The sequence below is a fragment of the Orcinus orca genome, chromosome X, assembly GCF_937001465.1.
Source record: "Orcinus orca chromosome X, mOrcOrc1.1, whole genome shotgun sequence".
Taxonomy (NCBI): Eukaryota; Metazoa; Chordata; class Mammalia; order Artiodactyla; family Delphinidae; genus Orcinus; species Orcinus orca.
In genome coordinates, this window is record NC_064580.1 from 67,740,367 (window position 1) to 67,812,455 (window position 72,089).

At 37.0% G+C, this 72,089-nt stretch overlaps 1 protein-coding gene across 8 annotated transcripts; it reads left to right on the forward strand.

Moving 5' to 3' along the window:
* The first annotated feature begins 26,968 nt into the window (after nucleotides 1-26,968).
* Nucleotides 26,969-55,015, forward strand: LOC101277047 (putative P2Y purinoceptor 10). 8 transcript variants are annotated; one of them, XM_012536973.3, is made up of 4 exons: nucleotides 27,014-27,046; nucleotides 28,371-28,540; nucleotides 37,375-37,409; nucleotides 53,441-55,015. In XM_012536973.3, exons 2-4 carry the CDS (start codon nucleotides 28,502-28,504, stop codon nucleotides 54,474-54,476), a joined length of 1,110 nt encoding a protein of 369 aa, XP_012392427.1. In that variant the 5' UTR covers nucleotides 27,014-27,046; nucleotides 28,371-28,501; the 3' UTR covers nucleotides 54,477-55,015. The 8 variants fall into 8 exon arrangements, with proteins under 8 accessions (XP_012392425.1, XP_004280494.1, XP_012392427.1 ...); XM_049705116.1 differs by lacking the exons at nucleotides 27,014-27,046; nucleotides 28,371-28,540 and adding exons at nucleotides 41,389-41,655; nucleotides 43,238-43,380 and having other exon boundaries at nucleotides 37,390-37,409; XM_012536971.2 differs by lacking the exon at nucleotides 28,371-28,540 and having other exon boundaries at nucleotides 26,969-27,046.
* The last annotated feature ends 17,074 nt before the right edge of the window (nucleotides 55,016-72,089 follow it).

A 72,089-nucleotide genomic window follows, 5' to 3' on the forward strand; every position in this document is an offset into this window, starting at 1 on the left:
TAGTTCAATTTACAATAGCATCAAAAAGAATAAAATACCTAGGAATAAGCTTAATTATTGATTTTAAAAACTAGTACAATGAAAGCCACCAAATGTTGCTGAAAGAAATTAAAGAAGATACCAATAAATAAGTGGAAAGACATTCTATGTTCAAGGATTGGAAGATTTAATATTGTTGAGATGTTAGTACTACCCTATGTAGTCTACAGATTTAATTCAATCACTATCAAAATCCTAATAATATTTTTGCAGAAATAGGAAAATCCATTGTAAAATTCATATGGCACCTCAAGGGACCCAACATTGCCAGAACATACTCAAAATATTTTTTTAAAGTAGGAGGTCTCACACTTGCTGATAACAAATCTTACTACAAAGCCATAGTAATCAAAACAGTGTTTACTGGCATAAAGACAAACATTCAGACCAATGGAATAGAATAGAGAGCTCACAAATCAACCCTTATATATATTGTCAAATGATTTTTTGACAAAGGAGTGAAGACCACTTAATGAGGATAGATAATTCTTTCAGTGATTTGTTCTGGGAAAATTGAATATCCATATACAAGAGAATGAATTTGGACCCTTACTTTGTACCATATAAAAATTTACTCAAAGTGGATCAAAGAGCTAAATAAAAGTAAAACCTAAAATTATAAAGCTCTTAGAAGAAAATTTTAGGAACAAGTTCCTGACATTGGATTTTACGATCACTTTTTGGGTAAGACACCAAAGCAAAGGCAAAAAAAATTTAAATAGATAAGTTGAATTTCATCAAAATTAAAAACTAGAATAGACACAACAATCAAGTGGGGAGAAAGTAAGAAAATTGGAATTGGAAATTGAAAGACTCACCCTTCTCAATTTCTAACTTACCACAAAGCTACAGTAATTAAGCCTGTGTGGTGCTGATATAAGTATGAGCATATGGATCAATGGGATAGAACTTAGAACCCAGAAATAAATCTATACATTCATGGTTAATTGATTCTCAACCAGAGGGCCCAAACATTCAACAGGGAAAGAATGATCTTTACAACAAATAATACCAGGACAACTGGATATCCACATGCATATGATGAAATTTGACCTCTTCCTTAAAACATACACAGAAATTAACTCTATGTGGATCATAAATATAAATGCAAGAGCTAAAATATAAAACTCCTAGAAGAAAATATAATATAAAATATTCTTGATATTGGACATTCCAATGATTACTTGGATATGACATGACAATCACAGGCAACAAGAGTAAAAATAGACTAAATGAAAATATGAAACTTTTGTGTATCAAAGGACACAATCAATTACCTTTAGAGTAAAAAGGTAATTCACAGAATGGAAAAATATTTGCAAATCACATATCTGATAAGGGATTAAAATCCAGAGTATATAATTAACTCCTCCAACTCAACTGCAAATAAACAACACAATTTTAAATATTGCAAAGCACTTGAATAAAAATTTCTCCAAATACAAGTGACCAAATAAGTACATAAAAAGATGTTCATTGTCACTAATCATTAGGGAGATGCAAATCAAAACCACAAGGAGATAGGATCTCACAACCATTATGAAGGCTACTATCGAAACAAACAGAAAAATGTAAGTGTTGGCAAAGATGTGGAGAAATTGTAATTCTTGTGCATCAGTGATAGGACTGTAAATGGTGCAGCCAGGTTGTCAAACAGTATAATGGTTCCTCAAAATATTAAAAACAATTGCCATGGGTTCCAGAGATTTCACTGCTTGGTATATACCCAAATGAATTATGAGCAGGAACTTGAAGAAATATTTGTACATACATAGTCATAGCAGCATCATTTACAATAGCCAAAAATGGAAGCAATCCAAGTGTTCATTGACACATAAATAGCTAAACAAAGTGTGGTAATATAAATACAATAAAATGCCACTTAGTTTTAAAAAAGGAGGACATTCTGACACATGCTACAAAGTGAATGAACTTTAAGGACATTATGCTAAGTGAAATAATCCTGTTACAAAAGGAGAAATACTCTGATTCCACTTGTATGATTATCTAGGGTAGTGAAATTCATGGAGACAGAACGAATGGTGGTTTTCAGGGGCTGAGGGAGGGAATTATCATTTAATGTTTATAGCATTTCAGTTTTACAAGATGAAAAGCGTTCTGAAGATGGATGGTATTGATAGTTGCTCAACAATATGAAGGCACTTATGTCACTGACTGAACTCTATACTTAAAAATGGTTAAGATGTTAAATTTTATGCTATATGTACTTTACCGCAATATGAGAAAAACTTTCAAGGTCATGAAAAACAAAGAAATACTAGAAAATTGCCAAGTAGTATGGGAGACTAAGGAAACATGATGACTAAATTCAATATGTTTCCCTGGGATGGATCCTAGAACAGAAAAGGGACATTTGTATGAATACTGGTAAAATCTGATTAATGTATGGTCTTTGGTTAATTATATGGTATGAATGTTAACCTCTTATTTTGAAAAGTGTATCATGGTTATGATAACGTTAATGGAAAATGGATGTAAGTTATCTAGGAACTCTGTACTATATCTGCAACTTTGTAAATTTATTTCAAAATTAGAAGTTTGTCTACAAATTATTTTAAAAAAAACATAGGAGGAAACCTTCAGGACCTAAGGCTAGGTAAAGAATTAGACTTAACACCAAAGGCACAATCCACAGAAAGGGAAAAGTGATAAGCTGAACTTCATTAAAATTAAAACCTTTGTTCTGTGAAGGACCCTTTTTATAGAAAGATTAAAAAAAAAAACAAGCTACAGACTGGTAGTCTATATCTATAGAATATATATCCAGGAGAAGACTATTACCTAGGACATATAGAGTTCTCAACACTCAATATTAAAAAAATTAAAAAATGGGAAAGTGCTGAGCCAACACAACACTGAAGGGTGTATACAGGTAACAAGTAAGGACCTAAAAAGATGTTCAACATCATTAGCCATTTGAAAAATGTAAATTAAAAACACAATGCGATATCAGAATGGCAAAATTAAAAATTAATAATAGCACAAAATTCTGGTGAGGAGGTAGAGAAATTGAATTGCACATATATTGCTGGTGGGAGTGTTAAACAGTATGGTATAGCTTCTTTAGAAATAGTTTGGTGTTTTCTTATAAACTAAACTGCATTTATCATACAACTCAGCAATTGCACTTTGTAAAATTTGTTTAAAATTCTATTCTTTCCTCATTGATTTTTCTTGACAACCTGGTTGAAAATCAATTATGACATAAATATAAATGATCATTTCTAGTCTCTCAACTCTATTCCATTGATCTATATATATGTCTATTGTTATGTCAGTTATCTTCATTACTGTAACTTTGTAGTAAGGTTTGAAAAAGGAAGAATTTCTTCATCCAAGGTTTGTCTAATTTTATTGATCTATTTCAGGATTGTTTTGGCTATTCTGGGACGCTTGTCTTTCCATATGTATTTTAGGATCAGCTTGTCAATTTGTGCAAAAAACAAACAACATTCCTGGGGTTATTAGTGATTGAATTAAACTTGTAGCTCAGTTTGGGCAGTATTGCCATCCTAACAATGTTAGGTGTTCTGACCCATGAACGTAAAGTGTCTTTCCATTTATTTAGACATTCTTTAACTTATGTCAACAATATTTTGTAGTTTTCAGTGTATATGTCTTCCATTTCATTTGTTAAATTTACTCTTAAGTATTTTTCTCTTTAATATACTTGTAAAAGAATTGTTTTCTAAATTTTTTTGGATTGCTCTTGTATAGAAATACAATTGAGATTTTTTTTTTCTTTTTTTTTTTTTTGCGGTACGTGGGCCTCTTACCGCTGTGGCCCCTCCCGTTGCAGAGCACAGGCTCCAGACGCGCAGGCTTAGCGGCCATGGCTCACAGGCCCAGCCGCTCCGTGGCATGTGGGATCCTCCTGGACCGGGGCACGAACCCGCGTCCCCTGCATCGGCAGGCGGACTCCCAACCTCTGCGACACCAGGGAAGCCCTACAATTGAGATTTTTTTAAATATTGAGCTTTTATCCTGCAACTTTGATGAACTTGTTTACTGATTCACAAAGTTTATTAGTGAATTTCTTAGGATTATTTGTATGCAATATCAGGTTATGTGCAAATATAGTTTCACTTCTTTCTTTACAATCTGTATGCCTTTAATGTATTTTCCTTGTATAATAAATCATCTAGAAATTATATTAGAAAGTTGAATAATTGGGGTAAAAGTGGACAACCTTATGTTTTTGGTGATCTTACATGGGAAGCATTCAAACTTTTACCACTAAGTGTAATGTTAACTGTAGGAATTTTTTGTAGGTGCATTTTATCAGATTGAGGAAGTACCCATCTATTCTTAGGTTACTGAGAATTTTAATAATGAAAGGGTATGGAATTTTGTCAAATGCTTTTTATGCATCTATTAAGATCATGTGTTTTTTTGTGTTTTATTCTATTATGTATTGATTTATTTTCATATTTTGAACCAATTTTACATTCCCGGAATAAATCCCACTTGGCGATGTTGTATAGTCCTATTTGTATGTTCCTGAATTAGGTGTCCTAGTATTTTGTTGAGGATCTCTATATCTGTATTCATAATGGATACTGATCTATAGTTCTATTTTCTTGCAATGTTATTGTCTGGTTTCTTTCAGGATAATACTGGTCTCCTTGTAAAATTAGTTGAGAAATGTTCTCTCATCTTCTATTTTTTTTGAAATGTTTGTGAAGAATTTGTGTTAATTTTTAAAAAAATGATTGGTAGAAGTCACCAGTGAAGTCATCTGGGTCTGGGCTTTTCTTTATGGAAACATTTATTTATTTATTCATTCATTTATTATTTATATTAAGTCTATATATGTTAAAAATTCAACACCACTTTGTTATTATTTTGTCTATTTTTTGTCTTTTAAAAGAGCTGAAAGAGGAGAGCAAGTATATATCTATAGAAGTTTTATATTATCCTTATTTGCAATGTCTGGTTATTTTTGTTTCTTCTTGTGGATTAGAGTTACCATCTGATGTCATTTTTCTCACTCTATGTATCTGAGCTCCCATCTGTCTCCTTTGTGCTGTTATTATGACATAGATCTTTTCTGTATGTTATAGCCCAATGATACAATTATCTTAATATTGTCCTTTGCATTAATTTAAAAAAATCAATTAAGAGATTAAAAGGAGAAGAAATATGCAATTATGTTATGTCTTTCATGTTTACCTACATTTACTGTTAATTTTTTTAAAAAATATATGGATTTAAATAATTGTCTGGTATCACTGGTGTTCTGTCTGAAGAACTTTAGTATTTCTTATATGGTGGGTTTACTAGTAAAGTATTCTTCCACTTTATCTTCATTTCTTAAAGATAGCCTTTCTTTACATGTAATTTTTGGCTGACATATTTCTCTTAACCAGTTTGAATATGTCAGTTCACTGACTTTTGGCCTCTGTAGTTTCTGATGAGTTGTCAGCTTCTAATCTTATCAAGGGTCTTTTATACATGAGGTTCTGCTTCTCTCTTGCTTTCAAGACATTCTTTGATTTTGGCTTTTGCAGTTTGATTATGATGTGGCTAGTATGGATCTCTTTGAATTTGTCATATTTGGAATTCATTGAGCTTTTTGGATATGTGGACTAACATTTTTAACCATCCTAATGTTTTCACCAGATTAATATTTTCAGCAATTATTTCTTTGAATATCTTTTCTGCCTTGTAGTCTCCTCTCCTATCTCTCATTATAGACATTTCTCCAAAGAAGATATACAGATTGCCAACAAACACATGAAATAATGTTTTCATTAGCATTCTTGATGGTGTCCCACAAGTCTCAAAATCTTGTTAATTTTTGTTCATTCTTTTCTTCTGTTTCTCAGAGTGGAAAAATATCAATTATTCAATCTTCAAGTTTAATGCTTTTTTTCTTCTGCCTGTACTATCCTGTTGCTTTGTATTTTTACTGAATTTTACTTCAGTTTTTGTACTTTTCAACTCCAGAGTTTCTATTTGGCCTTTAGAAAAATTCTCTTGATATTTTATCTTTGTTGAGACATCATTTTCACACACTTCTTTAGTTCTTTCTAAAGATATGGTTTCTTTTAGTTTTTTGAACATATTTATAATAGCTGAGTTAAGCTTTTGTCTAATATGTCTACTCTCTAGAATTCCTCAGGGACAATTTCCTTTGATTGCTTTATTTTTTTCCTTGCATGTGGCATACTTTCTTGGTTATGTATATTTCTAATATTTTGTGTTGCAAACTGGATATTTAAAATAATATAAGGCTATCCTAGAAATTAGATTTTCTCCTCCTTTCAGTTTATTGTTATTGCTGATTGTTGTTGTTTGTTTGTTGACTGAGTTTTCTAAACTAATTCTGTACAGTTAAAAAAATATTATTAATTAATTAATTAATTTATTTGCTGCATTGTGTCTTCATTTCTGCACGCAGGCTTTCTCTAGTTGCAATGAGCTGGCACTGCTCTTTGTTGCAGTGCATGGGTTTCTCACTGTAGTGGCTTCTCTTCTTGCAGAGCATGGTCTCTAGGTGGGCAGGCTTCAGTTTTTGTACCATACAGGTAAAGTAGATGTGGCACGTGGGTCCTAGAGTGCACAGGCTTCAGTTGTTGTGGTGCATGGGCTCAGTAGTTTTGGTGCAAGGGCTTAGTTGCTCAGCAGCATGTGGGATCTTTCCAGAAAAGGGATTGAACCCATGACCCCTGCATTTGCAGGCGGATTCATTTTTTTTTTTAACATCTTTATTGGGGTATAATTGCTTTACAATGGTGTGTTAGTTTCTGCTTTATAACAAAGTGAATCAGTTATACATATACATATGTTCCCATATCTCTTCCCTCTTGCGTCTCCCTCCCTCCCACCCTCCCTATCCCACCCCTCCAGGCGGTCACAAAGCACCGAGCCGATATCCCTGTGCCATGCGGCTGCTTCCCACTAGCTACCTACCTTATGTTTGTTAGTGTGTATATGTCCATGACTCTCTCTCGCCCTGTCACAGCTCACCCTTCCCCCTCCCCTTATCCTCAAGTCCGTCCTCAACTAGGTCTGTGTCTTTATTCCCGTCTTACCCCTAGGTTCTTCATGACATTTTTTTTTCTTAAATTCCATATATATGTGTTAGCATACAGTATTGGTCTTTTTCTTTCTGACTTACTTCACTCTGTATGACAGACTCTAGGTCTATCCACCTCATTACAAATAGCTCAATTTTGTTTCTTTTTATGGCTGAGTAATATTCCATTGTATATATGTGCCACATCTTTTTTATCCATTCATCCGATGATGGGTACTTAGGTTGTTTCTATCTCCTGGCTATTGTAAATAGAGCTGCAATGAACATTTTGGTACATGACTCTTTTTGGATTTTGGTTTTCTCAGGGTATATGCCCAGTAGTGGGATTGCTGGGTCATATGGTAGTTCTATTTGTAGTTTTTTAAGGAAACTCCATACTGCTCTCCATAGTGGCTGAGCCAATTCACATTCCCACCAACAGTGCAGGAGTGTTCCCTTTTCTTCACACCCTCTCCAGCATTTATTGTTTCTAGATTTTTTGATGATGACCATTCTGACTGGTGTGAGATGATATCTCATTGTAGTTTTGATTTGCATTTCTCTAATGATTAATGATGTTGAGCATTCTTTCATGTGTTTGTTGGCAATCTGTATATCTTCTTTGGAGAAATGTCTATTTAGGTCTTCTGCCCATTTTTGGATTGGGTTGCTTGTTCTTCTGTTATTGAGCTGCATGAGCTGCTTGTAAATTTTGGAGATTAATCCTTTGTCAGTTGCTTCATTTGCAAATATTTTCTCCCATTCTGAGGGCTGTCTTTTGGTCTTGTTTATGGTTTCCTTTGCTGTGCAAAAGTTTTTAAGTTTCATTAGGTCCCATTTGTTTATTTTTGTTTTTATAGCCATTACTCTAGGAGGTGGGTCAGAAAGGATTTTGCTGTGATTTATGTCATAGAGTGTTCTGCCTATGTTTTCCTCTAAGAGTTTGATAGTTTCTGGCCTTACATTTAGTTCTTTAATCCATTTTTAACTTATTTTTGTGTATGGTGTTAGGGAGTGATCTAATCTCATACTTTTACATGTATCTGTCCAGTTTTCCCAGCACCACTTATTGAAGAGGTTTTCCTTTCTCCACTATAGTTCCTGCCACCTTTATCAAAGATAAGGTGTCCATATGTGTGTGGGTTTATCTCTGGGCTTTCTATCCTGTTCCATTGATCTATCTTTCTCTTTTTGTGCCAGTACCATACTGTCTTGATTACTGTAGCTTTGTTGTATAGTCTGAAGTCAGGGAGCCTGAATACTCCAGCTTCTTTTTTCGTTCTCGTGATTGCTTTGGCTATTCAGGGCCTTTTGTGTTTCCATACAAATTGTGAAATTTTTTGTTCTAGTTCTGTGAAAAATGCCAGTGGTAGTTTGATAGGGATTGCATTGAATCTGTAGATTGCTTTGGGTAGTAGAGTCATTTTCACAATGTTGATTCTTCCAATCCAAGAACATGGTATATCTCTCCATCTTTTTGTATCATCTTTAATTTCTTTCATCAGTGTCTTATAATTTTCTGCATACAGGTCTTTTGTCTCCTTAGGTAGGTTTATTCCTAGATATTTTGTTCCTTTTGTTGCAATGGTAAATGGGAGTGTTTTCTTGATTTCACTTTCAGATTTGTCATCATTAGTATATAGGAATGTGGCAGGTGGATTCTTAAGCACTGTGCAACAAGGGAAGTCCCTAATTCTGTACATTTTTAAGTCAAATTCTCTACAATCTTTGCTGTGTCTGGCTACTGAAATCTCTATCATGTTAGCCTCATGATCATTGAATGATAGAACAAAAATTGCCTGGAACCAAAAAAGTCTCACAATTTTTGTTGAGAGCATCTGGATGCATGTTGTGGCAACAGTAGCCTGACAGTTTCAAATCTGCCTTAGACTTCACTTCTTTCCTATCAGCGTTTTTTTTTTTTAACATCTTTATTGTAGTATAATTGCTTTACAATGGTGTGTTAGTTTCTGCTTTATAACAAAGTGAATCAGTTATACATATACATATGTTCCCATATCTCTTCCCTCTTGCATCTCCTTCCCTCCCATCCTCCCTATCTCAGCCCTCTAGGTGGTCACAAAGCACCAAGCTGATCTCCCACTGCATTGCGGCTGCTTCCCTCTAGCTATCTATTTTACATTTGGTAGGGTACATATGTCCATGCCACTCTCTCACTGTGTCAAAGCTTACACTTCCCCCTCCCCATATCCTTGAGTCCATTCTCTAGTAAGTCTGTGTCTTTATTCCCATCTTACCCCTAGGTTCTTCATGAACATTTTTTTTTAATTTTCTTAGATTCCATATATATGTGTTAGCATACGGTATTTGTTATTCTCTTTCTGACTTACTTCACTCTGTATGACAGACTCTAGGTCCATCCACCTCACTACAAATAACTCAATTTCGCTTCTTTTTACGGCTGAGTAATATTCCATTGTATATATGAGCCACATCTTCTTTATCCATTCATCCGATGATGGACACTTAGGGTGCTTCCATGTCCTGGCTATTGTAAATAGAGCTGCAATGAACATTTTGGTACATGACACTTTTTGAATTATGGTTTTCTCAGGGTATATGCCCAGTAGTGGGATTACTGGGTCGTATGGTAGTTCTATTTGTAGTTTTTTAAGGAACCTCCATACATTCCCAACAACAGTGCAAGAGTGTTCCCTTTTCTCCACACCCTCTCCAGAATTTATTGTTTCTAGTTTTTTTGATGGCCATGATGACCGGTGTGAGATGATATCTCATTGTATTTTTGATTTGCATTTCTCTAATGATTAATGATGCTGAGCATTATTTCATGTGTTTGTTAGCACTCTGTACATATTCTTTGGAGAAATGTCTATTTAGGTCTTGTGCCCATTTCTGGATTGGGTTGTTTGATTTTTGTTATTGAGCTGCATGAGCTGCTTGTAAATTTTGGAGATTAATGTTTCATCACTTCCTTCATTTACAAATATTTTCTCCCATTCTGAGGGTTGTCTTTTGGTCTTGTTTATGGTTTCCTTTGCTGTGAAAAATATTTGAAGTTTCATTAGGTCCCATTTGTTTATCTTTGTTTTTATTTCCATTACTCTAGGAGGTGGGTCAGAAAGGATCTTGCTGTGATTTATGTCATAGAGTGTTCGGCCTATGTTTTCCTCTAAGAGTTTGATAGTTTCTGGCCTTACATTTCAGTCTTTAATCCATTTTTAGCTTATTTTTGTGTATGGTGTTAGGGAATGTTTTAATCTCATACTTTTACATGTACCTGTCCAGTTTTCCCAGCACCACTTATTGAAGAGGCTCTCTTTTCTCAACTATATATTGTTGCCTCCTTTATCAAAGATAAGGTGACCATGTGCAAGTGGGTTTATCTCTGGGCTTTCTATCCTATTTCATCGAACTATATTTCTGTTTTTGTGCCAGTACAATACAGTCTTGATTACTGTAGCTTTGTAGTATAGCCTGAAGTCAGGGAGCCTGATTCCTCCAGCTTCATTTTTCGTTCTCAAGTTTGCTATGGCTATTCGGGGTCTTTTGTGTTTCCATACAAATTGTGAAATTTTTTGTTCTAGTTCTGTGAAAAATGTTAATGGTAGTTTGATAGGGATTGCATTGAATCTGTAGATTGTTTTGGGTTGTCGAGTCTTTTTCACAATGTTCACTCTTCCAATCCAAGAACATGGTATATCTCTCCATCTATTTGTATCATCTTTAATTTCTTTCATCAGTGTCTTATAATTTTCTGCATACAGGTCTTTTGTATCCTTAGGTAGGTTTATTCCTAGATATTTTATTCTTTTTGTTGCAATTGTAAATGGGAGTGTTTTCTTAATTTCACTTTCAGTTTTTTCATCATTAGTGTATAGGAGTGCCAGAGATTTCTGTGCATTAATTTCGTATCCAGCTACTTTACCAAATTCACTGATTAGCTCTAGTAGTCTTGTGGTAGCATCTTTAGGATTCTCTATGTATACTACCTTTTCATCTGCAAACAGTGACAGGTTTACTTCTTCTTTTCCAATTTGAATTCTGTTTATTTCTTTTTCTTCCCTGATTACTGTGGCTAAAACTTCCAAAACTATGTTGAATAATAGTGGTGAGCGTGGGCAACCTTGTCTTGTTCCTGATCTTAGTGTAAATGGTTTCATTTTGTCACCATTGAGCATGATGTTGGCTGTGGGTTTCTCATATTTGGCCTTTATTATGTTGAGGAAAGTTCCCTCTATGCCTACTTTCTGGAGGGTTTTTATCATAAATCAGTGTTGAATTTTGTCGAAACCTTTCTCTGCATCTATTAAGATGGTCATCTTGTTTTTCTCCTTCAATTGGTTAATATGGTGTATCAGGTTGATTGATTTGCGTATATTGAAGAATTCTTGCATTACTGGAATAAACCCCACTTGATCATGTTGTATGATCCTTTTAATGTGCTGTTGGATTCTGTTTCCTAGTATTTTGTTGAGGATTTTTCCATGTACGTTCATCAATGATATTGGCCTGTAATTTTATTTCTTTGTGATATCTTTGTCTGGTTTTGGTATCAGGGTGTTGCTGGCCTCACAGAATGAGTTTGGGAGCGTTCCTCCCTCTGGTATATTTTGGAAGAGTTTGAGAAGGATAGGTGTTAGCTCTTCTCTAAATGTTTGGTAGAATTCGCCTGTGAATCCGTCTGGTCCTTGGCTTTTGTTTGTTGGGGTATTTTTAATCACAGTTTCAATTTCAGTGCTTGTGATTGTTGTGTTCACATTTTCTACCTCTTCCTGGTTCAGTCTCGGCAGGTTGTGCAAGTCTAATAATTTGTCCATTTCTTCCAGGTTGTCCATTTTACTGGCATAGTTTTGCTTGTAGTAATCTCTCATGATCTTTTGTATTTCTGCAGTGTCAGTTGTTACTTCTCCTTTTTCATTTCTAATTCTATTGATTTGAGGCTTCTCCCTTTGTTTCTTGATGAGTCTGGCTAATGGTTTATCAATTTTGTTTATCTTCTCAAAAACCAGATTTTAGTTTTATTCATCTTTGTATCGTTTCCTTCATTTCTTTTTCATTTATTTCTGATCTGATCTTTATGATTTCTTTCGTTCTGCTAACTTTGGTTTTGTTTTTTGTTCTTCTTTCTCTAATTGCTTTAGGTGCAACCTTAGGTTGTTTATTTGAGATGTTTCCTGTTTCTTAAGGTAGGATGGTATTGCTATAAACTTCTCTCTTAAAGCTGGTTTTGGTGCATCCCAGATATTTTGTGTCGTTGTGTCTCCATTGTCATCTGTTTCTAGGTATTTTTTTAATTTCCTCTTTGATTTCTTCAGTGATATCTTCGTTATTAGTAATATATTGTTTAGCCTGCATGTTTTTGTATTTTTTACAGATCTTTTCCTGTAATTGATATCTAGTCTCATAGCATTGTGGTCAGAAAAGATATTTGATATGATTTCAATTTTCTTAAATTTACCAAGGCTTGATTTTTGACCCAAGATATGGTCTATCCTGGAGAATGTTCCATGACCACTTGAGAAAATTGTGTATTCTGTTGTTTTTGGATGGAATGTCCTGTAAATATCAGTTAAGTCCATCTCACTTAATGTATCATTTAAAGCTTGTGTTTCCTTATTTATTTTCACTTTTGATGATCAGTCCATTGATGAAGGTGGGTGTTAAAGTCCCCTACTATGATTGTGTTCCTGTCGATTTCCCCTTTTATGGCTGTTAGTATTTGCCTTATGTATTGAATTCTTCCTATGTTGGGTGCATAAATATTCACAATTGTTATATCTTCTTCTTGGATTGATCCCTTGGTCATTATGTAGTGTCCTTCTTTTTCTTTTGTAATAGTCTTTATTTTGAAGTCTATTTTGTCTGTTATGAGAACTGCTACTCCTGCTTTTCTTTGATTTCTGTTTGCGTGGAATATATTTTTCCATCCCTTCACTTTCAATGTTTTTGTCCCTAGGTCTGAAGTGGGTCTCTTGTAGACAGCATATATATGGATCTTTTTTCTTTATCCATTCAGCCAGTCTGTGTCTTTTGGTGGAGCATTTAATCCATTTACATTTAAGGTAAGTATCAATATGTATGTTCCTATTCCTATTTTCTTAATTGCTTTGGGATTGTTATTGTAGGTCTTTCCCTTCTCTTGTGTTTCTTGCCTAGAGAAGTTCCTTTAGCATTTTTTGTAAAGCTGGTTCGGTGGTGCTGAACTCTGATGTTTTGCTTCTCTGTAAAGTTTTTAATTTCTCCATCAAATTTGAATGAGATCCTTGCTGGGTAGAATAATCTTAGTTGTAGGTTTTTCTGCTTCATCACTTTAAATATGTCCTTCCAGTCCCTTCTGGCTTACAGAGTTTCTGCTGAAAGATCAGCTATTAACCTTATGGGGATTCCCTTGTGTGTTATTTGTTGTTTTTCCCTTGCTGCTTTTAATATGCTTTCTTTGTATTTAATTTTTGATAGTTTCATTAATATGTGTCTTGGCATGATTCTCCGTGGATATATCCTGTATGGGACTCTTTGTGCTTCCTGGACTTGATTAGCTATTTCCTTTCCCATATTAGGGAAGTTTTCAACTATAATCTCTTCAAATATTTTCTCAGGTCCTTTCTTTTCCTCTTCTTCTTCTTTGACCCCTATAATTCGAATGTTGGTGAGTTTAATGTTGTCCCAGAAGTCTCTGAGTCTGTCCTCAGTTCTTTTCATTCTTTTTTCTTTATTCTTATCTGCATTAGTTATTTCCACTATTTTATCTTCCAGTTCACTTATCCATTCTTCTGACTCAGTTATTCTGCTATTGATCCCTTCTAGAGTATTTTTAATTTCATTTATTGTGTTCTTCATCATTGCTTGTTTCCTCTTTAGTTCTCATGTTCCTTTTAAATGTTTATTGCATTTTATCTATTCTATTTCCAAGATTTTGGATCATCTTTACTATCATTATTATGAATTATTTTTTGGTATACTGCCTATTTCCTCTTCATTTGTTAGGTCCGGTGGGTTTTTACCTTGCTCCTTCATCTTCTGTGTGTTTTCATGTCTTCTCATTTTACTTGTCTTACTGTTTCTGGGGTCTCCTTTTTGCAGCTGCAGGTTCATAGTTCCTGTTGTTTTTGGTGTCTGTCCCCAGTGGCTAAAGTTGGTTCAGTGGGTTGTGTAGGCTTCCTGGTGGAGGAGACTACTGCCTGTGTTCTGGTGGATGAGGCTGGATCTTTGCTTTTTGTTGGGCTGGTCCATGTCTGGTGGTGTGTTTTGGGGTGTCTGTGGCCTTATTATGCTTTTATGCAGTTTCTCTGCTAATGGGTGGTGTTGTGTTCCTGTCTTGCTAGTTGTTTGCCATAGGGTGTCTAGCACTATAGCTTGCTGCTCGTTGAGTGAGGATGGGTGTTGGTGTTGAGTTGGAGATCTCTGGGAGATTTTCGCCATTTGATATTACGTGGAGCTGGGAGGTCTCTGGTGGCCCAATGTCCTGAATTTGGCTCTCCCATCTCAGAGGCACAGCACTGACTCCTGGCTGGATCTCCAAGAGCCATTCATCCACACAACTCAGAATAAAAGGGAGAAAATATAGAAAGAAAGAAAGAGGATAAAATAAAATAAAGTAAAATAAAATAAAGTTATTACAATAAAAAATAATTATTAAGAAAAAATTTTAAATGTAAAAAATATCGAAAACGGACAAACAGAACCCTAGGTCAAATGGTGAAAGCAAAGCTATACAGACAACATCTCACACAGAAGCATACAGATACACCATCACTAAAAGAGGAAAAGGGAAAAAAATAATATATCCCACTCCCAAAGTCCATCTCCTCAATTGGTGATTATTCATTGTCTATTCAGGTATTCCACAGATGCAGGGTACATCAAGTTGTTTGTGGAGCTTTAATCTGCTGCTTCTGAGGCTGTTGGGAGAAATTTCCCTTTCTCTTCTGTGTTTACACAGCTCCTGGGGTTCAGCTTTGGATTTGGCCCAGCGTCTGCATGTAGATGGACTGAGGGCATCTGTTCTTCACTCAGACAGGATGGGGTTAAAGGAGCAGCTGATTTGGTGGCTCTGGCTCACTCATGCCTGGGGGAGGAAGGGGTATGGATGTGGCACGAGCCTGCGGCGGCAGAGGCTGGCGTGACATTGCACCAGCCTGATGCATGCCATGTGTTCTCCCGGGGAAGTTGTCCCTCGATCATGAGACCCTGGCAATGGTGGGCTGTACAGGCTTCTGGGAGAGGAGGTGTGGGTAGTGACCTCTGCTTGCACACAGGCTTCTTGGTGGCTGCAGCAGCAGCCTTAGCATCTCATGCCCATCCCTGGTGTCCAGGCTGATTCCTGAGACTTGCGCCCATGTCTGGAGCTCCTTTCAGTGGCACTGTTAATCCCCTCTCATTGCACACCAGGAAACAAAAAGGGAAGAATAAGTGTCTTGCCTCTTCGGAAGCTCCAGACTTTTTCCCGGACTCCCTCCCGGCTAGCCATGGCACACTAGCCCCCTTCAGGCTGTGTTCACGCCTCCAATCCCTGTGATCCGACCTAAGTCTGAGCCTCAGCTCCCAGCCCACTCCCATCCTGGCGGGTGAGCAGACAAGCCTCTGGGTTTGGTGAGTGCTGGTCGGCCCCGATCCTCTGTGCGGGAATCTCTCCATTTTGCCCTCCGCACGCCTGTTGCTGCACTCTCCTCCGTGGCTCCAAATCTTCCCCTCTCTGCCACCCACAGTCTCCGTCCACAAAGGGGCTTCCTAGTATGTGGAAACCTTTCCTCCTTCACAGCTCCCTCCCACTGGTGCAGTTCCCGTCCCTATTCTTTTGTCTCTGTTTATTCTTTTTCTTTTTCCCTACCCAGGTACGTGGGGAGTTTCTTGCCTTTTGGGAGTTCTGAGGCCTTCTGCCAGCTTTCAGTGGGTGTTCTATAGGAGCAGTTTGACGTGTAGATGTATTTCTGATGTATCTGTGGGGAGGAAGATGATCTCCGCATCTTACTCTTCTGCCATCTTCCTCCCAATCCCCCAGAGTTTTAAGTTTGATCAGAGATGAGAGCTCATTGTCTTCTCAGGTCTTTCTTGAGCTTGTGCACAGCTCTGGGCATGCATATAGACCTACACATGTGTATACTTCTAGATTTTGAGAAATATAGTGCTAGATTTCTAGAACTTTTCAAAGTCCCTTTTGGACTTACCATTCCATAACTTTTCCTTCTAAACATTTTGATTAGGTTATTGTCTCTCCCAGTTGATGTTTCCCCCTTGAGGCACATGTGTTCTTAAATAATTACTGCTAATATTTCTAAAAAACTGTTCCAGGGAAAATGATGTTCACACTGGGAGATCTCTGGGTCAGTTTAAACAAGCCCTGCTGGTGGCATTTTCCAGGGAATGTCCAGACAGATCCAATAGTAATAATTCTCTGGGAATGTGGCTTTGGAAGGACCCAAACCTTAGCTTGGCCTTTCTAGTAGTGGCCAGGCTGCTGGTTTCCACTGTGGTTCCAGGTTATTTGTTGTCAAGGGTGCTGCAGGTCTCGGGAAAGAGTTACAGAAATAGAGCAAATTAAAACATCAGAAAGCACACTATTCTTCACAAGAGTTAGCCATTTTTCTCTAAGAAATATTCCATGGATTGTGGCAAGTGTTTAGTCAATTTCCAGAGTACTGAAAAAGTTGGTTTTGACACTCTTTCCAATGTTTTTATTGCTTTTATCCAGGAGAGCACTTTAAGAGGTCCTTATTCTGCCATTTTGAATCTATTGTACTTAGAATGAATCAATCTTCTTAAATGTGTAGATTGATATTTTTCATCAAGTTTAGGACATTTTCATTCATTGTTTCTTTGAATAAGCCTTTGCCCCTTTATCTTTCATCTTTGTTTCTTGTATTTAATTATGTGTCATGCACTTAATAATATCCCATATTTCTCTGAGGCTCCATTCATTTATCCTCCTTTTTTCTCTCTGTTCTTCAGATTGCATAATCTCTATCAATCTATCTTCAGTTTTACTTATTCCTTTCTCTGCCAGTTCAGATATATTTTTGAGCTCCTGTAGTGATTTTTTTTCTTTTTGTTATTGCAGTTTTTATCTCCAGAATTTTCATTTTTAATATAATTTCAACAGTTTACTGATATTCTCTATCTTATGATAGAAGGAAAGTCGTAACACTTTCCTTCAATTCTCTCAAAATGTTTTCCTTTAGTTGTTTGAATATATTTATAATAGCTGTTTTGAAATATTTATCTGCTGAGTGCAACATCTTGCTTTCCTCAAAGGAAATTTCCATTGCTTGTTCTTTTTACTATTTATAGGACTCATTTTCTTGTTTCTTTGCATGTATCATAATTTTTTTTAAACTGAACAATTTTAAATAATATGTTGCAGCAATTCCAGATGCTGAAATGGCCTCCTCCTTGGACCTTGTTGTTTGTTTGTTTGATTGCTTAATTTTTTTAGTGACTTGGCTAAGTTAGTTCAGTGAAGTCTATTTCTATTGCAGTGTGAAGCAGAAATTTTTCTTCAGAAGGCACAGCTTTAGGCATACATATTGTCTTCCTTACCAGTAGGACCACTTTAGATTTTTAGCCTAGAAAATTTGGAGGATATCACATTAATCAAGGAGTAGACTCACGGAGGGCATCATATTCACTGCCATTTGGGATGCATTGACTCTCAGAGGGAACTATATTGTAGACAATTTTGATAAATCTATTTTGGAGTTATGTGTTTATCATAAGAGTACAGATTTTAATTTTGATGATATTACCAAGGAGCAGTAAAGAGAAAAGAAGAGAGGTTTAATGATGGTATGTTTTTCGACACTGAGATTTAAGGCTTGAAGGAGGAAAAGGAACAAGCAATAGATTTTTTTTTAAGAGCAATGAGAGAGGTAAGGCAGCTTTGATAATGCAGTTATCAAACCACAGAGAGCATTTCATGAAATGTGGAGAATGGTAACTAACATTTACTGCAAGTTTATTGTGTTAAGGCACTTTAAATGAGCAATTGAGCCATTACATTAAATTCTCAGAATCGGCCTAAGGAGTAAATGAATTATCTCTGTTTTATAGATGAAGTCACTGAAGCTCAGATGAGTAATATAACTTATCTATGATAACCCAGCTAATATGTGGCAACAAAGGATTTGAACATAGATCTATCTGAACCTAGACCTAATTTCTTGTCCATGGTGTCTTCATACTGGTTAACCATGTCAAATGTCAGAGAGTTCAATAAGATATTGAAGAATGATCCATCAGAATGGGTGATTATGATGCATTTGACAACTTTTATTAGACAAATTTTAGAACAGGAGAGGGAGTAGAAGCCAGATTTCGGGGATTTGATTTGTAGAATGAGCACAGAGAATGCTGTTGGCATAAAGAAAGTGGGATTATTCAAGCGAGGAAGAAAAAAGGTTAGCAGTATATAATTGAAATAACTTTGGAGCCAGGCTATACTGAGTTCAAATACTGTCTTTGCCAGTCATTTAATCTTGGGCTCATTAACTAACTTCTTTGAATGTCAGTTTCCTCATGTGTAAAATAGAAATTCCTATCTTGCAATATTGTTGTGAGGATTACAGATAATGGATGTAAAATACTTTATATATTAGGCATTTATTCATTGAAGGAATTGAGATAGAATTTATGATGCAAAAGGGGCTAGTGTTGTAAGAGGAGGTAGTCTAAAGTATTTTACCCAGTAGCTATTATTATATTATTATTCCCAGTAGTGGGCCTTACATTTTTGGGGAGATCCCATACTTCTTTCAGAATTTGATGGAAGCTCTGAATTCTCTTCTAGAAAATTTCATATACACACAAATGTTAAAGATAACTTCCATGGCTTCACTGGTCCAATGAAGGTTAAAAAAATAATAATTTACATGTATTGAATGTTTACTATATGTCAGATACTACTATAAGTTTTTCATATACATTAACTTATGTTCATTTTAAGATGAAGAAATAGGCTCAGAGAGGTTAAGAAACTTGCCTAAGGTCACACAGCTAGTAAGTAGGAGGGCTAGGATTCAAACCCAAACCACTCTACTATGTTGCTTTATAAATTCATATGTTGAAAATGCCACATATAAAATGACATTATTTACAGAAAAAATTTCAAAAGCAAAAAATTATAAACCACCTAAACCACCAGTAGAGAAGAATTAAATTAATTATTAGACAGTCAAAATTGTCAAAAATTATTGGTACCTCCTTATTTTTACAGATAGGCAATTATGTCTAAGATAATTTACTAAGTGGAAAATCAAGGTGCAGATGAATATATATAGTTTACTGCTTTCTTGTATTAAAAATGAGAGAAAACATATATATGTATGTGCTTGTATGTGCATACAGTATCTGTGAAAGCATAAATAAGAACCTAAATATGGTAGTTGCCTCTGAAGGAGGGAAGCTGAGTAAATCTGATCTCAGCCTGCATTGTATTCTAGCACTAAGTATATACATCCCTAACTTTCTAAATTAGATTTTAAATTCCTGAAGAGCAAGGACTTGTCTTATTCATCACTGAATCTACCCAAACATAGCCTAGCACAGGGTCTTGCAATTAGTGAATGCTCAATTAACATAGCTACTCTGAATTCAAATGAATAAAGGAAAGTACTCTGAATTCAAATGAATAAAGGAAAGTACTCTGAATTCAAATGAATAAAGGATAGTAAAGACAGAGGAGATAGCAAAGAGAATACCGAAGGTACATTTGAAGACAGCCAAAAAGGCTCTACAGAGACCATGTAACTTTCATGTTAATGCTAGAATAATATGATATAGATGTTATCAGTTGATTCCCAGTATGAATGTTTAACTATGTCTATAGTTATTTAGTCATAACATTTTGACTGAATTTTTTAACAATCCCTTATGAATCCCTATGAAATATGATTTGAGACAAAGATTCTTAAGGTGTGGTCTACAGATCCCTGGAGGTGCTGAGATTCTTTCAGTGGGCCCTCAAGGTCAAAACTATTTTTATAACAATACTAAGACATTTTTACTTTTTCACTGTATTGACATTTGCACTGATGGTACAAAACATATGGAGGGTAAAAATGCTGATGGCTTAATATAAATCAAAGCAGTTGTGTCAAAGTATTCTAGTATTCTTCATTGCCATACATTTATGTGTAGAAAAAGCAGTTTCACTTAAGAATGTCCTTGATGTAGCAACAAAAAAATATTAATTTTATTAAATCTTGACCCTTGAGTACAAGTCTTTTAATGTTTTGTGTAAAAAATAGGAAGTATATATAAAGTATTTCTGCTGCACATCGAAGTATAATGGTTTTCTCAAAGAAAAGCACTTGTAAATTTTTTAAGGTTTATGCTGAACTAGACACTTTTTCATGGGACACAATTTTTACTTGAAAGAAATTATAGTTGTTCAGATTTGGGTATTTGGCAGACGTTTCTTAGAAATGATCAAAGTAAACCTGTGGCTTCAAGGAAAAACAACTGACAAGTATTTGTTGCCAATATTAAAACTTGAATTTTCAAGTAAATTAGAAATTGGACAACTTGCACCCATCATCATGTACTTGACAGCTTCCTATTACTTACAGACTTTTCTGATGAAACCGGTGGTGATTGTAGCAGATGTGGTGCATTTTTGATTCTGTATAGTGAACTGTATCAAGAGTAGCATAACTCCATGAACCAATATGTTCCAAGAGACCAATGCAAGTAGTTACAAGTAATGCACGACTAAAAGACCATTCAAAATACAAGATATATCAATGAATTTTAATAAAATAGAGTAGGAAAAGTTCCTTGATGTGCTTTCAGAATCCACATTGCAATTATCCTGTAAAAGGCTACTTCTAGTTTAGTTTTCGTATTGTAACAAAGAATATGTACACTCAAATGAAAGGATTATTAAAATGCTCACCTTTTTTCATCTCATCCACATGAGACCATATTTTTTTCTCCTAAACTACAACTGAAACAATATATCATAACAGATTGAATGAAAAAATAAATATATGAGAATCCAGCTTTGTTCTGTTAAAGAGGTTTGCAAAAATGTAAAACAATGTCACTATTTTTTAGTAAGTTAGTTATATCTCATAAAATATATGCTATTTATGTTAACATACAATGTATTTATTATTTCAAGTGGATTAATACATTATAACTTTTATCGAAGTATAGTTGATTTACAATATTGTGTTAGTTTCAAGTGTACAGCAAAGTGATTCAGTTATCATTTTCAGATTATATTCCATTATAGGTTATTAAAATACATTGAATATAGTTTCCTGGGTTATACAGAAAATCCTTGTTGTTTCTTTATTTTATGTACAACTTTATATCTGTTAGTCCAATACTCCTGATTTGTGCCTTCCCCACACTCTCTTCCCTTTGGTAACCATAAATTTGTTTTCTATGCCATCAATTTTAAATGTCTAATATGGGGAATATTGATAGCGTTGACTTGAAACAAATAGACTGCCAGATATTTCTCCAGCAAAATGGGTTTATCAGGATCAACAGAGAATTGCAATTTGGGGTCTGTAAGCATGATAAGCTAAGTGCAAGTCCCCACACAGAAAGGGAAGGAGAGTGTTTTATAGAGAAGAAAAGAAAGTTTGGAGGGTCATAGTAAACAGCAAGTCCATGGCTTTTCATTCACTGAGTACTTGCCAGGAAAGAAGAGGAGTCTTTCTTCTTCCTGCTGGGCTCAGTTGCAGTTGCAGAGCATGAGAGCTCCACCTTCTGGACTACGAACTCTATTTAATTGAAGTTTTCGTTTATTAGTTATTTACAATAGATACAACCCATATAAGCAAAAGCTTTTTGGGATCCTAAATAAGTTTTAAGAGTGTAAAGCGGTCTGAGACAAAAAGCTTGAGAATTGCTTATTTGAGGATTTTGATTTAATTGCTGATTTGAGGAAGCTTTGTTTCTTGTCAATGCCTGAAATTCCAGACACTTGGAATCCATTCTCATGTGTTTGCAGTGCCCAAATCCTAAAAACCCTTCCTGTTTTAGTATTAAATATATAATCACATCAAATTCTTTTGTGACAACAGGAACCCAGAGGGTCTGGAAAAGCACCCTATCCTAGGAGAGAAAGCTGAACAAAAAGGCCAGAAAAGGAAGGTAGGGCACAAATATAGCCTTCACTTATTCCATCATGTTCTCAATGGTCAGTCCTAGTGATATTTATAAAGTTAGTAAACCTCATAGCAAGGAACCCAAAATAAGAAACCTAGAGAAGAAATACCTTTTCTCATCCCTTGTCCTCTTGCCCATTGTTCATGGCTTTGACTATATAGAAACCAAATAGATGACCAAGAATTTTGGGAAAGTTTATCATTCACGTTAATTCACAATATGTATATACAACCAGCCAGTTAGCTGAAGGAACCCTCTTCTTATGGAAATTTTCTGAAATACATTTCTTTAGAAATTCACATCCTGTGAGACTAACCATTTCCCTTTTCAGGACTGTGGGTGCCTCACAGGGGGTCTCAAGAAGTTGCTCTGTGCTAATATCTGTCTCCAAAACAAGCCTCTAGGGTTCAGGAAAATTAACTCCTCTTCCAGTTACAAAGTAAGGTTTTCTCATTGAAGAAAGATACTTTAGTGTGTGACTCAAAAACGTTTTAGTGAAAAATATGAAAAAATTAAACCCCTTCAAAGACTAATTTGTTCCTACTTGTGAAGATTTTGTTTCCCCTTTCATTTTACTGATTACAGTTTTAAGTGCTCTTTTAAGAAAACTAATTCTTTTGAAATTACTCTTTATCTTCATTCTTACTGTCACTGCCCTAATCCATGCTCTTATTACCTTAAATTTAAATTATTGGCATTTCCTTCAATAGGTCTCTCCACCTCCTGTTCCATCTCTTCTCCAATGCATTCTGTGCACCTTTGTCTCAGCAATCCTTCATGGAGTGGAAGAAAAGAGGTTGGGCTCTGGAGCCAGACATACTTGGGTCTGAATCTTGCCTCTCTCACTTATTTGTTGTATGATATTAGGGAATTTAATTACCCTCTCTGTGTTTTAATTTGCTTGTAGGTAGGATAGGACATAATATTAGTCCCTACTCCTTAGGATTTTTCTGAGGATTAAGTGAGAGGATGTGTGTAAATTGCCTAGAATGGTGACTAGTACATAGAAAGTACACAATAAATAAGAGTTTTTAATCTCCCTCTCTCAGCTCTGTTTAAAGCCCGTCAATGATTTCCTATATCCTATGGCTTCTATACTCTTAAGTTCTTCTTTATATGGTTTCACTCTCTGAGTTTCTTTCCTGCTGTTCCCTAGCATGCCCTATGCTTTAGTCAAGATTTTGTCCTCCCTATCACACAAATAGTATGTTTACTCTTCATTTACATGCTTGGCAATATTTCTTCTCTCTCCTGGAGTCCCTTGACTTCCCCTTTCTCTTTAAGCTGGTATTTGCCAAATTTCAGATATGCATATGTCTCTCCATTGTTTTTGCTATGTCTATTTACCCTCTATACTATTATTTGTATGTGTGTTGTTTAATCACACTTTTAAAAACTTAGCTACCTACTTTAGCCTCATCCTAAGTAGTATTATGAATGAAATCATAGATGTGAAGTGCTAATTTTATTACATTTAAAGCCTAATAACAAATGTGTAACTTGAAAATGTTTAAACAGCAATTCCTTGTACCACCAAAAGTAACCTTGCCTGCCTCCAGTGGGACATGTTTCACCCATTGGGAATACTACCGAAACCAAATTTGTCTGTTGAGCAAAGACCAGCCAACCTTCCCCAACAGGTTTTACCCATACTGAACTCATTTTAACTTCCACACAATTTAATAGCAAATCATACTGTTTGTGCTTTCTATGTTATGTTTTCTAATTATTTTATGGAGTGATTAACCTGTCACTTAAACTGTATACTCTTGGAAGATAGAAGACATATTTTATGCTTCTGAATTCCACTCTTCCTACTCAGCATCCCCAAATTGATTGTTGTTATAGCTTCTTAAGTACTTATTGAAAGATTAGTTTTTAAAAGTGCAAGAATAATCTGTGTTTACAGAATCAGATATGGGAAACTCTTGAAGACAGTTTATCTAAAGCAATTAATACTCACTAATTCTAATGCAAAAGGAATTGAGATCACAACTCACTCTTTCCTCTTTTTTTTCCACTTTTTGTTATACTATTGTTCCAGAAAGAATTGAAGATGGTTTAAAAGGATGCATACTATAGCAAGATAATATAAATACAAAATAGGTGGAAAATAATAAAGAAAAATGGACAAGGATGTAAAATTAGAGCCATGAAAGAAAAGCACACCATAAAAATATCTCCAAACTTGCAGCCAGCCGACTATAAACTAGTTCTAGGGTTTTCAGCAGATTATACTAAAAAAGACACATGACACAATTATCAGTATCTGTTAAGAATCAAATCAAACCAATTGCTTAGGAAAAATCTAGCTCTTCCCAATACTAAGATCAGGTAGTATTATTGGGTCCTCCTAGAAAACACAGTATATTGTAATAAATAATGTCCTCAACAACACCTATCACACCTAATTTACTGTTACTGTTAGAGAAGACCTAAAAGCCTTTGAAGCACAGACTCGTAAACTTTCCTAGGCCTAGGGAAGATATGATGTACCAGTTAAACTTTGAAAGGATACATAAGAGAGAAGGGAAGAGTTCAGAAGTATAGGCAAAGTGGGGCAGCTGTACTGTTTTTTAGACTTTTATGACTGGATATTTATTACTTGGTTTGAGATGATAATGATTCCTAGACTATCAGTCATACTCAATAACTAAAGTCTCTCTTCTAAAAGTTAATTGGAGACGATTGTGAAATTATCTGCTTTTTTGGTTTGTCCACAGATTTACTCCTTTAACTAACACTAAAAACTTTACCTAAGTTGAAATGTTCTTTGCCTAAACTGGGTCACTGTCTTCTGAGCTACTTTTGCTTCCCTTTTTAGAACCAATGAAAGGAGAAGACACTTGCATGCAAGAGAGCAATGAGGTAAGCTGGCAAGCTATTTTCTTAGCAATGTTAAGATGCTGTCTGGGAAATGAAAGTGGGCAGCCGTGACAGTAGCTAATTGTCAAGAAAGGGGTCATTTTATCCTTTTGTCCCAGGGTTTGGCTTTAAAGATCAACAGGTCTGGAACTTTCTTTGGTCAGAGAAGGATCATAGCCTAGGAAAACTGGCTTATACTGCCCAAACTCAGAAGGGGTGGATTTGTAACAGAAAGCCAATTTAATAATTTATATTGAAGACCAGAACTGCCAAATGGACTGAAATGTGTGTTGGCCTATCAGTGTATTCTTTCAGTAAGGGTGCCAAGTCAGAAAACTAAATTAACAACAGATTGGAGCTGGATAAATATATGTAATCAGAATTAAGAAGGGGATTGCAAGGTCAGGCACGTTTCATTTGATATACCTCAGCCAGGATGGGTACCCTCTTCCTTTACCAGTTCTCACAAGCCATGGCCTTTTCATCAATCAGTTCAAGTTCTCAGTTCCTAGTGCTGAAAGTATCTTTTTTCCATCTCTTGATGTCCTTGAAATTTATATTAGTGATCTCTGAGTGTTGGGTGTGGCTCTTTCTAGTTCTTGAATGATTCTAGTTTTACAAGAAGAGCATGTTGCAGATCCAGGTTGCCCTTCTACAAAAATGTTGTCATCCACTTTAATCAGTCTTATCCATAAATCCAGATGCTACTGTTTGATCTAACCCACAGTACTTTCTTTTCTCCTTTGTTATGGTTATTACCCAGAAGGCTCTTTGCAGCTCTAGGCCCTGGGTTCTGAATGTAGCTTCCTCACATGCACACAGAGGTTTGTGCTGGTTTGCAAGCCTTGTTTCTCAGAACTACTCTCAGACTTGGCTGATACTATAGTCCCCAAGTGTATGATCTTTCTTTACTTGCAACCTTATAAAGGCTCCACAGACAAAGACTAAACCTTAGTACACTGGAGGGAGACTGAAATATATATGGTTCATTTATTTATTCATTCATTATTTGAATATTTACTTTTTTCATTCATTCCTTCACATTCATTCAACAAACATTCATGAAAGTACCTCATGCTGGACTAGTTGGAAATGCAGGGATAAGTCAGACATGATCTTTGCCCTGAAACAGCTTGTAATACACTAAGAGGATAAGAAATGTATAAAAATAAACAAACTACACATTAAATTATAAGCCTTGAGATAAGAGGTTGTGGAAATGTACTCCAAATGCAGGGAATAGCTTAAGCAAAGGTAGTCTTACTGCTGTTAGTTCTGACATGTACTTTTTATTTTTGGCACTACTTCATAAGTTTATTGAAGGGAAAGGTTATTTTTCTATAGCTTTATAATTAAACTTTCTTAGACCCTCACAATTTAAACATAAGTCAAAATTATAAATAGTACCTTCCTAAATCTACATCATAATTAAAACTCCCAAAGTTCAATAAAATAATAAATCACAAGTTGAACAAACTCAATTTAAGAAAATGTAATAGGAGTTGGAGAATATTCTCTGACAGGTATTCTTGAGGTTTTCTCACTCTTTCTCTCTCAGGATTGAAGGAGTTGCAGTTCTTGTTCTTAGGTAAACTCTCTTCAGATTTTGCCTCAGAATCCCATCCTGCCATAGAGCCTACTGGAATCTAGTGAGATGGATAGGCATGTGAGTTGTAGTTGAAAGAGATAGGGTAAGAAACCGTGAAACCATGAGGAAGGCTGGTATACAGTCATTATTTGGTTTTGAACACCCTGTAGCTCTCTGCTCTTTGAATTTCTTTGCACGAATGAAGTAAAAACTAAATGAAACTTGAGTAATGTCTTCTGTTCAAGGGACTTACCTTTTGTCTGTGTAAATATGGTTTCTGTGGTGAGACACCAAATGCACTCAACTTCCTTTTTCAACAACAAATTTGTCAGTTATCAGTAAGCTCCATGCCACCCAGACTTAGGCTTTTCTGCCCCAAGCTCCCTGCAAAGAAACAAGCCCAGCAAGGCTCCAGGGTAAGCTATAGCTTAATATGTGGGAATTGGTATAATTCCATGTGGGAAGATTGGTGGGGACAAGAAGATCTGGGACAGAGACAGATGTGAAACCAGGGTCCAAATTGAAAATGGTCCCTGGTTTCTTATTTCAGACTTATTACAGCAGGAGCAATCGTGACTTCCCTTGAGTCTGACTAGAGTGCAAAGTTAGGGTTAGTGCCATCAGTCTCCACCATTATTCCAGGAGCATGGGGTCTGTGATGCAGCTCAGTCTTTGCTGAGGGTTCTTTGTTTCTTTATCAACAAGGGAAGATGGCACAAAGTGGTAAGAAGAGAGTATCGTTGGTGAGATTCATTGGGAAAGCTTGACCTATTCAGTCAGAAAAAGAGGATTTGGATTTCTGCTCTGTATAAATTATCTAGTTGCTTAGTGAAGGAACATTTTTATGTATAAGCTCCTTGCTTTGGTAAGTTTAACTTTCACAGATACAGCAACAGATAGTAAATTCTCAGGAGAGAAAGAAAGAGAGTCAGATCATAGACTTTGGAGTTGAAGGAGCTCTTAGAGATCCAAATCCCTCACCATACAGATGGGAAAACTGAGAGACAGTGAAATGAAGACATTTAAGATAACCCAGCTAGTTAGCCGCAGAGCTGGAACTAGAACATGTATCTTCTAAATTACGGTCCCTTTTTCCTACAGAAGCTGGTATCTCCCAGAGAATACTGTAAATATATTTATAACTGTGTTGGATTTTAGGTTAGGAAAGGAGAAAATATCCTAGATGACAAAATCTGTTGAAAAGATTTCAAAGTCTGTTCAGAGGCATTTCTAGATCCTTTGAAAGCTGCTTTTCTGCCCAAGTTCAGACCTAATGGATAGCAGAGCCCAAAAAAGAGGCACCTATCTTTTCAGTAATTATTGTTCTTATTACGTTGAGTGCTAGCAATCTCTCTGGTTCTGAGACAAGATGACTGAGTCAAAAGGAGACTTCCAGTTCGGTAATCCTTCAAGATGGACTGTACCACAACAGTTGGTACCAGGATCATCTTGGATAGAATGATAACAAGCTTTATTGTGCTTTTTGGGTGGAGTAGTAGTCTCAGTCCCAAGGATCCTGCAAGTGGGAACACTTTTATTTTGGTTTTTCAAATGGACGTGGGAGTCCTTGCCATTTCTATTAATTGAGGAGTTTATCCCTTAGCTGTGACACTGTCAAATTATTCACTGTTGAAAATATGTGATAGGTTGATATATTGAGGCTGAAAATAGCATGAACTATACTGAGAATCAAGTCATGCATTTGGGGTAATTATCTTTGGAATGGTTCCTTTTGAACAGAGGGCCTTCTTTGATCAAAGCAGTTCCTTTTTGGGCTCAACTGGAAAAGTTGTTGAGTGCAAGTTGTGCAGACTGCTCAAATCCTGGCAGTGGTGGAACACAAGGCTTCAAATGAGTAAGCATACTTCTGGATGGTTTTTGGTGGCTTTTCACACCTAGTTGTGTTTGAGGTAAGTCAGTTGATGTCCTAAGAGGCAGGGCGGTCTATGGACCTAATAAAGAGAACAGAGCTGTCTTTGTGAAACCATCTTTACTACGTGTTCCAACAATCAGAGCAATGACTGGCAGGAATTATATGCTTTATTTAAAAACTTCTGCTCAAGACGTCTCATATTTCAGGTCGGGATATTTTATATTTAAGTGTTCATCTAGTATTGATTCACATGCATCACAGGCAGAGTGATGAAGTATATGAACCAACACACAGAGAGACAGAAAGTTTTGGTTCTAGCTCAAGTTCTGTCAATGATTCAGTTTTGACCTTGGGCAAGTTGCTTTATTTTTCTGGGTCTCAGTAGTCTCACCTATAATAAGGGGGGATGGGCTTGAAATAGATGGTCTTCAATTTCCTTCCTAGTAATACAAATGTTTGACTCTAGGCTCCTGGTGCCTGAGAAGAACTGCATATCATGAAGTGGTAAATAATGGGACCATAGTAGGGAAATCTAACTACAGTGAACCTTCTGGAAATACAGTCTAGATCTCAAAGGGAACTCAGTAATCTTTGCTAAGGGCCATTATACTTATTTCAGAGTAATGTCATCATGAGAGCTTCAACTTTTAGAGCACAGGCAAGTGTTTTGTAAATAATTTCCTTTTTTTTCAAACGATAAGATGCAAACATACAAAGAAGCAAGTTCTGTAATCTGATTTCCACAATGACAGTGTCACTCAATCAGTATTTCTCAATCTTTTAAGTGCAAAGTTCCATTTGAAAAACATAAAAATCTCACTAAAAAGTTATTGTGGACTTGCTTAACTAGGAACCAGACCTTGGACTCCTAGAAAAACCTATCCCATAACATTGACATTTTCCAAATACTGTAAGCCCAACAGCCAAAAAGATTTTTCAGATCTGCGCTTTCAGCAGTTTGTATTATATGGACAATAATTATGATTTCCAAATATATTTACTGTAATAAGGAATTTTCTTTTCAAGTAACACATGTTTTCCACTTTTCTAATTTAAGAATTATTGCATTAGTCTTACTAAATATTTCTCACATCTATCCTTTTGGGGAGATTTTCTAAACTCAGAGAAGTACAGCATCCAACCAAAGGCTCATGGAGATTACTCTCTGTACAAGTAAAGTGGAAATGAACTGCGATTTATTTAACATATACAGTGTACCAGACATGAAAATAGATACATTTTCTACTTAAAGATGTACATTTTCTATTTAATCTTTACAATGATATATGTTGCAGGCACTATGATCCTAATTTTATAAATGAGGAAGCTGAAACCAAGAGATATGGAGTCTTTTCAGGCTAGACAGCTGATAAGTGAGTCAAGATATGAATCCAGGTCTGCCCAAAGAACACGATTCTTTCCATCTCCAAAATCCTGCCCCAAGTACAAAAATAATGAATAATTAGGTCTCCTTCTTACCTTATTAAAAATCCAGTAAAGATGCATGCAGGGAAGTTCAATTCCAACTCTAAGATATTAGTTTGTGAATAGTCTAATTGCTTTAATTTATTTTAAGGGTAAAATAATTTTCACTTCTAATTTTTGGGAAAAATGTCTAGACTTGCAGAATAGATACAAACTTTTGTGTTTCTGACATCAAGCCAGGTTATTTACAGTTGATTTGAATTAATTCAGGAAATGGCAGAGTTCCAGATTCCAGTTGCTCTTCTTTGGCTGTGGTTATGAGTGATTGAATGAAGGACACCATGGTCATGGGTATAGGACTGGCTTGGATAATTCATGTGAGACTTCTGTGGTTTAAATAAGAAGAAAAAGGGGGAAAAAGACAAGTTACATTCCCAAATGGCCTGTAGATATATTCCCCTGGAGAGTGGGAAGGGCCTCCATCAGCAATATTTCTCTATTTAGTTTTCACTTCTCCTCCCAAGATGACAAGCCCACATACTGGCCCTATTATCAAAGAAAATAGGAGACAAAAATTTGACAGACATGTTCATTTAGTGGTATTAGTGACTTAATGATGAGGGGTGAAAAGAGGGAGAGGACTAAGAGGGCAAAACTTTATAGAGTTGTACTAGGAAAAGAGCAGTTACTTTGATGCCAGAAGCCTATGTTCTACACTCTTCACTCTGCCACTTGCATAGTATTCAGGTAACTGTGATCACTTCTTGAAGTCTCAGTTTCCTGATCTGTAAAATGGGGATGATATCCTCTGACCTAATTTGTTCTATATATGGTGTACGATATGCATATATATATATACATTTAATAATGATTAACAGCAATTATAGATGTAATAATGATATGTAAAGTGTAAATCAGCAGGTAGGTTGAGATGGTGGCAGCTGTATGAGTGATGGCAGTGGCAGTGCTGACGGTATTAGCTAGGGGTGGGGGTTTAGAGGAGCCAGGCCCATAACATCATGGCAAGTTAGATCAGAAGGTAGTTAACATGATCCAGTTCATATTGTCTTATTTTGATAATGAGGGAATTGAAACCCACATAAGGGAAGGGGATTAGCAGGACAACACAAAGAGACAGAATTTGAATAGTTACTAGAATCCAAGTGTTTTAGCTCCAAATCCAGTGTTCTTTTTAATAAATTCTACTGCTTGAGATTCCCCATCCTATCTGTCTTGTTATATTCAGCTCACCACTCTTATAAATACATTGCTCCAATACTCTATCCATAGATCTATTATGGTTTGGGTTCATAGGCAAAACTCGTTAAAGATCCCTGGTTTTGATACTACCATACGCTGACACCTGGTGGGCAATCATTTGCCATATATGTATAGTCATAAAAGTGCTAGAAATAGAACCAAGATTATTAGCTTCTTCATCTTTGAAGAATTGTCTTATCCACAGAAATGTTACTTTAAGGTATTTCTGTGCAACAAATTGTTTGCAGAGAAGAATTTTAGCTGTCTCTGCTCATGAAGAGCCTCATTATGACTGAAATTGTAATAGCTGTGACTTTGAGAAAGAAACTTTATCCTGCTGAGCCTTCATTTTCTGATACGTAAAGGGGTATAATAATAATTAACTCAGAGTTCTCTCAAAGATCAAAGATAATATATTAACAGCGCTTAGCTAAAAACTGACAGGATGCGTGTGGAAACTTCTTGAACTTAGTATTTCACTGAAACTTAGGAGTCTGGTACAAATTCTGATGCTGCCATAAAATAAGTTCAGTTTGGCTGTAACTTTGTGAAAGCACAGCATTAAGCTAGTTGGTTGGGAAGTGAAGCTGCTTTGGGTAGACATTATTGGTACCTATGATGTTCTTGAACTCAGTCATAGTATGAGTCATATTTAGTGACATGACATACGTTTGTGCTCTGAGACAAAATTTAGTTATTTCCATAAAGTCAAGTGTTTAATGACAAAATTCTCACTTAACTTTATGGGATTCCTACTGGCTTTAAAATAAAAGGTTGGGATTACAGGCTTTGGAGTTTTTAGATTTGTTAGACTCCAACCTTCTTATCCTTGCCTTGACCATATTTTCCTCAGTAACAAAGGGTGAAAAACTATTGCTGTTGTTCAGGAGAGTAGCTTTTGGGAGAGACATTAGAAATAAAAATGCCTAAGGCTCTGCTAATATGTGCCTATTCTCCATAGTCTTACCTTTATAAACCAATGTGTATGAACTGAGATCCTACTACATGCCTAACCCTCTGCTAAACAAAATGAGGGATATAAAAGTGTAAGATACAGTCTTCCCTCATTGAGACTACATGCTTATAGTGTAGCCTAAAAGTCCAGTACAAATACAAAAAAGGAAGAAGTCAGAATAGGTTGCCCCATGCAAGGAAAAGATGACAGTTGAGATGGGATCTGGAGAGAGGAGTAAAATATTTACTTCTGAGATGGGATCCAGAAGAGAGGAGTTTGATGAAGTTTTAGTCATAATTTTTTTTTTTTTTTTTTTTTTTTGCGGTACGCGGGCCTCTCACTGTTGTGGCCTCTCCCGTTGCGGAGCACAGGCTCCGGATGCGCAGGCTCAGCGGCCATGGCTCACGGGCCTAGGCGCTCCGCAGCATGTGGGATCTTCCCTGACCGGGTCACGCACCTGTGTCCCCTGCATCGGCAGGCGGACTCTCAACCACTTGCGCCACCAGGGAAGCCCTAGTCATAATTTTATACCAATCTTCATTATCAGGAACATTCTTAAAGCTGCACACTGAAAGTGAATCTTGTTAGCTCGATCATGGTAGCTGATTTTCCTGCTCTGCTTATTAGATTAGAAGTCTGTGCTGGTCATTCCCTTTAGGGTTTAGCTCCCATTACAGACCCCTATTTCAAGAAGAGGCATCTTTATGAAGGTACTGGCCTTTGATGTAGGCAGTGTATACCCTGGATAGAGCATTGAACATTGGATAAACCAAGAGGCATTTACTTCTTTAAGGATGGTATTGAAGGCACTGGGAATTTAGCCCTCATTCTATCTGGGTGGTTCACAGTCATAGAGCTAGGAGCTCAAGTATATACTAAAGATATGGTATTTTCACAGGTTATAATTTTGCCTGGGTTGTATTTTCTGTGTGGTCCTGCTTAGCTGAGTTGGTTATGCAACACCAGTGAGGTTAAGTCTTTAGGATTAATCCCCACATGAGCCAGTTAACATCAATTTTTTTAATAGTGCTATATATTTAGCCTTGTTCTAGGGTGAGAGAGAGAGAGAGAGAGAGAGAGAGAGAGAGAGAGAGAGAGGGAGGGAACAAAATTTAGGGCATAACCCCTGACTTTACAAAGCTCACAGCCCAGTGTAGAGAGATTCATAAACAGATAAACAATAAAAGAGTTGTCATAAGGTAGAATATTTGCCCAGTTAAAATATTTACTAAGTGATTATGTGCTAATTATTCTGCTAGGTTCTAGAGATTTAAAGATGAGTAAGGCATGCTGTTTGGCTTCAAAAATGCTCATAGTTTAGTTAGAAATAAAGAGATATAAACGGAAACATTCTATAGCAGTGAGTGTATCGTTAAAGCAATCCCTATGATGACATGGTAGCCCAGATTTGCCTTTTTGATATATCATTTTGGCAGCAGAGTATAGAATAGATTTTAAGAGGGAAATCCTCAAAGCAGGTAGATCAGTTAAAGAGTGTTTTAATAATCCAGAGAGAGAGGAGGGAGAGAGAGTGGGAGAGGGAGAAAACTTGGTTGATTGAATGAGAGTGAAGGGATCTAGGATTATTTTAAGGCTTCTGGCTCTTGTAATTGGATAGATGGTGTGGATAAGTAAAAGATCAGGGAGTATGATGAGTTTAGTTTTGAATATTTTTATTTTGCGACGCCTGGGAGACATTGAAATGGGAAATCTCCACTGAAAGTTAGACATATAGATTTAATATCTGAGAGGAGGCCAACCCTGGACATTGAGACATAAGAGTCACCTGGATATGGGTGGTAACAGAAGCCATGAAACTGGGTGATGTTACTTAGCACGAGGGCACTGAATAAGAAAAGAATATGCAGACCTTAGGAAAACAAACATTTAAAGGATGTGCAGAGATAAAAGAAACCATAAAGGAGACTCGGTATGAATGGATAGATAGTTAAGAGGAGACTCAAGAAAGAGTTGTGGCTTAGAAGCCAACAGAAGAGAGCATTTAAAAAACATGGAAACGATCAGACTGTGTCCAAGCTGGCAGAGAAGCCCTGCCTGATTTGGAAATGTGATGGTCACTTGTCGCCTTTATTAAAGTAGTTTCAGTGATGTTGTAAAGGTATGCATGTCACCTTGGAATGCATTAAGGAATGTATATGAAATGAGGAAAAGAAAACAGTCAGTGTCAAAAACTATTGTGAGACGTTTATTTAAGAAGAGAAGGAAAATGACAAAGAGCTAGAATAAGATGCATTGACAAGAGAATTATTATTTTGGGTGTTGGAGAGACTTGATGACAAATATCTAGCTGAGAGTGAAGGGCAACATGATGATCTAGGAGTGAAAGGGAACAGCTAATGAAAGAAGATCCTGAGAAAGATAAAAGGGATTAAGAGCATGGGAATTCATCTTGTGCAATAGGAAAGACAGCTGTGTTGGGAAGGATGCAGTTGTAGATAAGATTGTGTGGGTTGGGAGGGGACAATGGATGAAACTGAGTTGTTTCTCACCCAATAACCTCAATTTTCTTGTGATTTAAGGGGTAAGTTTCTCTGCTGAGAAAGTTGGGGGATGGGAGAACAGGAGAGAAGAAACTTTAGAAGAGTTGTGAAGGTGCTGCATAGTCAATAGGAGAAGAAACTAATCAGGCATGTGCAAAAAGAGGCTGGAGCAAAAAATCTTAGACTGGAGATCATACACTTCTAGTTTTAGCATTTCAAATATATACTGGTATTTTTAATAGGATCATTCAGCAGTTTGGATAGTAAAAAAGAAAATGGATTGTGGACTTGATCTGGGATTAAGACCTTGCCAGGCTGGTACGGCAGAAAAATCACGAGCAAAGAAGTTGATGGTTCTTGTGTGAGAATAGTTAATTTGACCATTTAATGTAGTCTGCGTAAGGGAGGAAGTAAAATGAGGGCGGGTGCCAGATTGGCCCAGGAGAAATGGCAAGATTTAGAAATTTAAGGTCTCTGGGAGTGTCTGGTGCAAGCTAGCATAGTGCAACTTGCAGTGAAGTTCAGTGATTTTAATGTTAGAGAAAGCAAACCATCTGAAGAGTCAGGAATTTATGAAGCTTGGCAGAGAGTACAAATTTGAAAAGTTCTGGAATAAGGAAGAGTTTACTTTTGACTCAGAGTGTCAGGAATAGTGAATGCTGTGAGCTGCTAATCTGAAAGGGCTTTGGTACAGTACAAAACTGTGATATCCTTGTATAACATTTGACATGTTTTATAAATGAAGTTATCTTTGACTCCTCAAGCAGTCTCCCAAACTGGTCAATTCCATATCTGACTTTTACTTGAAATTCTAATATTCATGCCATACCAGGTCAGAGCTTTTTTTTTTTTTTTTTTTTTTTACTTCCTTGACTGTTGGAATAGTAGGATGATCAATTATTCTGTTTGTCCTGGACTGTCACCGAAAATATTACATACTGGGAAACCCTCAGTCCTAGGCAAACCTGGACTGTTGGTCACCCTACAAACTCACAACTAATTTGGACTTCCTGTCTCTGGTCTCCCAATCCATCTTCCACACTGTTGCCAGAGTGGTCTTTCTAAAACACAAGTATAGTAATATCACATCTCTTCACAGAATCCTTCAATAATTCCCCATAAAACCCTCCATGATCTAGCTGCATCTAACTTTTAAGTTGCTTTTCCCTTCCACTACCTTCTCCCAATCTAACCTCCTATTCCACCTTCCCCACCATCTCACCCTGTTTTCCAGCTGTTATAGAACACCTATTCTTCCTTTCTATGGGTCATTCATTTTTATACTTTGAGAACTTTGAATGCTCTTCATTCACCTCTGAAACTCTTTTTTCATCCCTTTTTCCTACAGCCTTCCCACTCCAGCTGCTTATTAAAAGTGAACTTATCCTTCAGGATGAGCTCTAAGACTCCTTTTCTGTGCAGGATTCATTTCTACTCTCACAGAAATTTCTTTGTTATCCCTCTCATGGCACATTTAAAAATCCATTATGGTTAGTTATTCTTATGTCTTTTACTCCTTAAATGACTATAAACTTCTTGAGGATGACAATCACGTATTATTCTTCCTTGAAATTTCCCACCCCACTACACTATCTTCATCAATTTACATATCAAATACACATAAAGCAGAATGTCCCTTTGCTGGATAAAATTATGAATTGCTAAATCCCAGATGAATGGTATTGATAATACCAAGTTCAGCCTTTCTTGAAGAGATGGGACTTGACCACAGCTTTGAAGGGCAATTTAGATTTAAATACAATAGTGTATAATTCAGGCAAAGTAAGGTTAACTTTTATCTCCTCCCCAGCCACCATCAGCAGTTTGTTCTCTAACCCTGTCCCTGTAGTGACTAATAAAATAATGCAGATAGCTTGACACAAGTGCCATCTTCTCTGGCTCGAGGTGATCTATCTCTCCTAATTTAATAGAAGCAGCCCAACATGGTTGAAAGAGTGTTAAGTAAGAGGCGTACAAACCTGACTTCTGGTCCTAGTTTCACCATATTTTAACCCTGTGACTTTGGACAGGGTACTGAGTTGTTCTTGAATGCATCTCTTTGTAAGCTAAACAATATGGTAGGGGTATTACTGATATCTGTCCTGCTTACCTCACAGAGATGATGCTGTGCCAACATGAGGATTTCTTATCACCTATGCCATTCACCTCAGTTCTTGTCATGCATTGGTTGTGATGTTGGAAATTAAAAAAAAATATTTTTTCCGCCAGACCAGAAGTTTCTCAGGGACAGAGATTATAGCAGATGATTCTATATTCTCCATAGAACCTAGGACAGAATTCATAGTATGATGCTTATTAAACATATGTTGGTTGAGTGTTGGCCTCCAAGGCAGCCAGAACCCTTAAAAGGCCAAAGAAAAAAGTAAATACACAAGTTGTTTTCCTTTTATGCTTAATTTCCATGTGGAAAATTAAGCTCTGGGGACTACAGATGTTACCTCTCACTCTTGTTCCAAGTCCCACACGTAGGTGGGTAGGAAGCCATTCGCTGATGAGATGAGGCAGGTATATATTTCATTTGCAGAATGACAATCAACAAAAATAAAGGGTTGAGAAGCTTTTGGAAGCAGATCACAAGGACTACCCTCTCCCTGAGGCCTAGATAATAGTGTTGATGGTACTCTGAGATGTTGGGCTGTGCTGGTATCTACCTACAGGATATGTCTGACCACCTCTGATTCTAAATTGAATATTTTGCTCTTTTCTCAGGCTTCTGAAGGCATGTTTTTTCTGAGTTGTAATGGGTAAGTGCAGCAAATATTGATGATAATAGCCCAAATCAGGAGACAACTTTTGAGGGAAATAAAAAACAGTAGAAATATTGGGCTGGCCAAAAAGTTCGTTCGGGTGTTTCCATAAGCTCTTACCCAATATATTAGTTGACATATCAGGGCTTGCATTTTTACTTAATGATTCCAAATAAGGACTTTAAACTATTTTGTATGCAATTGAATCCAATTATATCACTTTTCTTTGGGTGCTTACCATATAGCCAAGGCTAAGTCTTGGCTATATGGTCATAAACAGAATAGATCTTTTTATGGCACTAATAGAGCTAACAGCACAGTGAACGAAATAGTCAATAAAAACTGAGCAAACATCTACATTACTAGTGTTGATGTTACGAAGAGAAATTGGACGGAGTGTGAGAGTATGTAATGCTATGTAGGATGGCCTAAATAATAGTGGCAGTGAAGATGTCTCTGACCTGCAAATTGAGGTTAAAGGAGACAGATATGTGAAAAAGAAGGAAGATAATTCCAGACAGAGGAAACAACGTGTGCAGATGTTTTTGTCAGGAGAAAAGCTTGGCTTGTTCTAGAAACTGAAAGCTTCTCAGTATAATTGAAACAGTAGTGAATGAGGAAAAGAATGGCATGAAGTGATGTTAAATGACACGGGAATGGCCTTCAAGCCATGGTGAGAAGTTTGGCCTTAATACAATAGAGAACCAACAAAGGATTTTAGACAGGAGAATGACAAGATATTTCAAAGAAAAACCACTTAGGCCACAGTGGGGAAGAGGTTAGAAAGGGTTAAGAGATGACATAGTCCCTGCCATCAAGGAGTGCAAAGTCTAGTTAAACAGAAAGACATGTTAGCAGAATTTCAGTGTGTGTGTAGTAAGTGCCATGACAGAGGTAAGGGAGTATGGAGACAAGCATGGGTTCCAATTCTTATATACCACCTCTACACTATGCAAGTTTTGTGACTTTGGCACAACTTATTTAACCTCTCTGGGTCTCAGTTTTCTCATTTGTAATATGGAAATAATCATTGAGTTGCTATAAGGATTAATGAGATAATATGTGCTTAGCTTGTAAATAGATGGAAGCTCTCAATAAGCAGTAGCCATAATTAATGTTAATGTTAGACACAGTATGGGGCTGAACTGCAGGAGACAAGACTGGGGTGCTGGGAGTCCAGTAAGGCATCTTCTACAATAATCAAGAGGAATGATGACAGTGGCCTGGGTTAAAATGGCAACAGTGTAAGTGGAGATGGATTGGAGATAGATTTGAGAGATTTAAAGGAGACAGAATCACCTGGTTTCTGATTAGATATGGGTGAAATATAGTGATAGGAGTTGAATGAATTCCCAGTTTCTATCTGTAGTGTCTGGGAAGAGAGTCATGGCACAGACAGAGAAGGGGAGCTTAGACTCAAGAGTGAATCACCAATCTTGTACCCTTTCCTGAGAGAGGAACCAAAAATATGTCTAGATTGAAGGGAAGAGAGACTAGTATCACAGGGGGCATGAACCAACCAGAAATAGTCAATAATAGAGCCAGAGCCAAAGAGAGAGACACAGAGACAGGAGCAGGGGCAGAGACTGAGAGAAGGAACATGTTCTGACTTTGGCCCTTCCATTCAGCCTCCTCCTGTTAGTGGCTTCTTTGGTTGTTCTCCATTCTAAAATTTCAGTAGTGTCACAGATTGTTAACAGGAAGGTAAATGTTCCCTGAGAGAGTTTATATTTTCACCCTACCCCAAAAAATTCCCCCAGTCTCCCATTACCATGGGGATTTTATATTTAATTGTCACCAGACATATTTGGGGAAAAACCCTTCCTACCTCCCCTTCAGTCTGGAGAAGAAAAAAGATTTTGGAAAGCAGGTCATGTAAGTCTCTAAACTTGAAATAAACTGAATTGCAGAAGCATAAGAAACCACAGAAACAAAATAAATTGTGAACATAATGTTGTTCTGGCCTAATAGGACTCTTTTATTTAGCACAGAGGTATGAAAACAACCTGTCCCATTAGTAAGTAAAATTTTCTGTACCAGTGAAGCAGAAACAAATATCCATGTTTGTAAAGTGCAGAAGTGGAAGTGTGAATTTGGTGGGTGTGAGTTGTTTTTAGTTCTTAGAACTGTAATGCACTTGATATAGCCTCCCTTGTTCTCTCACAAGCTTATGCATAGATAATAGATAATAGTAGAAACAGGATCAATACTGAAGTAATATGGAAATAATCACTGGGCTGCTATGAGGATTAATGAGATAATATGTGCAATAAAATGTGAGATAATATGTGAGATAAAAGTGGGTGGTAAGGAGGGGTGGGTGACATGTGTGGGGACAGATGTTTAGTTATATCCTGATGGCATAGCTAGAGTAATTCTAATGTTACAAGATCATAAGGTCCTACTATGGGGTTAGAAAGGTTCTGCCATAATGTGCCCTCCAGATATCACAATGATCCTCATTCTATTAAAAAGTCCCTCCTGAGCAGGGAGAGGCAAGTGGTATAATGGAAATAGCACAGACTTTGGAGCAAGTCAGGCATGGTAGTAAATCCCATTTTTACCATTTTTTAACTTTGTTACCTAAGACAATTTACTGAATCTCTCTGAACCTCAGTTTCTCATCTGCACTATAAGAGTAATAATAGTAACTTACGATGGTTGTGAGAATTGAATTATGTAATGCATGTGAAAAATTCCATTGCAGATTCTGGGGTACATCATTGATAGACCATTATAATTATTTCCTTTCTTTTCACCTGTGAGTACCCCTCTACCTTTGTTCTAAGTCATACATACACAAGCAAGATGACTGCATGACTCTTTAGGATATATCACAGATAGGTCAAATAGGGAGTATAAGAGGAGGGAAAATGAAAGTACTCTTTAGAGTAATGGTAGCTTATAAAGTTGACTCTCTTTTATCTGTGAATTAATCCTTTGTGGTTCTGTTCTTTTATCACATTTCTATTCCCTGGAGTAGACTTAGAATGATATAGGAAGTCATTCTGCTACTTATGAAGAGAATCTAAAAGAGGCCACTCCTTTGTTTTTGTAAACATACTTAAAACAAAACAATACCAACAACAAAACTCCATCTGAGAAAACCTCAGTACTTTTTTTTCCAATTCTAGCTCTAAAGGCAAAAAACATTCCTGCAGTATGGACAGAAGCTATGTTTGTAAAATTTGTCTTTGAGAGGAAAACAAATGATGGACAGAAGGGTGTGTGTAAAGGTTAACCACCTTTTTCCTCCTTTTTGAAGTCCCAGATCTTTCATTTAATAGATGTGTGGCCTTAATAAATCCCTCTCTGGGCCTTGCTTCTTCTACCTGTATCATATGGTGGCTGAATTAAATGTTTTTTAAAGGTCCTCTTCAGTCCAAATTTCTACAAATAAAATAACAAGGTTGTTGCTGTCCTGCCATTCTTATTTGCAAACAGCCTGCATAAATCCATGGCCAGAACTTGAGAAGCCCTAAAAATTATTGTATATTCCCCATGTCTTACATATAATACACAATAAAAACTATACTAAAACATAAAATAAATTAAGGAAGTCCAAAAAGCTTTCTCATTATGATGAATAATGAAAAAAATATTAAATCTTAAATTGTTTCAGAAAAATGATTTTGGTGGCCTATTTTGCTGGTAACTTAATCAATGTTCACTGTGGCTGTTGGATAATCTGCCAAGACATGATGTCACACCAGTACAGAAGTCCCCTTAGACAGAGAATAGGTCTCTTCCCTTCCCAATTACATAAGGGAAAATATCCTGGTTCAGCTTCTAAATCCATATATTACTGAAAATTTTCACGTAAATTTGGAATGAAACCTAAGCTAAGAGAAAGAGAGAAAATGCATGAAAACCACCAGCTATTGTGATAGAATAATAAGGAGGTAATATTCCCAAGCCCTGAAAATCAACCAGGATACTGGTAATGCAGGCTAAAGGAGGCAGATCTGTTTTCCAGGTGCTGTGATGCCAAGTTAGGAAGTCAGGACCCAGTGAGCAAGGTGGCAGACAGAAGAGAGGCAAGAAGACCTGAACAACAAGACTGGATTTCTACCATTGCAATTGGGAAGTAGTGAACAGTGGTCATCCCAACCAGAGCTCGAGGCAAGAGAAGTCTTGATACAAAAGAAACAAACTCAAATATCACATTCTTTTTCTGTGGTTAGAAAAACAGATGGAATATTTCAAGACTTCCTTACCTGCAAGACACATCTTTGACAATCTGGTAGGGCAAGGCAGTTGGATGACAATTCCATGGTTCTCTAACTGATTCACTGGGTGACCTTGGATCAATAGTATATCTTCCTTGAGCATCATCTTCTTCATCTGTAAACAAATCCCTTCTAATTTTAATATCCTATGACTCTGTAGGTATAAAAACATATCTGGTGACACCTCATCATAGTTTTGATTTGCTTTTCTCTAATAATTAATGATGTTGAGCATCTTTTCATATGCTTGTTGGCCATCTGTATGTCTTCTTGGAGAAATGTCTGTTTAGATATTCTGCCCATTTCTTGATTGGTTTTTTTTTTTAATTAAGCTGTACAAGCTGTTTGTGTATTTTGGAAATTAAGCCCTTGTCAATTGCATTGTTTGCAAATAATTTCTCTCATTCAATAGGTTGTCTTTGTGTCTTGTTGATGGTTTCCTTTGCTGTGCAAAAGCTTTTAAATCTAATAAGGTCCACCTTGTTTGCTTCTGTTTCCATTACTCTAGTAGATGGATTTTAAAAAAAAAAACTATTGTGTGATTTATGTCAAAGAGTGTTCTGCCTATGTTTTCCTCTAGGAGTTTTATAGTATCTGCTCTTACATTTATATCTTTAATCAATTTTGAGTTTATTTTTGTGTATGGTGTTAGAGAATGTTCTAATTTCATTCTTTTACCTGTAGCTGTCCAGTTTTCCCAGCACCACTTATTAAAGGGATTGTCTTTCCTCCATTGTATATTCTTGTCTCCTTCATCATCAGATTAATTGACCATAAGTGCGTGGGTTCATTTCTGGGCTTTCTAAAATGTTCCATTGATCTATATGTTTTTTTCGTGCCAGTATCATACTGTTTGATTACTGTAACTTTGCAGCATAGTCTAAAATCAATGAGTATGATTCCTCCAGCACCTTACATTTTCTATTTTTTTAAACATCTTTACTGGCGTATAATAGCTTTACAAATGTGTGTTAGTTTCTGCTTTATAACAGTGAATCAGTTATACATATCCATATGTTCCCATATCTCTTGCATCTCCCTCCCTCCCACCCTCCCTATCCCACCCATCTAGGTGGTCACAGAGCACCGAGCTGATCTCCCTGTGCTATGCAGCTGCTTCCCACTAGCTATCTATTTTACGCTTGGTAGTATATATATGTCCATGCCACTCTCTCACTTTGTCACAGCTTACCCTTCCCCATCCCCATATCCTCAAGTCCATTCTCTAGTAGGTCTCACTCTTTACTCCCATCTTGCCCCTAGGTTCTTCATGAAATTTTTTTTCTTAGATTCCATATATAAGTGTCAGCATATGGTATTTGTTTTTCTCTTTCGGACTTACTTCACTCTGTATGACAGACTCAAGGTCCATCCACCTCACTACAAATAACTCAACTTCATTTCTTTTTATGGCTAATATTCCATTGTATACATGTGCCACATCTTCTTTATCCATTCATCTGTTGATGGACACTTAGGTTGCTTCCATGTCCTGGCTATTGTAAATAGAGCTCCAAAGAACATTCTGGTACGAGTCTTTTTTTTTGCGGTACGTGGGCCTCTCACTGCTGTGGCCTCTCCCATTGTGGAGCACAGGCTCTGGATGTGCAGGTGCAGCGGGCACGGCTCACGGGCCCAGCCACTCCGTGGCATGTGGGATCCTCCTGGACCAGGGCACGAACCAGTGTCACCTGCATTGGCACGCAGACTGCCAACCACTGCGCCACCAGGGAAGCCCGGTACATGACTCTTTTTCAGTTATGGTTTTCTCAGTGTACATGCCCAGTAGTGGGATTGCTGGGTTGTATGGTAGTTCTATTGTTAGCTTTTAAGGAGCCTCCATTCTGTTCTCCATAGTGGCTGTATCAATTTACATTCCCACCAACAGTGCAAGACGGTTCCCTTTTCTCCACACCCTCTCCAGCATTTATTGTTTCTAGATTTTTTGATGATGGCTATTCTGACCAGTGTGAGATGATATCTCATTGTAGTTTTGATTTGCATTTCTCTAATGATTAATGTTGTTGAGCATTCTTTCATGTGTTTGTTGGCAATCTGTATATTTTCTTTAGAGAAATGTCTATTTAGGTCTTCTGCCCATTTTTGGATTGGGTTGTTTGTTTTTTTGTTATTGAGCTACATGAGCTGCTTGTAAATTTTGGAGATTAATCCATTGTCAGTTGCTTCATTTGCAAATACTTTCTCCCATTCTGAGGGTTGTCTTTTCATCTTGTCTATGGTTTCCTTTGCTGTGCAAAAGCTTTTAAGTTTCATTAGGTTCAATTTGTTTATTTTTGTTTTTATTTCCACTTCTCTAGGAGGTGGGTCAAAAAGGATCTTGCTGTGACTTATGTCATAGAGTGTTCTGCCTATGTTTTCCTCTAAGAGTTTGATAGTGTCTGGCCTTACATTTGGGTCTTTAATCCATTTTGAGTTTACTTTTGTGTATGGTGTTAGAGAGTGTTCTAATTTCATACTTTTACATGTACCTGTCCAGTTTTCCCAGCAACACTTATTGAAGAGGCTGTCTTTTCTACACTGTATATTCTTGCCTCCTTTATCAAAGATAAGGTGACCATATGTGCATGGGTTTATCTCTGAGCTTTCTATCCTGTTCCATTGATATGTGTTTCTGTTTCATAGATAATGAGTCTCATAGATAATGAGTAGGTCTTTATGAAATCCAGCACCTAACCATGGTAGTGCCCCAAGATCAAGCCCATATCTATTCCCCTACCTCATCTCTTAACTACTCTCTCCTTCATACCTGAACTCCAGATACATTGGTCTTCTTTCCATTATTTAATATGTTAAGCTCATTCTTGTCTTAGGGCCTTTGCCTTTGTTGTTCTCTCTGCTTAGAATGCTTCTCCACTAGGTCTTCACGTGGCTAGCTCCTTCTCATCATTCAGGTTCAAATGTCACCTCCTCAGAGAAGCCTTCCCTGATCATACAATCTACAGTAGATATGCAGTTACTCTTATCAACTTATCATATTATAATTTTCTTCATAGAATTCTCTGATTTTTTCTTTTTCATTGATTTATTCAGTGTCTGTCTATATCACTGTCCAAAAAATATAGGTTCCATGAGGACAGCAATCATATTGCTCTGTTTCAGTACAATAACTAGTACATAGTAGACACTCAAGTAATATTTTTTGAATGAATCAAAGTGGGAGAACCGGGATGGCAAACCAGGTCTGTATGACTTTAAGGCTCTTGCTCCATACTGCCCCTTTTATTTATTTATTTTTTTACACCTTTATTGGAGTATAATTGCTTTACAATGATGTGTTAGTTTCTGCTTTATAACAAAGTGAATCAGTTATACATATCCATATGTTCCCATAAGTCTTCCCTCTTGCATCTCCCTCCCTCCCACCCTCCTTATCCCACACATTTAGTTGGTCACAGAGCACCGAGCTGATCTCCCTGTGCTATGCAGCTGCTTTCCACTAGCTATCTATTTTACATTTGGTAGTATATATATATGTCCATGCCACTCTCTCACTTTGTCACAGCTTACCCTTCCCTCTCCCCATATCCTCAAGTCCATTGTCTAGTAATCTCACTGTTTATTCCCATCTTGCCCCTAGGTTCTTCATGAAATTTTTTTTCTTAGATTCCATATATAAGTGTCAGCATATGGTATTTGTTTTTCTCTTTCGGACTTACTTCACTCTGTATGACAGACTCTAGGTCCATCCACCTCACTACAAATAACTCAACTTCGTTTCTTTCTATGGCTGAGTAATATTCCATTGTATATATGTGCCACATCTTCTTTATCCATTCATCTGTTGATGGACAATTAGGTTGCTTCCATGTCCTGGCTATTGTAAATAGAGCTCCAAAGAACATTTTGGTACATGACTCTTTTTTTTTTTTTTTTGTGGTACGCGGGCCTCTCACTGCTGTGGCCTCTCCCATTGTGGAGCACAGGCTCTGGATGCGCAGGCGCAGCGGGCACGGCTCACGGGACCGGCCACTCTGCAGCATGTGGGATTCTCCTGGACTGAGGCATGAACCAGTGTCACCTGCATCGGCACGCAGACTGCCAACCACTGCGCCACCAGGGAAGCCCGGTACATGACTCTTTTTGAAGTATGGGTTTCTCAGGCTACATGCCCAGTAGTGGGATTGCTGGGTTGTATGGTAGTTCTATTGTTAGCTCTTAAGGAACCTCCATGCTGTTCTCCACAGTGGCTGTATCAATTTACATTCCCACCAACAGTGCAAGACGGTTCCCTTTTCTCCACACCCTCTCCAGCATTTATTGTTTCTAGATTTTTTGATGATGGCCATTCTGACTGGTGTGAGATGATATCTCATTGTAGTTTTGATTTGCATTTCTCTAATGATTAATGTTGTTGAGCATTCTTTCATGTGTTTGTTGGCAATCTGTATATCTTCTTTGGAGAAATGTCTATTTAGGTCTTCTGCCCATTTTTACATCGGGTTGTTTGTTTTTTTGATATTGAGCTTCATGAGCTGCTTGTAAAGTTTGGAGATTAATCCTTTGTCAGTTGCTACAGTTGCAAATACTTTCTCCCACTCTGAGGGTTGTCTTTTGGTCTTGTTTATGGTTTCCTTTGCTGTGCAAAAGCTTTGAAGTTTCATTAGGTCCCATTTGTTTATTTTTGTCTTTATTTCCATTTCTCTAGGAGGTGGGTCAAAAAGGATCTTGCTGTGATTTATTTCATAGAGTGTTCTGCCTATGTTTTCCTCTAAGAGTTTGATAGTTTCTGGCCTTACATTTGGGTCTTTAATCTATTTTGAGTTTACTTTTGTGTATGGTGTTAGAGAGTGTTCTAATTTCATACTTTTACATGTACCTGTCCAGTTTTCCCAGCAACACTTATTGAAGAGGCTCTCTTTTCTACACTGTATATTCTTGCCTCCTTTATCAAAGATAAGATGACCATATGTGCGTGGGTTTATCTCTGAGCTTTCTATCCTGTTCCATTGATCTGTGTTTCTGTTTTTGTTCCAGTACCATACTGTCTTGATTACTATGGCTTTGTAGTATAGTCTGAAGTCAGGGAGCCTCATTCCTCCAGCTCCATTTTTCTTTATCAAGATTGCTTTGGCTATTTGCGGTTTTTTGTGTTTCCGTACAAATTGTGAAATTTTTTGTTCTAGTTCTGTGAAAAGTGCCAGTGGAATTTTGTTAGGGATTGCATTGAATCTGTATATTGCTTTGGACATTCGAGTCATTTTCACAATGTTGATTCTTCCAATCCAAGAACATGGTTTATCTCTCCATCTATTTGTATCATCTTTAATTTCTTTCATCAGTGTTATAATTTTCTGCACACAGGTCTTTTGTCTCCTTAGGTAGGTGTATTCCTAGATATTTTATTCTATTTGTTGCAATGGTAAATGGGAGTGTTTCCTTAACTTCACCTTCAGATTTTTCATCACTCGTGTATAGGAATGCAAGAGATATCTGTGAATAAATGTTGTATCCTGCTACTTTACCAAATTCTTGATTAGCTGTAGCAGTTTTCTGGTAGCATCTTTTGGAATCTGTATGTATAGTATCATGTCATTCGCAAACACTGCCAGTTTACCTCTTCTTTTCTGATTTGGATTCCTTTTATTTCTTTTTCTTCTCTTATTGCTCTGGCTAAACCGTCCAAAACTATGTTGAATAAGAGTGGTGAGAGTGGCCAACCTTGTCTTATTCCTGATCTTAGTGGAAAAGTTTTCGGTTTTTCACCATTGAGGACAATGTTGGCTGTGGGATTGTCATATATGGCCTTTATTATGTTGAGGAAAGTTCCCCTATGCCTACTTCCTGGAGGGTATTTATCATAAATGGGTGTTGAATTTTTTCTAAAGCTTTTTCTGTATCTATTAATATGATCATATGGTTTTTCTCCCTCAATTTTTTTTTTTTTTTTTTGCGGTACGCGGGCCTCTCACTGTTGTGGCGTCTCCCATTGCGGAGCACAGGCTCCGGACGCGCAGGCTCAGCGGCCATGGCTCACGATTGCAGCTGCTCCGCGGCATGTGGGATCCTACCAGACCGGGGCACGAACCAGCGTCCCCTGCATCGGCAGGCGGACTCTCAACCACTGCACCACCAGGGAAGCCCCTCCCTCAATTTTTTAATATGGTGTATCACATTGATTGATTCACGTATATTGAAGAATCCTTCCATTCCTGCAATAAACGCCACTAAATCATGGTGTATGATCCTTTTAATGTGCTGTTGGATTCTGTTTGCTAGCATTTTGTGGAGGATTTTTGCATCTAGGTTCATCAGTGATATTGGCCTGTAGTTTTCTTTCTTTGTGACTTCTTTGTTTTGTTTTGGTATCAGGGTGATGGTGGCCTCTTAGAATGAGTTTGGGAGTGTTCCTCCCTCTGCTATATTTTGGAACATTTGGGAAGGATAGGTGTTAGCTCTTCTCTAAATGTTTGTTAGAATTCGCCTGTGAATCCATCTGGTTCTGGGCTTCTGTTTGTTGGAAGATTTTTAATCACAGTTTTAATTTCACTGTTTGTGATGGAACTCTTCATATTTTCTATTTCTTCTTGATTCAGTCTCGGAACATTGGGCATTTCTAAGAATTTGTCCATTTCTTCCACAGTGTCCATTTTATTGGCATAGAGTTGCTTGTAGTAATCTCTCATGATCCTTTGTACCTCTGTAGTGTAAGTTGTCACTTCTCCTTGTTCATTTCTAATTCTATTGATTTGATTCTTCTCCCTTTTTTCTTTGATGAGTCTGGCTAATGGCTTATCAATTTTGTTTATCTTCTCAGAGAACCAGCTTTTAGTTTTATTGATCTTTGCTATCATTTCCTTCATTTCTTTTTCATTTATTTTTGATCTGATCTTTATGATTTGTTTCCTTCTGCTAACATTGGGGCTTCTTTTTCTTTTTTCTCTAGTTGCTTTCGGTGTAAGGTTAGGTTGTTTATTTGAGATGTTTCTTGTTTCTTAAGGTAGGACTGTATTGCTATAAACTTCCTTCTTAGAATTGCCTTTGTAGCATCCCAAAGGTTTTGGGTCCTCGTGTTTTCATTCTAATTTGTTTCTAGGCATTTTTTGATTTTCTGTTTTATTTCTTTAATGATCTGTTGGTTATTAAGTAGTGTATTGTTTAGCCTCCATGTGTTTGTATTTTTTACAGATGTTTTCCTGTAATTGATATCTAGTCTCATAGCACTGTGGTCGGAAAAGATACTTGATTTGATTTCAATTTCTTAAATTTACCAAGGCTTGGCTTGTGACCCAAGATATGATCTATCCTGGAGAATGTTCAATGAGCACTTGAGAAGAATGTGTATTCTGTTGTGTTTGGATGGAATGTCCTATAAATATCAATCAAGTCCATCTTGTTTAATGTGTCATTTAACACTTGTGTTTCCTTACTTATTTTCATTTTGAATGATCTGTCCATTGGTGAAAGTGGGGTGTTGAAATCCCCTACTATGAATGTGTTACTGTCGATTTCCCCTTTTATGGCTGTTAGTATTTGCCTTATGTGTTGAGGTGCTCCTATGTTGGGTGCATAAATATTATAATTGTTATATCTTCTTCCTGGGTCAATCCCTTGATCATTATGTAGTGTGCTTCATTGTCTGTTGTGATAGTCTTTATTTTGAAGTCTATTTTGTCTGATATGAGAACTGCTGCTCCAGCTTTCTTTTGATTTCCATTTGCATGGAATAACATTTTCCATCCCCTCAATTTCAGTCTGTATGTTTTCTTAGGTGTGAAGTGGGTCTCTTGTAGACAGCATATATATGGGTCTTGTTTTTGTATCCATTCAGCCAATCTGTGTCTTTTCCTGGGAGCATTTAGTCCATTTACATTTAAGGTAATTATCAATATGTATGTTCCTAATCCCATTTTCTAAATTGTTTTGGGTTCATTATTGTAGGTCTTTTCCTCCTCTTCTGTTTCCTGCCTAGAGAAGTTCCTTTAGCATTTGTTGTAAAGCTAGTTTGGAGGTGCTGAAATCTCTTCCTTTTTGCTTGTCTGTAAAGTTTTTAATTTCTCCATCAAATCTGAATGAGATCCTTGCTGGGTAGAGTAACCTTGGTTGTAGGTTTTTCTCCTTCATCACTTTAAATATGTCCTGCCACTCCCTTCTGGCTTGCAGAGTTCCTGCTGAAAGATCAGCTGTTAACCTTATGGGATTCCTTTGTGTGTTATTTGTTGTTTTTCCCTTGCTGCTTTTAATATGTTTTCTTTGTATTTAATATTTGATTATTTGATTAATGTATGTCTTGGCCTGTTTCCCCTTGTATTTATCCTGTTGGGACTCTCTGTGCTTCCTGGACTTGATTTACTATTTCCTTTCCCATATTAGGGAAATTTTCAATGATAATCTCTTCAAATATTTTCTCAGTCCCTTTCTTTTTCTCTTCTTCTTCTGGAACCCCTATTATTCTAATGTTGGTGCTTTTAATGTTGTCCCAGAGGTCTCTGAGACTGTCCTCAATTCTTTTCATTATTTTTTCTTTTTCTGCTCTTCAGTAGTTATTTCCACTATTTTATCTTCCAGATCACTTATCCGTTCTTCTGCCTCAGTTATTCTGCAATTGATCCTTTCTAGAGAATTTTTAATTTCATTTATATTGTTATTCATCACCGTTTTTTTGCTCTTTACTTCTTCTAGGTCCTTGTTAAATGTTTCTTGTATTTTCTCTATTCTATTTTCAAGATTATGGATCATCTTTATTAACATTATATTGAATGCTTTTTCAGGTAGACTGCCTATTTCCTTTTCATTTTTTAGATCTGGTGGGTTTTTACCTTGCTCCTTCATTTGCTGTGTGTTTTTCTGTCTTCTCATTTTGCTTAACTTACTGTGTTTGGGGTCTCCTTTTCTCAGCCTGCAGGCTCGTAGTTCCCGTTGTTTTTGGTGTCTGTCCCCAGTGGCTAAGGTTTGTTCAGTGGGTTGTTTAGGCTTCCTGGTGGAGGGGACTTGTGCCTGTGTTCTGGTGAATGGGGCTGGATCTTGTCTTTCTGGTGGGCAGGTCCACGTCTGGTGGTGTGTTTTGGGGTGTCGGTGGCATTATTATGATTTTACGCAGCCTCTCCGCTAATGGATGTGGTTGTGTTCTTGTCTTCCTAGTTGTTTGGTATAGGGTGTCCAGCACGGTAGTTTTCTGGTTGTTGAGTGAAGCTGGGTCTTTGTGTTTAGATAAAAGTCTCTGGGAGATTTTATTGTTTAATATTACGTGGAACTGGGAGGTCCCTTGTGGACCAGTGTCCTGATCTTGTCTCTCCCTCCTCAGAGGCACAGCCCTCATGCATGTCTGGAACACCAAGAGCCTTTCATCCACATGGCTTTGAATAAAAGGGATAAAATTTAGAGAGAAAGACAGAAACAAGATAAAATAAAATAAAATAATGTAAAATACAATAAAATAAAGTTATTAAAATAAAAAAAATTAAGAAAAAATTTTTTTAAAGTAATAATAATAAAAAACCATAACGGACAGACAGGACCCTAGGAAAAATGGTAAAAGTAAATCTATAGAGACAATATCACACACAGAAGCATACACATACACATCTACATAAAGAGAAGAAAAAAAATTATATATATCTTTGCTCACAAAGCCCACTTCCTCAATTTGGGATCATTCGTTGTCTATTCAGGTATTCTACAGATGCAGGGTACATCAAGTTTATTGTGGAGGTTTAATCCTCTGCTCCTGAGGCTGCTGGGGGAACTTTCTCTTCTTTGTTCACATAACTCCCGGGGTTCATCTTTGGATTTGGCCCCGCCTCTGTGTGTAGGTCGCCTGAGGGCGTCTGTTCTTCACTGAGAAAGGACAGGGTTAAAGGAGCAGCTGATTCGGGGGCTCTGGCTCACTCAGGCCGGGGCTAGAGAAGGGTATGGATGCATGGAGGGCCTGCAGTGGCAGAGGCCAGCGTGACATTGCACCAGCCTGAGGCACACCATGTGTTCTTCCGGGGAAGTTGTCCCTGGATCGCGGGACCCTGGCAGTGGCAGGCTGCACAGGGTCCCATGAGGGGAGGTGTGGATAGTGACCTGTGTTTGCACACAGTCTTGGTGGCTGCAGCAGCAGCCTTAGCATCCCATGCCCGTCTCTGGGATCCGCGCTGATAGCCGCGGCTCATGCCTGTCTCTGGAGCTCTTTTAAGCAGCACTCTTAATCCCCTCTCCTCGCGCACCAGGAAACAAATAGGCAAGAAAAACTCTCTTGTCTCTTCGGCAGTCCAGACTTTTTCCCAGACTCCCTCCCGGCTAGTCGTGGTGCACTAACCCCTTCAGGCTGTGTTCACGCCACCAACCCCAGTCCTCTCCTGGGATCTGACTGAAGCCCGAGCCTCAGCTCCCAGCCCTCGCCCGCTCCGGCGGGTGAGCAGACAAGCCTCTCGGGCTGGTGAGTGCTGGTCGGCACCTATCCTCTGTGCGGGAATCTGTCTGCTTTGCCCTTCTGACCCCTGTTGCTGCGTGTCCTCCGTGGCTCCAAAGCTCCCCCCCACTGTCACCCACAGTCTCCTCCTGTGAAGGGGCCTCCTAGTGTGTGGAAACCTTTCCTCCTGCACAGCTCCCTCCCACTGATGCAGGTCCCGTCCCTATTCTTTTGTCTCTGTTTTTATCTTTTGTGCTACCCAGGTACGTGGGTGAGTTTCTTGCCTTTTGGGAGGTCTGAGGTCTTCTGCCAGTGTTCAGTAGGTGTTCTGTAGGAGCTGTTCCACATGTAGATGTATTTCTGATGTATTTGTGGAGAGGAAGGTGATCTCCGCGTCTTACTCTTCCGCCATCTTGAAGCTCCTCCTCCAGCACATTTCTTTCTCAAGATTGTTTGTCTATTCTGAGTCTTTTGTGTTTCCTTGAGGTCTCACCTCACACTGGTCACAATGGTTATCATCAAAAAGTCTACAAATAATAAATATTTGAGAGGGCATAGAGAAAAGGGAACCCTCCTACACTGTAGGTGGGCATGTAAATTGGTACACCCACTATGGAGAACAGTATAGAGGCTCCTTAAGAAAACCAAAAATGGTTATCATATGATCCAGCAATCCCACTTCTGTGCATATATCCAGAAAAGCCAAAAACTCTAATTCAAAAAGGTACATGCACCCCAATGTTCATAGCAGCACTATTTACAAAAGACAAGACATGGGAGCAACCTAAGTGTCTATTTACAGATGAATGGGTGAAGATGTGGTTGTATATATATAAATATATATATATAAAAATATATATATATTATATATATATAATATATATATATAGTTGTGTGTGTGTGTGTATATATATATATATATATATATATATATAAATCTTACTCAGCCATAAAAAGAATGAAATAATGCCATTTGTAGCAACATACATGGACCTAGAGATTACCATACTGAGTGACGTAAGTCAGACAGAGAAAACCAAATATGATATGATATCACTTCCATGTAGAATCTAAAACAATGGTACAAATGAACTTATTTACAAAACAGAAATAAACTCACAGACATAGAAAACAAACTTACAGTTACAAGAGGGGAAAGGGAGAGAGGGATAAATTAGGAATTTGAGATTAAGGGGTACACACTACTGTATATAAAATAGATTAAAAAAAAGGACCTACTGTGTAGTACAGGGAACTATATTCAATATCTTGTAATACCCTGTAATGGAAAAGAATCTGATATAACTTAATCACTTTGCTGTACACCTGAAACTTTGTAAATCAACTATATTTCAATTTAAAAAAATTCTGGGTGTCAGCTATAGTACTGGTTAACCATTATACCCTTTTTCTTTCTTTTTTTTTTTTTGTTTTGTTTTGGGCAGGGATCATAACTTCACGGCTTACCTTGATGAATATACTGAAATATTCAAGATGGGCAGCAACAGTACCAGCAATGCTGAGAATCACTGCAATGTCACTAATTTGACATTTCAATACTCCCTCTATGCCACCACCTACATCCTCATATTCATCCCTGGTCTACTGGCCAACAGTGCAGCCTTGTGGGTTCTGTGCCGCTTCATCAGCAAGAAAAATAAAGCCATCATTTTCATGATCAACCTCTCTGTGGCTGACCTTGCTCATGTGCTGTCCTTACCCCTCCGGATTTACTATTACATCAGCCACCACTGGCCTTTCCAGAGGGCCCTTTGCCTGCTGTGCTTCTACCTAAAGTATCTCAACATGTATGCCAGCATTTGTTTCCTGACATGCATCAGCCTTCAGAGGTGCTTCTTTCTCCTCAAGCCTTTCAGGGCCAGAGACTGGAAGCGTAGGTATGATGTGGGCATCAGTGCTGCCGTCTGGGTCATCGTGGGGACTGCCTGTTTGCCATTTCCCATCATGAGAAGCACAGACTTAGCCAACAACACTGAGCCCTGCTTTGCTGATCTTGGTTACAGGAAAATGAATGCAATGGCTTTAGTTGGGATGATTACAGCTGCTGAGCTGGCAGGATTTGTGATCCCAGTAGTCATCATTGCATGGTGTACCTGGAAAACCACTATATCCTTGCGACAACCACCAGTGGCTTTCCAGGGAATCAGTGAGAGGCAGAAAGCACTGCGGATGGTTTACATGTGTGCTGCAGTCTTCTTCATCTGTTTCACTCCCTATCATATTAACTTTATTTTTTACACCATGGTAAAGGAAACCATCATTAGCAGTTGTCCCATTGTCCAAAGCTCACTGTATTTCCACCCTTTTTGTCTATGCCTTGCAAGTCTTTGCTGCCTTTTGGATCCAATTCTCTACTACTTCATGGCCTCAGAGTTTCGTGACCAACTATCCCGCCATGGCAGCTCCGTGACTCGTTCCCACCTAATGAGCAGGGAGAGTGGTTCATCAATGATTGGTTAAAAATAAAATAGCTCTTTGATTATGGCTTTGTTTAACTATGTTTCCTGGCTTTTTCCAAAGGTGGAAATGACCAGCCAGACAATTTTGTTAATTGAACTTTGGGAACAACAGAAATAGTTGTGCTCACAGGGTTGTGATGGTGCAGGGAGAGTGTGAAAAATGTGGGAGAGGAAGGGAAGATGGGAGTTGTATGTTTCCTCTTTGAAATTCAAGGCACTTTCTTACTTAAGAGATCTAGATCAAGGCTTTACAGATGTTTTAAACAAATGGAAATTGGATATTTTATCTTAAACCTTTCTTTATTAAATGTGATGTTGTTAATGATACAATAAATGCATGAATCTTTTCCAGAATGTAAAAACAAATCTCTTTCATACGAAGACCATTATTTGTGAATGAGAGCAAAAAAATCTCCAGTCTTTCTAAGGTATAAATGCACAGGCAAGGGGGTGTGAATGTTGAAGCAACATGTGCATCAATTTTAGGGCACAGACCTCTTATTGAATAAAGGGCATGGGAATTTGTTCATTCATTGAAAATATGTTGGATGTCTATTGTATTCTGGGTTACCACTTTCCTGGGTACTTTCACATATAGCATCTCATCTAGCTCTTCTAATAAAGTTGTGGAAGGTTATACAAATGAATAAATGGAACCTCAGACAGATGAAACAACTTCCCTGGAGATAATCAGTGGTGAGCAAAATTTGTCCTGAATACACGACATATGCTTAAATTATTACCTCTATTTGTGTTATTATTCACTAGGTTAATGCTAAACTTGGTTTGAATGGTGAAAACACAGACTAAATTTAAGCCATCCAAGACCAAGATCATTTCTATACAATTTTTTGAAGATTATTTGAAAAGCCTGTGGCTTGTAGGGATGGTGTGTCAGGCTTCAGGTTGCAAGGTATCAAATAATAAATAGGTTTTTCTAATACTGTCCCAAACTACAGAGTCCTGATGATCAGGGGTATAGGACACACAAGTAGTTCATTATTAACACAAAATATACTTAAGTCTTAATGTTGGTAATATAAACCCATAAATGGAAGAAAGAAAAAAAATCTATAAGGCTGGAAAATAAGCATTCTGTAAAATTTAGATTTTTTTGAGTTCACCCAACCTTTCTTCTTAAACATTACTATGCATCGCTCTGAACAGATTTGTGTTTATTAAGAAACTTCTCTATGAGCAGAGCTTACAGAATTGTATTGGAAGCATAATATTATCACATCATAAATGAATGACAGAAAAGTTTATGTCCTCTTTCTGGAAATCTCATCTTCATTTTTTTTTAAAGGTTATGGCTACTGTTTCAGAATTACTATGGAGGTTTTAAATGCAAGCAATCCTCAGATTCTTGGGTTGGCATTTATGAAGCTCAATCCATCACTCTCATTTTTTATTTATTATTATTATTATTATTATTTTTTTGTGGTACATGGACCTCTCACTGTTGTGGCCTCTCCTGTTGCGGAGCACAGGCTCCGGACACGCAGGCTCAGCGGCCATGGCTCACGGGCCTAGTCGCTCTGCGGCATGTGGGATCTTCCCGGACTGGGGCATGAACCCATGTCCCCTGCATCGGCAGGCGGACTCTCAACCACTGCGCCACTAGGGAACCCCATCATCACTCTCAGTTTTTTTATTCCTGCAGTTTAAGTAGCATAGACATTTGGTGTGCAGGGAGGAGAAGGGAAGTGGTAGTCCTCAGATATCCATTTGAATACAATGTCTATGGAAGAGGAAGTAGGGACAACTGAAAAAGGAGGAATTAAAAGGAAAAAAAACAAAAGTTGTCTAGGGAAGAAGAGAGTTCTGTAATTATAAAGTAATGAAACTTTTTTTGTGTGTGCTTTATTAACCAGAATCTAAAGGCATAGCCTAAAGAGGGTTTCCAGATATTCATAGGCAATCCTACTCTAAGGAGATTATTGTGAAAGAAACCCACTTGGAACTACACATCCTGTTATCTTTGTGAACAAAAGGAACCTCAGTTCCAAATAGTCACACTTCATATTCCCTCCTTTCACGTTGTTGACAAGAGGCTGTGCTTCAAGCACCAGATGTGTGGGTTTGCGAACAAATTAAATTTCATCTGTCCACCATTAAAGAGGAATCTTTGGGCCTTTTCTGACATGTGAATCTCTATTGTAATGAGAGAGAAAAAGATAACTTCAAAACAAGCAATGATTCGTTCTTGAACTTTAAAGGCTGGATTGCCTTATATAATGTTAGGGGGAAAGGTAACAGTGCTTGATCTAATGAAATAACAGTTCAAGAAATAGGTGAGGCTACTTTAAGGTATTACAATGACCAGTTTGAGCAAGGACATTCTGTGTGACAAAGAGGATAGCAGACATATATCCTTGAATCAGCTTTTCAAGAAGTCAACTAAAAAAGCTGTACATTTCCCCAAAATCTCTGTAAGACGTGTGTCACAATCCAATTATTAACCATTCAGAATCTCATAACCTTAATGAAATACTCTTTAGTTTTGTGATAGTTTTGGTTTAAAAAAAGAAAGGGATTTTGAGGAATATAGTAAAGTTGTACAATAATCTATATGATCTTAAATACAGTTTATGCATGATTGGTTATGCTGTTTACTTTTAGAAAACTTTAATTACTAGTACAGACTATAGATATAGCATTTATCATAGATTAAATTGATAGATAATCTTTATGGAACATGAGGTCATTTTTATAAAAAAATATTAAGCATCATTCTCTTATTTGAAAATTGAACTCACTTATTATAAAATTGCTTCTATAAGAAAATCAGTTTCTCCTCACATGCTTTTGTGTATTTTCCAGGAATGTAACTCACCATAAAAGTAAGGTACTGCTTAAATAGAAATTTTAAACCACATTCCTCTTTTAACTAGTAAGTAGTTTGGGTGTCATATTAACTCTTTAGACGTAATACTGTGCCTTTAAGTACATTAGGAACACAATATGTAATTACAAGTAAAAGTATGCTACTATTCTCTAAGGCTTTGAAAGAGTTAATTAATCTCACAAAGTTCCAAATTTACCACCAATGAATAATTAAGTTATTTTCAATTCCTGACATTTCAATAATTAACCACAATTTTGTTTTTGGAACAGGAAATAGGTTTCCTTATTTCTTTCTTTTTTTTTTTTTTTTTGCGGTAGCCGTGCCTCTCGTTGTTGTGGCCTCTCCGGTTGCGGAGCACAGGCTCCGGACGTACAGGCTCAGCGGCCATGGCTCACGGGCCCAGCCGCTCTGTGGCATGTGGGATCCTCCTGGACCGGGGCACAAACCTGTGTCCCCTGCATCGGCAGGCAGACTGTCAACCACTGCACCATCAGGGAAGCCCAAGTTTCCTTTTTTAATATAGATATTACTTTGTCCAAGTAAACTGTGCAGAATTTGTAAAGTAGGGAGGGAAAAATTTGTTTACAGAAGCTGAATTTCAAACTGGTTACTAAGGAGAAAAATGGAGAGTAGCAAACTTTCAGGAGCTGTTATCACAGACTAGCAGATTTCCTGATCTTCTGGAGTTGAGGGGGGGCATATTTCCTTGACCTGAGAAATTGCATTTGAACTTGGTCTTACATGATAGAAAAGTTTGAAAATTGTTTTTAAATACCAAAGAAGAGTAAGCATTCTTATTGGAAATCCTCCTGAGCCAAGGAAGGAAAGAGAAAAAAACTGGAAGGTGACTAATACTGAATACTATAGTTTGGCTAGAACTATGTGAGGGAGCAATAAGTAATGAGGCTGTAATGAGGCTATGTAGAGGCCTAGTTCTGGTTCAAGTCCCTGAACTCACCTCATCCTAGAGACACACCAAATCTATGCTGAAGAGTTTCCTTTGAAAAAAGCCAAAAAACCCAGTGGAGGAACCACTTCACATTGAAAAGTGAGACAAAAACCACATTGAAGAAGGTAGGAAAGGCTAAGACACAACCTCCTCATAAACCCCACCCCAACTATGGTGCCTCACAATCAGGAGGGAATTCAAAACACAAATATTCATCTTGAGGAGCAAAGGGTCTGTATCTGACTTTGGGCACCCCAACGTTTAATACTCACATCTGAGAGATGAGCCCCTGCCAAACATCAGGCTTTCAAGACCAACAGCACTCAAGCCCACAACATCAGTGGGAATATGGTGAACTTAAAAATGACTCTTAAAGGCCTCACATATATCTCACCTGCTCCAGGGCCCAGCACAGAAACAGCCCTTTGAAAAGTGCTTAGACTTTCTGTGAAAGGAACCCAGTTGCAGATTTTAAAGCATCAGTCTGAGGGTCCTGCTGGGATATTCTCTGGAGATGGAGACTGGTAGATATCATCTTCCATGCTCTTCCTCTGCCTTGCTAAAGCAGGAGCCATGTGATTTTTTCTTTTTCTTCTTCCTTTAAAAAAAAATCTTTTTCTTTCACTTTGCTTTTCTTTATATATTTTTTCTTTTTGGCTTTCATTTTACTTTCTTCTATTTTCTTTTCTTCTCTTTTTTTCCTTTCTTTATCTTTTTTGGCAGATGGCATCTTTTCATTTTTTAACATATATTTTTATTTTTTAACGTTTTTATTGGAGTATAATTGCTTTACAGTGGTGTGTTAGTTTCTGCTTTATAATGAAGTGAATCAGTTATACATATACATATATCCCCATATCTCTTCCCTCTTGCATCTCTCTCCCTGCCACCCTCCTTATCCCACCCTTCTAGCTGGTCACAAAGCACCGAGCTGATCTCCCTGTGCTATGTGGCTGCTTCCCACTAGTATCTATTTTACATTTGGTAGGGTATATATATCCATGCCACTCTCTCACTTTGTCCCAACTTACCCTTCCCCCTTCACGTACCCTCAAGTCCATTCTCCAGTAGGTCTGCGTCTATATTCCCGTCTTGCCCCTAGGTTCTTCATGACCTTTATTTTTTCTTTTTGTTTAGATTCCATATATGTGTGTTAGCATACGGTATTTGTTTTTCTCTTTCTGACTTACTTCACTCTGTACGACAGACTCTAGGTCCATCCACCTCATTACAAATAACTCAATTTCTTTTCTTTTTATGGCTGAGTAATATTCCACTATATATGTGTCACACCTTCCACATTCCACCCATGTGCCACATGGGTACATTCATCTGTTGATGGACACTTAGCTTACTTCCATGTCCTGGCTATTGTAAATAGAGCTGCAATGAACATTTTGATACATGACTCGTTTTGAATTATGGTTTTTTCAGGGTATAACACCCATTTATGATAAAATCCCTCCAGAACATAGGCATAGAGGGAACTTACCTCAACATAACAAAGGACATATATGACAAACTCACAGCCAACATCGTCCTCAATGGTGAAAAATTGAAATCATTTCCACTAAGATCAGGAATAAGACTAGGTTGCCCACTCTCACCACTATTATTCAACATACTTTTGGAAGTTTTAGACACAGCAATAAGAGAAGAAAAAGAAACGAAAGGAATCCAAATTGGAAAAGAAGAAGTAAGGTTGTCACTGTTTGCAGATGACATGACACTATACATAGAGAATCCTAAAGATGCTACCAAAAAACTGCTAGAGCTAATCAATTAATTTGGTAAAGTAGCAGGATACAAAATTAAGGCACAGAAATCTCTTGCATTACTATACACTAATGATGAAAAATCTGAAAGATAAATTACAAAAACGCTCTCATTTACCACTGCAACAAAAAGAATAAAATACCTAGGAATAAACCTACCTAAGGAGACAGAAGACCTGTATGCAGAAAATTATAAGACACTGATAAAAAAAATTAAAAATGATACAAATAGATAGAGAGATATACCATGTTCTTGGATTGGAAGCATCAACATTGTGAAAATGATTATATTACCCGAAGAAATCTACAGATTCAATGCAATCCAATGGCATTTTTCACAGAACTAGAACAAAAAATTCCACAATTCATATGGAAACACAAAAGATCCCAAAGAGCCAAAGCAATCTTGAGAAAGAAAAATGGAGATGGAGGAATCAGGCTCCCTGACTTCAGACTATACTACAAAGCTACAGTAATCAAGACAGTATGGTACTGGCACTATAACAGAAATATAGATCAATGGAACAGGATAGAAAGCCCAGAGGTAAACCCACGCATATATGGTTATCTTATCTTTGACAAAGGAAACAAGAATATACAGTGTAGAAAAGACAGCCTCTTCAATAAGTGGTGCTGGGAAACCTGGACAGCTACATGTAAAATAATGAAATTAGAATACTCACTAGCACCATACACAAAAATAAACTTAAAATGGATTAAAGACCTAAATGTAAGGCCAGACACTGTCAAATTCTTAGAGGAAAACATAGGCAGAACACTCTATGACATAAATCACAGAAAGATCCTTTTTGACTCACCTCCTAGAGGAATGGAAATAAGAACAAAAATAAACAGATGGGACCTAATGAAACTCAAAACTTTTGCACAGCAAATGAAACCATAAACATTACAGAAAAAAAAGCCCTCAGAATGGGAGAAAATATTTGCAAATGAAGCAACTGACACATGGTTAATCTCCAAAATTTACAAGCAGCTCATGCAGCTCAATATGAAACAAACAAAAAAAAACAACCTGATGCAAAAATGGGCAGGAGGCTTAAATAGACATTTCTCCAAAGAAGATATACAGATTGCCAACAAACACATGAAGGAATGCTCAACATCATTAATCATTAGAGAAATGCAAATCAAAACTACAATGATATATCATCTCACACCAGTCAGAATGGCCATCATCAAAAAGTCTAGAAACAATAAATGCTGGAGAGGGTGTGGAGAAAAGGGAACCCTCTTGCACTGTTGGTGGGAATGTAAGTTGATACAGCCACTATATTGAACAGTATGGAGAGTCCTTAAAAAACACAAATAGAACTGCCTTATGACATAGCAATCCCACTACTGGGCATATACCCTGAGAAAACTATAATTCAAAAAGAGTTATGTACCTCACTGTTCATTACAACTCTATTTACAATAGCCAGGACATGGAAGCAACCTAAGTGTCTTATCAGCAGATGAATGGAGAATGAAGATGTGACACATATATACAATGGAATATTACTCAGCCATAAAAAGAAATGAAATTGAGTTATTTGTAGTGAGGTGGATGGCCCTAGCATCTGTCATACAGAGTGAAGTAAGTCAGAAAGAGAAAAACAAATACCGTGTGCTAGCACATATATATGGAATCTAAAAAACAACAACAAAAAATGGTCTTGAATTACCTAGGGGCAAGACGGGAATAAAGATGCAGACCTACTAGAGAATGGACTTGAGGATACAGGGAGGGGGAAGGGTAAACTGGGACAAAGTGAGAGAGTGGCATGGACATATATACACTACCAAATGTAAAATACATAGCTGGTGCGAAGCAGCCACATAACACAGGGAGATCAGCTCGGTGCTTTGTGACCACCTAGAGTGGTGGGATAGGGAGGGTGGGAGGCAGGGAGACCCAAGAGGGAAGAGATATAGGTATATATGTATATGTATAACTGATTCACTTTGTTATAAAGCAGAAACTAACACACCATTGTAAAGAAATTATACTTTAATAAAGATGTTAAGAAAAATAAATCTATGCTGACTATAAGAGATTCACTTCATATGTAAGAACATATGCAGACTGAAAGTGAAGGAGTGGAAAAATACTCCATGCAAATGGAAACCAAAGGGTGCTGGGGTAGCTCTACTTATATTGGTCAAAAATAAACATTAAAACAAAGATTTCTGTAAGAGGGAAAGAAGGATATCACATAATGATAAAGGGGTAACTCTAACCAGAGTACATAACATTTGTAAATATTAATTCACCTAACTTAGGATCACCTAAATAAATAAAGCAAATATTAACAGAATTAAAGGGAGAAATGGAAAATAAAACAATAATAATAGGAGACTTTAATACTCCACTTACTTCAATGGGTGGATCATGTAGCCAAAAAATCAGTAAGGAAACATTGTCTTTAAAGGACACTTTAGACCTGTCAGACATAACAGTTATATACAGAACATTTCATCCAAAAGCAACAAAATAAACATTCTTAGTGCACACGGAACATTCTCCAGGCTAGATCATAAGTTAGGCCACAAAACAAGTATTAACATATTTAAGAATACTGAAATCATATCAAACATCTTTTTCCACCTCAAAGGTATGAGACTAGAAATCAACTACAAGAAGAAAACCAGAAACTTAAAAATACGTGGAGATTACACTATGTAATACTGAACAACCTATGAGTCAATGAAGACTTCAAAAGAGGAGTCAAAAAATACCTTGTGACAAATAAAATTGTAAATAAAATATATCAAAATTTACGAGGTATGAATAAGTAGTTCAAACAGGGAAGCTAATAGCAATACATTTTTACCTCAAGAAACAAGAAAAATCTCAAATAAACAATATAAATTTACACCTCAAAGAATTAGAAAAAAAAAAACAAATGAAGTCCAAAGTTTGTACAAGAAAGGAAATAATAAAAAAGGATCATAACATAAATAAAGTAGAAACTAAAAAAGAAAATAAAAAGATAATTAAACCAAAAGCTGGTTCTTTGAAAGATAAGCAAAACTGACACACCAAGAAAAAAAGAAAGAGAACTCAAATAAATAGAATCAGAAATGAAGCAGGAAATGCTACAACTGATACCCCAGAAATACAAAACATCAGAACATACTACTATGGATACTTATACCAACAAACCAGACAACCTAGAAGAAATACATTCCTAGAATTAAAAAATCACCCACAACTAAATCATGAAGAAATAGAAAATATGATAGATAATTACTAGTCAGGAGATTGAAGCAGTAATCAAAAACATCCCAACACATAAAAGTCAAGGAAGATATTGCTTCACTGACGAATTCTACCAAACATTCAAAGAAGAGTTAATGTTTATACTTCTCAAACTCTTCCAAAAAATAGAAGTGAAGGGAACATTTCCAAACCCATTTTACATGGTGAGCTTTATCTTGATACCAAGAACATACAAGGAAGCCACAAGAAAATTACAGGCCAATGTATATAATAAGCATAAATGCAAAAATCCTTAACAAAATACTAACAAACCATGTTTAACAGCACATTCAAAGGATCACACAACATGATCAAGTGGGATTTATGCCAGGGATGCAAGGTTGGTTCAAATTTTGCAAATCAATGAGATACACCACATTAACAAATGAAGGATAAAAATCTTATGATCAACTCAATAGATGCAGAAACAAGTATTTGACAAAATAAGACTCAATTTATAATAAAAACTCTCAACAAAATGGGTATAGAGGGAATGTGCTTCAACATACTAAAGGCCATATATGACAATCCTACAGCTAACATCATACTCAATGATGAAGAGCTAAAATCTTTTCTTCTAAGATCAAGAACTAGACAAGAAAAACCCTAAAGTCTCCACCCTAAACCATTAGAATTAATAAATTCAGTACAGTTGCAACATATAAAATCAATACACAAAAATTGGTTGCATTTCCATGAACTAATAATGAATTATAAGGAAGAGAAATTAAGAGAACAATAACATTTACAATCTCATCAAAAATAATAAGATGTCTAGGAATAAAATTAACCAAGGAAGTGAAAGACCTCTATTCTGAAACCTATAAGATATTGATGAAACAACATTAACAAAAACTTGAAGAAGACACATATAATTGGAAAGATATTCCATGCTAATGGATTAGAAGAATCAATATTGTGTAAATGTCTGTACTACCCAAAGCAATCTACAGATTCAGTACAAGCCCTATCAAAATTCCAATGGCATTTGTGAAACTTAACTCAAAATGAATTATAGACTTGAATGTGAGATTGGATCTGGATGGCAGAGTAGAAAGACATGAAACTCACCTCTTCCCACAAACACATCAAAAACACATTGACATGTGGAAAAATTCTCATGGAAAACTAACTGGAAACTGGCAGAAAAACTATACAATCAAATCTGCAAGAAGGATTTCCACATAACCAGGCAGAAAGGAAAAAAGGCATAGCATCAGGACCTCTGCCCCTGGAAGGGATATGAAAGGAAGAGAAAGTCTGCACAGGCAGACACTCGTCCTGGGGAGTGAATAGGTTGAGCCACACACTGGGTGTCTCAGTCCCGGGGTCCTACACAGAGGAGGTAAACCTCCTTGAATGCTGGGACAGATGAAAGGGCTGGAGGGGCTTCCCTGGTGGTGCAGTGGTTGAGAGTCTACCTGCCGATGCAGGGGACACGGGTTCGTGCCCCAGTGCCGCAGGATCCCACATGCCATGGAGCGGCTGGGCCTATGAGCCATGGCCGTTGAGCCTGTGCATCTGGAGCCTGTGCTCTGCAACAGGAGAGGCCACAGCAGTGAGAGGCCCGCATACCGCAAAAAAAAAAAAGGGGGGGGGGCTGGAGAAAACTAGATTCTATTCATGAAGAGTGCACGGGTGCTGACTTGCCAACAAACAGTGTGGAGAGAGCTCTGCACTGCCAGATGCCACCTTGCCACATTCAATACAAACCAGGTTAACACCCTGGCCTCACTCATTCCACACCACAGCTTGGTGCTGGATCTAGGGCAGCTGGACCCTGGGAAAAGACTAGCAATGCAGAAATGGTCTGGGGGTCTGGTGTGTGGTCAAGGTGGGGCTGCAGCGGCCATTGTCAGTACTTACTTGGGTGGTGCCTCTAGAATCCCTGCGACCAGCATTGTTTATCTCCCAGCCTATTGAGTGCTCTGGCCCCACCCACTCCACACTACAGCTTGGTGCTGGATCTGAAGCAAACAGTTAGGAGAAGACTTGATCTAGGGACACAAAAGTCCTGGGAGACTTGGATGTGGTCTAGGTAGAGGAGCAGTGGTCATTGTTGGCAGTTACATGGGTAGTAACGTGGGAGCCACCATGACCATCACACAGCAGTCTGTTTCCTAGCTAAGCAAGTGTTCTGGCCTCACCCACTCCACACCACATCTTGGCACTACATCTGGGCAGATGGGTCCTAGGAAAAGACTGCCACAGAGGCAACCCAGATCTATGAGGTCACTTCAATATCTGCAGCTACAATCCCAACTTCCCACTTAGCAAATACCCCAGTCCTGCCCACTCCACACCACAGCCTTGCACTAGATTTGGAACAACTACAACAGGGGAAGATATGTAACCTTTGGCTGCATCTGAGCAGAGCCATGAATACGTATAAAGGTGGTAAATCAGTCTTCTCTGAGTGCACTGGCCTCACTTGCTTCAGCACTCTCCTCCTTTGGGGCACGACACTCAATAAAGGGGAATGATGTCTGATTGAGCCTGAAAATCAGAGCTTCTGATCCAAGGGCAGAAGAGCAGACCCCACCCCTGAAAGGGTGGCAACAGCCATGGAGCAGAGAAGTCCGACCTCATTCACTGCATAGGCTTTAGATCTTCCAACACCAACCACAGCCACTATCAAAATGATAGTGGCCAGAACACTCTGAGGAAAGATGTGGCTGACATCCATATCAAAATCAGCTCTCACACCAAAGACACTGGACACACAGAGCCTACATAGGAATGTTCTCACATAAAAACACCCCTTTGAGACCACAATTGATAACTGTTTCTCTTAAATTCATAGAGACAGAGAAAGTTAACTAAAACAAAAAGGTAGAAGAACCACTCCCAATTAAAATAGTAAGAAAAATCCCCTGAAAGAATAATTAAACAGACATCACTGATTGACCATACACTGAGTTCAAACAGGTGGTATTAAAATTCTAACTGAATTAAGAAAGATTACTGTAACAAAGAACTAGAAACTATAAAGATGAATCAATCAAAAAAAGACAATTCAATCACTGAGATAAAAAACAATTTGGAAGTAATGAATAGAAGACTAAATGACATGGGAGAATGAATAAGTGATCTGGAAGTTAGAATAATGGAAACCACACAATCAGATTAGCAGACACAAAGAAAAATGAAAAAAGAAAAAGAAAGCAACATACAAAATTGATGGGATAATATGAAATGTGCTAACCTACACATAATAAATGTTCCATAAAGCACAGAGAGAGAGAGAGAGAAGGGAATTGAAAACGTATTTCAAGAAATTATGGATGAAAACACCCCAAGTCTAAAAATCGAAACAGATATCCAGGTACAGGAAACATGGAGAGTCCCAAACAGGATGAACCCAAACAGACCCACACCAAGACATATCATAATTAAAATGGTAAAATTAAAAATAAAGAGAGGTTTCTAAGGACAGCAAGAGAAAAGAAAATAATCAGTTACAAGGGAACCCCATAAGGTTATCAGCTGATTTCTCTGCAGAAACTTTTCATGCCAGAAGGGAGTGGCATGATATATTCAAAGTGCTGAAAGGGGAAAATCTACAACGTAGGATACTCTACCTAGCAAAATTACCATTTAGGATAGAAGGAGAGGTAAACAATTTCTCAAACAAGCAAAAATTCAGCAATACTAAGCCTAACCTAAAAGAAATATTGAAGGATCTTCTCTAAGTAGGAAAGAAACAAGAATTTATAGAAAAGAGAAAATCACAATAGAAAAGGCGAATATATAGTAAGAATTGAAGATCACTTAACTAAGCTACTACATAGATTAAAAAAAACAATCAAAAAATTGTAAAAGCAATTATAACTACAACAAACAGAAAAAGGATAAGCATGAAGATATAAAATAGGACATCAAAATCACAAAATGTAGGGGAGTGGTATATAAAACCATAGATATTTTAGAAAGTATTTAAACTTGAATGACAGTTTAAAGCAAGTAGATATAGTTATGGGTAAACATACTTGAACTCCATGGTAACCACAAATAAAAAACATACAGTAGATACACAAAAACAAAAAAGAAATTAAAGCATAATACAAAAGAAAATCATCAAAATACAAAAGTTAAAACAAAAAAGAGTAAAAAATGAACAAAGAAGAACTACAGAAACAACTGGAAAAAAAGGGTTAAAATGGCAATTCATACATACCACTCAATAATTACTTTAAATGCTCAGATTAAAAGATTGAGCATTGGATTAAAAAAAGAGATATAATATGCTGCCTATAAGAGATTCACTTCAGCCTGAAAGACATACACAGACTGAAGGGGAGGGGATAGGAAAAGGTACTTCATGCAAATGGAAATGATAAGAAAATGGGGGTAGCAATACTCATATCAGATGAAATAAACTTTAAAACAAATGCTATAAAGAAAAACAAAGAGAGGCATTATATAATGATAAAGACATCAATACAAGGAGAGGATAATAACACTCATTACCATAAACACACCCAATATAGGAGCACCTAAGTATAGAAAGCAAATACTAACAGACATAAAGGGAGAAATTGACAGGAATACAATAATAGTAAGAGACTTTAATTCTTGCTGACATCAATGGACAGATCATGCAGACAGAAAATCAATTGGCAACAGAGGTCCTAATGACACAATAGACAAATTGGACTTAATTGATATCTAAAGGACACTACATCCAAAAAAAACAGAATACACCTTTTTTAAGTGTGTAAGGAATGTTCTGTAAGATAGACCACACAGCAGATCAGAAAGCAAACCTCAACAAATTTAAGATAAGAGGATAGAAATTATATTAAGCAACTTTTCTTACCACAGTTGTATGAAACTAGAAATCAACTACAGAAAGAAAAAACAGGAAAAGAACAAACATGGAGATTAAGCAAAATGCTACTAAAAAACCTACAAGTCAATGGCAAAATCAAAGAAGAAATAAGACAATACCTTGAGGAAAACAAAAAGGAAACACTTTACAAAATCTGTGGGATGCAGCAAAAGCAGTTCTGAAAGGGAAAGTTCATAGGAATACAAACCTTCCTCAAGAAATAAGAAAAATCTCAAATAAACAACCCAATTTACCACCTAAAAGAATTGAAAAGGAAGAAAAAACAAAGCCCAAAGTCTACATAATAAAGGGAATGATAAAGATCAGAGAGGAAATCAATGAAATAGAAATAAAAAACACAATGGAAAAGAATCAATAAAACCAAGAGTTGGTTTTTTGAAAAGATAAAATTGGCAAACCTTTAGATAGGTGCACTAAGAAGAATAAAGGAGGACTCAAATAAACAAGAAGTGAAAGAGGAGAAATTACCACCAATAACACAGAATACAAAAAATCCTAAGAGAATACTATGAACAATTTTATGCCAACAAATTGGACCACCTAGAAGAAATGCAAAAATTTCTAGAAACATACATCATGCGAAGGAGGTGAAAGACCTATGCTCTGAAAACTAAAAAATATTGATAAGGAAATTGAAGTTCATTCATACAAATGGAAAGATATCCCATGCTCATGAATTGGAAAAATTAATAGTGTTAAAATGACCATACTACCCAAAGCAATAAGAGATTTAATGCAAACCCTTCCAAATACCCATGATATTTTTCACAGAAACAGAACAAACAATCCTAAAATTTATATAGAACCACAAAAGACCCATAATTGCCAAATCACTCCTGAGAAAAAAGAACAAAGCTGGAGGTATGGCCTTTGAGACTTCAGTCTATACTACAATGCTATAGTAAAACAGCATGGTACTGGCACAAAAACAGCCACATAGATCAGTGGAACATAGTAGAGAGCCCAGAAATAAACCCATGCATCTATGGTCAATTAATCTACAACAAAGGGGCAAGAATATACAATGGAGAAAACACAGTTTCTTTAATATTTGTGCAGGGAAAGCTGAAGAGACAAAAGTAAAGCAATGAAATTAGAACATTCTCTCGCACTGTATACAAAAATAAGCTCAATGCTTTAAAGACCTAAATGTAATACATGACACCATAACACTCCTAGAAGACAATATAGACAGAACACTCTTTGACATAAATCATAGCAATATTTTCATAGATCAGTCTCCCAAGGGAAAATAAATAAAATCACAAATAAACAAATGGGACCTAATCAAACTTAAAAGATTTGCACAGCAAAGCAAACCAGTGACAAAATGAAAAGATGACCTACAGAATGGAAAAAAAAAACATTTGAAAATCATGTATTTGATAAGCAGTTAATATCCAAATATATATTTAAAAACTCATACAACTCAGTAGCAAATAAACCCCAAATTATCCAATCTTAAAATGGGCAGAGGATCTGGGTCAACATTTTTTTGAAGAAAACATACAAATGGTCAACAGTTACATGAACAGATGCTGAACATCACTCATCATCAGTGAAATGCAAATCAAAACCACAGTGAGATATCACCTCACACTTATTATAATGGTTATTATCAAAAATACAAGAAATAACAAGTATTGGCAAGGATATGTGGAAAAGGGAATCATAGTACACTATTGGTGAGAATGTAAATTGGTTGAGCTACTATGGTAAACAGTATGGAAGTTCCTCAAAAATTTAAAAATAGAAGTACTGTGGCTTCTGCAATTCTACTTCTGCATACTTATCTGAAGAACATAAAAACAATAACTGGAAAGTATATATGCACCTTCATGGTCACTGCATCATGATTTACAATAGTGAAGGTATGGAAACAACCTAAATGTCCATTGACAGATTAATGAATAAAATGTGAGAAATTTATATTATTAAGACATAATAAAAACAATGAAATCTTGCCATTTGCACCAACATGGATGAAACTCGAGGACATTATGCTTAGTATAAGTGAGATAGAGAAAGACAAATACTATATGATTTCATATTAGGACACCCCTCCAAAAAAAGAAAGCTATAATTATAGAGAACAGAATGGTGTTTGTCAGAGGTGAGGGTGGGGTAAGAATGAAGGGTTGATGAAATGGGTGACAGGAGGCAAAAGGTACAAAATTCCAGTTATAAAATATATAAGTCATGGAGATGTAATGTACAGCACAGTAATTATGGTGCACAATACCATATTGAATATTTTAAAGTTGCTAAGAAAGTAGATATTAAAAGTTCTCATCACAAGAAAAAAATTTTGTAAGTATATATGATTATGAATGTTAACTAGATTTATTATAGTGAAAATTTTGCAATATATACAAATATTGAATTACTATGTTGTACACCTGAAACTAATATAATGTTGTTTTTCAGTTATATGTCAATTTAAAAAATAGAGGCCTATAATATGGAGGAACTTGAATGCACTTTTGTGTGGTGGGTGAGGAGGTGGATCATAAGAATTATGAAAATAAAATACCTTATATCTAACAGGTCTTGAGAAATAATGATAAAATATAAGAATGTGAGGGGCTTTATATGGTTTGTCACAATCCTCACAATTCCATGATAGGTATGATAATTATCCTCATTTGCTAGATTACAAAAAACAAAACAAAAAACACAAGATAGAGAGGTTATGTAATTTGGTCAAGGATATACAGCTTATAATTAGTGATAGGGCTGTGAATTTTATAATCCTGGAAGTCTGAGTCCAGAGATCATGACTTTAATTACTGTAGCATTAGTCTATAACCTAATTCAGTAAAATATATTTCATGGGAAGCATTTACATTTTAAGGTGTTTTTCCCTTTTACTAAAAAATATGTATCATACACTCAGAATGTTGTGATACATGCATTTGGATTTTGTTCACATTTTCCAACATCCTAAAAACTCATTTTTGTCTCTACCTTCTTTCTAAATGCTTATTTCAATCTCTTGTGTGGGAGCAAACCTTGGAGATGAGTGTAAATAAATATATGATATTATGAATGGTCTCAGCCATAATTGTATACAAATGCATAAAAGAAAAACTTGAAAAACAACACTGAAATATTAAATTTGGTTATCTTTGGTAAACTTGCTTATGAATAGTTACAATTTTCTACTTTAATTTGTCTGATTTGCTAGAATTTCTTTAGTATACATATTGGTTTTAATCAGAAAATAGTACTATAAAGCATGACTCAGCAATTAGGTAAATGAAGAAAAATACAATTGCTTCAGAACAAATAACATTTTGAGATGCACTAAAAAAGACAGTAAGGCATAATGGATAGTTGGTAGACATTACATCACATAGAAAGGGAGTATAGGTTATGAAACATCCGTGGAATGTATTATATACTAGATTATATACTAGATCTTATAGGAAACCTGAGATGAATAAATCAGTAATTATGAATGTGACCTTATGAGACCAAGGTTAGAATTACCAAAAATGTAGATAGTAGAAAATAAAAAGGACACTGAATAACCAACATAAGATAATGTAAGGCAATGGTATGATATCTAATGCAAATCAATTTTAAAATTCATTGAAATGGATGATTTTCTATTAAAAGAATTATCCAGGCTTCCCTGGTGGTGCAGTGGTTGAGAGTCTGCCTGCCAATGCAGGGGACACAGGTTCGTGCCTCGGTCCGGGAAGATCCCACATGCCACGGAGCAGCTAGGTCCGTGAGCTATGGCTGCTGAGCCTGCGTATCTGGAGCCTGTGCTTCACAACAGGAGAGGCCACAACAGTGAGAGGCCCACGTACCACAAGAAAAAAAAAAGAATTATCCAAATGAAATAAGAATATAAAAATGAAACCATAGAACATTTTCTAACGCCATATACAAAAATAGATTCAAAATGAATTAAAGACCT

Bases quoted from the DNA above. Each gene is read 5' to 3' on its own strand.
- LOC101277047 (XM_049705116.1), top strand. From the start codon at position 41,605: ATGGAATATTTCAAGACTTCCTTACCTGCAAGACACATCTTTGACAAT. The intron at 41,656-43,237 runs GTAGGGCAAGGC...TGTGGAGCACAG, and splicing joins GACACATCTTTGACAATCTG to GCTCTGGATGTGCAGGTGCA. The intron at 43,381-53,440 runs GTACATGACTCT...TGTTTTGGGCAG, and splicing joins TGCGCCACCAGGGAAGCCCG to GGATCATAACTTCACGGCTT.